Here is a 72089-nt window from a genome sequence, read left to right as displayed (position 1 = left end):
TTTTTATTTTATTTTTTTTATAACTGGCTAAAGTAGTTCCAGGCTCCAGCCAAGTCTTGAACATTACAGTTCCACATCAGTTCGCCAAATGATTTAGGTTATTCACAAGAGCTTTGCAGCCTAAAAAAAGAATCAAAAAAGGCACTGATCAAGCAAATAAACATGACAAACAGGATAAAAATCACTATTAACATTTTTAAATGAAGTTATCTATAAACAGCCCAATCTATCTAGTTGTCCTGCTCGCTCTCCAACCCACATGCACAAATACAGTATAAAGACTCATGCACAGAAAAGTATAAGTGCTGCCCATGGTATTTTATCGATTAAATTGAGGTAATAACATCGCTGTTAGGATGCTTCTGCTGAACTTGCCTCAAAAATTCAGGCAATTTACACAAGCTAATCTCTCTCTCTCTCATAACTGCATGTCAATGGCTTTAGCCATTTCCATTGCTAGTAATGGTGATGATGTTTTGAAATTAGCAATGGAAGATTGGGACAGAATGTGTCAGAAAGTTCTACTCGAGTTCCACACAAGAGCATTTTAAGGACAAAAACATGAACATGCCTTAGAATAAAACACTGAAATGTCTTGAAGTGCAGTAAATGTGGTAGGGCCTGTAAGCAGAATAACTGACTGGAATTATATATAAAAAATAAATTGCTTTGAGACCACATATGTATAATAAATATATATTTTTTGTATTTTAGCCTGACCATTCTGTTAAAAAAAAATTTTTAACTAAAGAACCTCACTTTACAAAGTTATTCCAGTTTTGGAGATTTCTGTCTTTGCCCAAACAATATGAGCCGTACTTGCAAATGTGAAGTGACTTTAGTGCCCACCATGTAATATTGTAATAATAATGTATATGTTTGTGAAAAATGAAGACACTTTGACTGATTGATGCTTGCCATGTGATACTTTTATTGGAAAAAAAAAAGTTTTTGGAAGAATTCAGGAAAAACTTTTCTTCCTTTTCCCCACCGTAACATTTCTCATTTTTTTATGGATCCATTTAATATATTTTGAAATCTTAGTATACACATTAGGATACTTAGGTGAATTACACTGAAGAGGGTCACCAAAGGATGTGACACCAACAGCAGTGTTATTACAAACCAAAGGACCTCCTGAATCCTCCTGTTAAGAAACACAGATCAACATGTCACTAAAATGCCATATCACAATTAAAACTCAGTTCATAAAATGATTACATACTTTGCAAGATCCACCGTGGCCATGTGCACACATCATCTGTGAGACTGAGTAGCTTTTTCCCCATTTTTTTTTACATGTTGCATTATCCATTATCTTCACATTGGCCTCCATAAGACAATCACTCTTTGGACCAGTAATGTACAGACATCCCCAGCCTGCAACACTACAATCAGAGTCTGTTTTTTTGATGGATTCTTTCTTTGGTAATGATATCCAATTTACATGTTTGCTTGGTTTGACTTTTTTCTCTAGCTGTAATTCAAAAGTATTCAATAATTAACAAACATATTTAATCATCTTCCATAAGATTAAATGTATTGGGTTACGCATGTAACCATGGTTCTCTGAGAATAGGGAACAAGATGCTGCGACCCCTAGAGGGCGCTATATGGGGGAATGATTCTGGCATGACTGGTGTCTGAACAATGAGTCTAAAAACGACAATGAACTTGACATGGCAAAGGGATGCAGAGTCTCGTTCCCTATTCTCAGGGAACCATGGTTACATGGTTATCCTGAGACAGAACACACGATGCATCCTTTAGAGGGCGCTATGGAAAACAAACTACTTACGCCGCCATGCTGAAGGGGTGAGTGTCCTATTGGCTGAGCTAAGTCAAAGGCTCAAAGGAATCCTCATCCCTAAGTTGCACACCAGTAACGCGATCATAGACCAGAGCTTCTCAGGAACGGAGGCCTCAACAGGATGACTCCTGCGGGATGATGCCTACTACGTTCACATCCAAGCCAGCTCCCAAGGTGGCTCACAGAGCCTATCACACAGAACTTTTTTAGAGAGAAAAGAGCTATAACTCAAACTGACTGGCCCACGAAGCTCCGCAGAGTGGAGGCCTCAAAAACAACAACTCTCATAATGAGAGGAGGCCTAATAACACTCCACACTAAGGTCAGCAGCCATGGAGGCTCCCAGAGAGCTTAACAACCTAGCTCACCTACCACCTAGCCAAGCTCTTAGAGCGGAGAGGAGACCTAACTATGCCCCATGCTCAGGATATCTTGCAAAGAGGCTCACAGAAAGCCTACAACTTGGAAATGCTGCCCTAGTGGAGATCAAGGGAGCAGGCCTATAGCTGAGCTCACAGGTTGAAAACACCACATCCTATGCCTGTTAAAGTAGCTATATAACAGGGCTAGCAGCCTTACACAATAAGAGGCGGAGCTCTGAGGAATGGAGGCCTCTAACAGATCAACTCTCTATGCGAGAGGAGGATTAACAACACTCCAGTTCCATAGCAGTGACCAAGGAGACTAAAGAGAGCCTGACAATTTAACCCTAGGCTTAGCTCGGAAGATGGAGGCCTCATAATAACGACTCTCTGGAGAGAGGAAGCCTAGCTATATCCATGTTAGAACAACTGGAGAAAATGGTTTAATTTAGTATTGTAGTATTCAAGACCGGTATTGGCCTTGAGACCGGTCTTAAAGGGTTAGTTCACCCAAAAATGAAATTTCTGTCATTGATTATTCACCCTCATGTCATTCCACAACTGTAAGACCTTTGTTCATCTTCAGAACACACATTAAGATATTTTTTGATGAAATCTGAGAGGAAAATGACTAGTTCATAGACAGCAATATAATCACTTTCAAGGTTCAGAAAGGTACTTAAGGGTGTTTTCACACCTATGGATCGCTTGTTTTGTTCCGAAACAGGGACTAAATTTGTTACAATGTTGCTTTTTTTTCTTGGTTCGGTTCGCTTTCACATAGCAACATTTCAAAGCGTACCAAAATGCGTTAGGCAAGTCACATGCGAGTAAAACTGTCCTCTTATTGGTCAGAATTTTCTCTGCGTCATCCATCAAAATAATGATTGACAAGTTCGCTCCATGAGTTTATTGTGGCTTTATTTGTAACTGTCGAGACACACGCAAACACTTTATAAATGTAGCCGTCTTTCCCGCTTTTAAATTATACTACATATATTAATGCTGCGGCAAATTCAAACGCGCTCTCTCTCTTTCTCTTCTCTGGTTTCCCAGCGCTGTCTAGTAGTAGGCGAACTGTTGTCAGTGTGTCGAGATAGAGACCATATACATTTTATAATGAAGCAGAGCGGGGAAAGGCTTTGTCGGGACAGCATTCTCGCACGGAGAAGTGCAAATACACAACAGAGGCGCTCATTGGTTTTCAGCTATGGTAAATAATGTGCTCACTCACAGAATCAGACACTACCGCTTTTTATATCAAATTTCCCGTTATGAATTATGACATCATTTGGTTCTGGGTCGGATTGCTTTCACATCTCAAGCGAACCGCTCCAGAGTTTGTTTGAAAGCGTACCGAGATCACCTTTTCAAGCAGGTCTCGGTACGCTTGTTTGGTCCGCTTTTGGTGCGCACCCGAGTGCGATTGCTGCTTTCACACCTGCCCAAACGAACCGCACCAAAGGGGGAAACGAACTCTGGTACGATTCAACCGAACTAAATGAGGCAGGTGTGAAAGCACCCTAAGACATCGTTAAAACAGTTGATGTGACTGCAGTGGTTCAACCTTAATTTTATGAAGCGCCAAAAATATTTTTGTGTGCAAAAACAAAACAAATAAAGACTTTATTCAACTTTATTCTCTTCTTGAGATGGGGGGCTCAGTGCGATTACTCTGGATCTCCCTAAGATCTTTTCTTTTCCCTCTGTTTTCATGCCTCCTCCATTCATCGAGGCATCTACAAGGGATCTCGCACTTCTTACGCTTCCATGGCAGATCTAAGCTTTTCGCACCAATGATGACATCATAGTCTGCCACATGCCAGTGTCAAGTTCACTGTCATGTTTAGACTCATTCTTCAGATACACGGTAATGGCAGAGGCATTCCCCCATAGCGCCCTCTAGGAGACGCAGTGTGAGTTCCTTTTCGAAAGGGAACCACTTACATCATTTTCTCAGTTTACTATGAAGTTAGTACAGAAGCCCTGAAGGTGCATTTTTTATTTTTTATTTATTTTATTGTTTTGATTATGTTTTTTTTTTTCTGCACTTTCCGGAACAAGTGTAGATATTTACCTTCAAAAGCATAATGTCATTCCGTTTCAAAAGAAGGGAAAAGTCTGGATGTTTGAAGTAAGACTTGACTCCAATGCGGACTGAACCTTCATTCTCATTTTTTAGGTCATGTGCACCAACCACAGCTGTTATTATTTCATTTCTTTTGAAAGAAAGTAGTATTATTTCTCACAGTTTATGCATTCTTTTTTAAAGCATATTGAACATACTGATTTGATAACAAAAGTCTGTAAACTATATACTACTGTGATTTAATCTAAAAAACATAATAATCATTCATTATTTCAGTTTAGAATAAACAAAATTCTTCTTTTTGACAATGTGCAGCAGTCAAGACAAACTGATCAGAAATGAGGAATCCACCGCAGGTATGATTCTTTTCTTTCTGAAGAGAAACCATGTAAGGTCTGGAGTGAGGTTTGGCTTCCTTGCCATTCACTATACCCACATTCACATGATCTGAGAGAGAGAGAGAGAGTGCTGTCAGTCAACTTATTCAGCCCACAAGAAACATCTTTATGAGGCATCAGCAAAGATGCTGAGAACATACTGATATCTTTTAATGATGAATCAACATGCAGTTCGGTCAATCAATCTCACCAGTTAAGGTCAGGTGTGGCAGCAGAGAGACCAGCAGGAGCAGAGAGATGATGATGGTCATGATGAAGACGATCATTGAGCTCTCACTGGTTAAACACGGTATAAATATAAGGGTGGGTGGAGACTTTGAGCTAGTCGCGAGTCTTCTTTTTACTTTTTCTTTTTTTTTTTTCAGTTTGTGGATGAATAAATATTGTACTTGTTAATCCTTGTGGTCTCATTTTCAGACCAAAGATCTAGAAGTTTTAAGCAGGTTATCAACATCGTGAATCTAGTAAAGTTTTTCATCTTTTCATTAAAAAAAAACTGAATATACATTTATAATGCTTTGTTATGTTTCCTTGCCAGTGAATTACAAAAAAAAAAAAGAAGAAGAAGAAGAAGAAAGAACACTGCTGTGAGTGTGTTTTTACCTTAATAGATAATTAAATCATTCAATTCAATTATAATTAAACTATTTATCTTACACTTCAGGGGCCTCATTTATAAAGCTTGCATACGCTTAAATCCACGGCAAACGCTCATATTTATAAAAACGGTCTTTGACGTGGAAAAGTTATTACCGCCACATCAGGGTCTGAGCAGACGTAAAAACTTTTCCTTGTTAGATTACTGCAGGTTTTTGGAAATCTACGCTATTCTTGCAGCTCACCATACTAAATTAAAGAATATGGACAATGACTAGTGATCTTTTATATGTAAATGACATTAATTAGGTGTCGTTTACAACGCGGAGAACTAAAACCATTCAACTGCGCGCAAGGTCAAGATTATTTGCGATTTATAGATTTCACATCTGAAAGAGAGGCGTACGCTTGATTTCTGTGTGTACGTTCATTCTCTGAATCGCACGTACACACATCTGAGAAATGATGGTAAGATCACATTTAAGATGGTTTCTGCGCAACATTTTATAAATGTAAAATGTAAGATCTAACACTTTGTAAACAGAACAAAATTCCTTAGAGGTGAGAAAGACAAAATCCGTTCCTCAATCCACTTGAACGTAATGTCTGAATTGTTTTTAATTGTTGTCACAAGAATTGTGTTTCTTGTGTCTGAAAGTGACTTCTGTGTGAGCTGTGCTTCATACATTGCTACACTATACAACTACTGTAACTGATGTGACCTTTGTCATAAACTGTACATATTTTCACTTACAATGTCCCCAAAACACTTTTATAGCCTACACTTAAAAATGCATGGATGCCTTTGCATTATATTACAAAATATCAAACCCAGTGGCATTTATTTAAAATAAGTAGATAGACCACACAGGTTTGTCAGACAAAATAATCAAAGAACGTTTTCAATGATAATAGCCTCCTATGTATGTGTTTGGACACTTTCTCGTTGTGAAATAGAAAAGTGATGTTAGTTTCGTTACTTGGTGTGATACATTACATTTAATGCAATGAAAATCATACATTTAAAGGTGCCCTAGATTGTTTTTTTACAAGATGTAATATAAGTCCTAGGTGTCCCCTGAATGTGTCTGTGAAGTTTCAGCTCAAAATACCCCATAGATTTTTTTTAATTAATTTTTTTAGCTGCCTATTTTGGGGCATCATTAACTATGCACTGATTTTTTCAGCACGGCCCCTTTAAGAGATGCGTTCCCTCTGCCCCACGAGCTCTCCACTATATATTGCATAAACAAAGTTCACACAGCTAATATAACCCTCAAATGGATCTTTACAAGATGTTCGTCATGCATGCTGTATGCATGCTTCGAATTATGTGAGTAAAGTATTTATTTAGATGGTTACGTTTGATTCTGTGTGAGTTTGAGGCTATATGCTCTGTGGCTAACGGGCTAATGCTACACTGTTGGAGAGATTTACAAAGAATGAAGTTGTGTTTATGCATTATACAGACTGCAAGTGTTTAAAAATGAAAACGACTCTCGTCTCCGTGAATACAGTAATAAACGATGGTAACTTTAACCACATTTAACAGTATATTAGCAACATGCTAATGAAACATTTAGAAAGACAATTTACAAATATCACTAAAAATATCATGATATCATGGATCATGTCAGTTATTATTGCTCCATCTGCCATTTTTCGCTGTTGTTCTTGCTTGCTTACCTTGTCTGTGCACAGATCCAGCCGTTAATACTGCCTTTCCTTGTCTAATGCATCGAATGGGCTGGCATTATGCAAATATTGGGGTCATACATATTAATGATCCCGACTGTTACGTAACAGTCGGTGTTATGTTGAGATCCGAGTGTTTTCCGGAAGTCTTTTAAACAAATGAGATTTACATAAGAAGGAGGAAACAATGGGGTTTGAAACTCAATGTATGTCTTTTCCATGTACTGAACTCTTGTTATTCAACTATGCCGAGGTAAATTCAAATTCTGAATCTAGGGCACCTTTAAATAAAAAACCTACTTTATTTATTTTTTTAAGTGTTCAAATACTTTTGAACCACTGTAGAAAGACATTACATCGATGTCACAGACGTATTGGGATCCATGTCACCGATGTGACTGACTGAAAGGGAAAGAACATTTTTAGTAGACATTTTTGTAGACATTTCATTTTAGTTTCCATGCTAATGATCATGATTGTCATTATCAGTAATTTGGCTTTTGTATTAATGTAACAAAGTCGTTTTGGCTACTTGAATCTTTTTCACTATTTTTAGGGGCTGCAATAATGAGGACAACTTGACATTTCAGAGTTCAAAAGAAATCAAACAAATACTTCATCCTTTGCATTGCAAAAATCACTTCACATTTGAAATTATGGAGCAGATAGAGTAAAAGAGTATGCTTATTTGGCATGCTGTCAAGGGGAGGGCTCCAAGCTCGGAATGTGACCCGGACCCAGAGTAATAGTATAGTAGTAACTAGCCAAGAGTGAGGAGTCGGGGTGGCAGAGGGATGCAGAAAAGACTGTGAATAAACAAAGGTGAGTCGTATATCATATATCATTCGAAATCATAATTTCAAAGTAATCAGTATTATTCATTATACTAATAAGACTTTCTTTTACAGAAATGGGAAACTAATAGCTGTGCTTTGTGCACACAACCTAAAAAATAAGCATGAAAAGTCTTGTCAGTTTCAGAGTTTGTCCATATCACAGTGTCCGTATCCTACCACAAGCATCCTGGACTTTACAATTCACCTTTTGAGTAATGACATTATGCTACTATGGGTAAAAGATGTTCTGAAATATCATTTTTTGAGATTTAAAATAATTTAATCTGTCTTTTATTGATTACTGTGTTAATGTATCACAGCTAGTCCAACAAAACAACAATGTCAGGAGAATTTACATATACAAACACAAGAGGGAGACATCAAACCAGATTCTGTTTGCAGTGACACAGGCTGGAGGAGACTGAGCTTTGAAAGGTAACAGAGCACGTCTCATGGAAGCAGAAGTGAAGATCATATCACATCACAGAACACGAAAATAAATGGAAAGACAACTACTTAGCCTCCTCACAGTTGATCTGTGTCTATGGCCATAGTGTAAGCTGTAGTGTATGTAAAAACAAATGATGTTTTATTAACAAAGTTCGGGAGGAGCATGTTCAAATGATCTACCTAATCAGTACATTTGAAGGCCAATAGCCGACCCAATTGTTTATAGACAGTCTTTTCTGCATCCCTCCGCCCACCCTGACTCCTCACTCTCGGCTAGTTACTATCCCAGCCAGGGATATGGGGGAGTACTCCCTGGCTGGGATAGTATAATCATACTGTTTTACTCTATCTAATTACTATCTAATTATCTAATTATTTCTATCTATTACTTATTATTTTTCTACACTTTTAAAAAATGCATCTTGCTTTAGTAATGTTTAATTCCTAGAAGCACTCCACCAAAGGGGAGTATACAGTGGGTACGGAAAGTATTCAGACCCCCTTAAATTTTTCACTCTTTGTTATATTGCAGCCATTTGCTAAAATCATTTAAGTTCATTTTTTTTCCTCATTAATGTACACAAAGCACCCCATATTGACAGAAAAACACAGAATTGTTGACATTTTTGCCAATTTATTAAAAAAGAAAAAATTAAATATCACATGGTCCTAAGTATTCAGACCCTTTGCTGTGACACTCATATATTTAACTCAGGTGCTGTCCATTTCTTCTGATCATCCTTGAGATGGTTCTACACCTTCATTTGAGTCCAGCTGTGTTTGATTATACTGATTGGACTTGATTAGGAAAGCCACACACCTGTCTATATAAGACCTTACAGCTCACAGTGCATGTCAGAGCAAATGAGAATCATGAGGTCAAAGGAACTGCCTGAAGAGCTCAGAGACAGAATTGTGGCAAGGCACAGATCTGGCCAAGGTTACAAAAAAATTTCTGCTGCACTTAAGGTTCCTAAGAGCACAGTGGCCTCCATAATCCTTAAATGGAAGACATTTGGGACAACCAGAACCCTTCCTAGAGCTGGCCGTCCGGCCAAACTGAGCTATCGGGGAAGAAGAGCCTTGGTGAGAGAGGTAAAGAAGAACCCAAAGATCACTGTGGCTGAGCTCCAGAGATGCAGTCAGGAGATGGGAGAAAGTTGTAGAAAGTCAACCATCACTGCAGCCCTCCACCAGTTGGGGCTTTATGGCAGAGTGGCCCGACAGAAGCCTCTCCTCAGTGCAAGACACATGAAAGCCCGCATGGAGTTTGCCAAGATGGTGAGAAATAAGATTCTCTGGTCTGATGAGACCAATATAGAACTTTTTGGCCTTAATTCTAAGCGGTATGTGTGGAGAAAACCAGTCACTGCTCATCACCTGTCCAATACAGTCGCAACAGTGAAGCATGGTGGTGGCAGCATCATGCTGTGGGGGTGTTTTTCAGCTGCAGGGACAGGACAACTGGTTGCAATCGAGGGAAAGATGAATGCGGCCAAGTACAGGGATATCCTGGACGAAAACCTTCTCCAGAGTGCTCAGGACCTCAGACTGGGTCGAAGGTTTACCTTCCAACAAGACAATGACCCTAAGCACACAGCTAAAATAACAAAGGAGTGGCTTCACAACAACTCAGTGACTGTTCTTGAATGGCCCAGCCAGAGCCCTGACTTAAACCCAATTGAGCATCTCTGGAGAGACCTAAAAATGGCTGTCCACCAACGTTTACCATCCAACCTGACAGAACTGGAGAGGATCTGCAAGGAGGAATGGCAGAGGATCCCCAAATCCAGGTGTGAAAAACGTGTTGCATCTTTCCCAAAAAGACTCATGGCTGTATTAGATCAAAAGGGTGCTTCTACTAAATACTGAGCAAAGGGTCTGAATACTTAGGACCATGTGATATTTCAGTCTTTCTTTTTTAATAAATCTGCAAAAATGTCAACAATTCTGTGTTTTTCTGTCAATATGGGGTGCTGTGTGTACATTAATGAGGGAAAAAAATGAACTTAAATGATTTTAGCAAATGGCTGCAATATAACAAAGAGTGAAAAATTTAAGGGGGTCTGAATACTTTCCGTACCCACTGTATATCCCTTCTTCAAGACACAACAACATTTGTGGAGGGAGGTAAACGAAACAATGGACTGTTGTGAATTGTCCATCATAGTTTCATTCATCATGCTCTACTCAAAGTGTTCTTGAACAGGAAACATGCAAAGTGCTAAAAACCGTCTCAGGTTACAGATGTAACCCTGGTTCCCTGAGTAGGGAACGAGACGCTGTGTGGTAACGCATTGGGAACCTTCTGCGTGATGTCGTCACTGAAGCACTCATGTATCTAGCCAATCGCGTAGCGAGACGTCAGAGACGGGTGACGTCACGGAACAGGAACTATAAAGCACACTCGGATGCAGAGCACGCCAGCTTCTAAGTAAGTCTGAAGCAAGCACTCGCAAGTGTGCAGGGGTACGGCAAGAGACGCAGCGTCTCGTTCCCTACTCAGGGAACCAGGGTTACATCTGTAACCTGAGACGTTCCCTTTCGTGGGAACTATCGACGCTGCGTGGTAACACATTGGGAACGCAATCCCAACTGAGCCGTAGCTCAAACACTTGTCAAAGTTATCTTGACAGGACAGAGGACCCCGGAGTGGAGCCGATATCAAGGTTATAATATTTAATAAATGTGTGCTGGCATGACCATCCAGCTGCATCACATATATCACTCATGGAGACACCTGACCACAAATCTTTTGATGCCGCCATACCCCTAGTCGAATGGGCGCGAACATTCAAAGGAGAGGGCTGTCCGGCCGCTTCATATGCAAGTGAGATGGCCTCGACCACCCACTTGCTCATTCTTTGTTTTGATGCTGGGCCCCCTTTTTTAGGGGACCCATAACAGACAAACAATTGATCTGACTTACGCCACAGGGCAGCTCTGTGGACATAAGCATCCAAAGCCCTTACTGGGCACAACAGATTCAATTTTTCCTGATCCGCAGATTCAAATGGAGGAGGATAGAAGGACTGAAGCACAATGGGGCCTGGGACATTGGTAGGGACCTTTGGGACATAACCCGGTCTAGGATACAGGAATGCTTTCACCATTCCTGGAGCAAATTCAAGAAAAGAAGGAGCAACAGAGAGTGCTTGTAAGTCTCCTATCCGCTTCAGAGAAGTGATAGCCAATAAAATAATCGTTTTAAGAGTGAGGAACCTCTCAGGAACCTCCTCTAGTGGTTCAAAGGGAGCCTCAGCTAACCCCTGTAAGACCACAGCCAAGTCCCAGGTCGGAAGCCTTGTGCGCACTGGAGGCCTCAACCTCAGTGTGCCATGGAGGAAGCGTGTGACGAGGGGGTCTCGACCTACCGAGATATTCCCCTCAAGAGGAGCATGATATGCTGAGATTGCTGCAACATAAACCTTTAAGGTTGAGTGAGATAGACCCTCCGAGAATTTTAGCACACAGCTAATGGAAGAAAGGACAGGGTCCGTATTATTGTGTCTACACCAGGTAGAAAACAAATTCCATTTGTAAGCATACAACTTCCTCGTGGCGGGAGCTCCGGAATTAAGAATGGTCTCCACAACCTCGGTTGGGAGACCAGCATCTATGAGTCTGGCCCCCTCAGAGGCCAAGCCCATAGTTTCAGTCGTTCTGGGCGGGGATGTATAATCATGCTGCCCGCTTGAGACAGGAGGTCCTGTCTGAGAGGAAGCTCCATGGGGGAGCCGTTGAGTAATGACACTAGGTCTGAGAACCATATCCTGGTTGGCCAGAATGGAGCTACCAGTATTACACTGGCCCCTTCTCGGCGTACTTTTTCCAGAACTCCCGGGAGCAGGGCAATCGGGGGAAATGCGTATAGGCGCCGCCTCGGCCACGTCTGTACCATAGCATCCAGACCCAGAGGTGCTGGATGTGTTAGGGAGTACCAGAGCGGACACTGGGTTGACTCTCCCGAAGAAAACAGGTCGACTTCCGCTCGACCGAAATTCTTCCATAGGAGATCCACCACTTCTGGGTGGAGTCTCCACTCCCCGGGCCTTGGCCCCTGCCTCGACAGGGCATCTTCTCCCATATTTTGATGTCCCGGGATGTAAGCTGCCCTCAGGGAGAGCAGCTTCCCTTGAGACCACAGGAGGATCTGGCGGGCCAAGTAATATAGTCTGCGAGACCGCAGACCCCCCTGATGATTTATATATGCAACCACTGCAGTGTTGTCCGTACGAACCAACACATGGTAACCTCTCAGGTCTGGGAGAAAGTGTTTTAGAGCCAGGAACACTGTCATCATCTCTAGCCGATTTATGTGCCAAGAGAGCTGATGGTCTTCCCAAAGACCCTGAGTTGAGTGACCACTCATGATCGCTCCCCAGCCCGTGAGAGAGGGATCTGTCGTAAGCATTACGCGACGGACAGTGGCCCCCAGCACGGGTCCCTGGGACAGGAACCGGGGGTCTTTCCACATGGTCAGGGAACGAAGGCAACGTTTTGAGACTCTGATCATGCGGAAGGGATTTCCCCTCGGGGAGAACCCCCTGGTCCTGAGCCACCACTGTAGGGGTCTCATGTGCAGAAGGCAAAAAGGTATTACGTTGGACGCAGCTGCCATCAGACCCAGCAGTTTCTGGAACTGTTTTACAGTGAGTGACTGGCCTAACTTCACCCCTTTCATAGCCATAAGAATGGCACTCACCCGAGCGGGAGACAAATGTGCCCGCATCGTGGTGGAGTCCCACACTACACCCAGATAGTTGGTGGATTGAGCTGGAACTAGCACACTCTTTTTGGCATTGAGCCTCAGCCCAAGCCTCTTCATATGGGACAGAACAGCATCTCGATGCTGAACTGCTAATTGCTCTGACTGAGCTAGAATCAACCAATTGTCGATATAATTCAGTATGCGAATGCCCTGGATCCTCAACGGAGCCAGAGCTGTGTCCACGCATTTCGTGAATGTGCGGGGTGATAATGATAGGCCAAACGGAAGAACCCTGAACTGGTAAGCTTCGCCCCCGAAAGCAAACCTGAGGAACTTCCTGTGAGAAGGATGGATAGACACATGAAAGTACGCATCTTTCAGGTCTATTGCCACAAACCAGTCCTCGGACCTGATCTGTGGTATGATCTGTTTGAGTGTCAGCATCTTGAACTTGAGCTTTTGTATTGAGCGATTTAGCACACGTAAATCTATGATAGGTCGTAGACCTCCATCCTTCTTTGGAACAATGAAGTAGCGGCTGTAGAAGCCTGACAGCTTGCTGGGAGGAGGAACCCTTTCTATAGCTCCTTTTCGCAAAAGTGTCATAACCTCTTGTTCCATAACCAGAGACTGCTCGGGGGTTACCACTGTGGGAAGAACCCCGTTGAATCTGGGCGGGCGAGACCCGAACTGAATCTTGTAACCCTCTTTTATAGTGAGCAGCACCCATTTTGATATATTCGGGAGAAGTTTCCATTCTACCAGAAAATCTACTAAGGGAACCAGTCTCTCGAGACTGGCCTCTGGTGTTTTTTGAGCACCTGATTCGACGCTCTGAAGCGGCGCACTGGCAGAGAACAATCGAATCAAGTGGCCGGCCCTCCTCGGAGGGTCGGTGCAGACTGCTGCGCCCTGACGCACACTGGGTGGCAGGGTTGGCATAATGATCCCCTGAGGGCGCCGAAGGGGAGCGGCTGTTAGATGTATTTTTCGCTGGCTCCCTTCGGTTCATCAGTTCCTGACCCACAGACATCAGGACTGCTTCGAAGCCTTCCGGGCCAGGATAACGGCGCGCAGGTCCGTTCTGCCTCCAGAAGGCTTCGGCTGAGCGGGCCGACCCGATCCCCAAGCTCTCTGCGGGGGAGCACGGGCGGCCACGCTGATCTTTTGTTGTGCTCTGTGGTGCGCTGAGATGCTTGTCGACGGCCGAGGCTGCTCCTGTTCATCAGCCTTGGGGGGAGGGATTCTCAGTTTGCGGGGGATGAACCTCTGGAACGCCGCAGACTGTTTCTTAGCCTCCTGGAACCTCTCGACGACTGTTGTAACAGCGTCGCCGAAGAGGCCCGCAGGAGACAGCGGCGCGTCCATAAGGGAGGCTTTGTCACGCTCCCTTATGTCCGAGAGGTTCAGCCACAAGTGCTTCTCCGTAGCCACCAATGCTGCCATAGAGCGGCCGATTTCTTTTGCCGTCTCTTTGGTGGCACGGAGAGCCAGGTCAGTTGCCATCCTGATTTCCTGGATGCACTCATATGTGGCCTCCCCGCTATTCTCCACTTCCCCCAGCAGGTCAGCTTGATATGCTGGTAGGAGCGACATGGTGTGTAAGCATGCCGCCGCCTGAACTGCTGCCGCGTAAGCCAACATCGGGGTTTTCAGCGACGATGCAGACTCAGGGGAGAGATAGCCCGCAAGCGTCTCTTCCACCCGAGGCATCGCCGCATAGCCTTGCTGTTTCAGCCCCACAATGTTACTGTACATTGAGGTCTGGGGGCTGAACACGCAATATGATGCCAGCTTTTTCCATGACCTCGAGACCTCGGTGTGGAGGTCAGGAAAGAAAGGCAAACCCCGACGCTGGGGTAGTGACCGAGCGGGCAGAAAGCGCTCTGTCGGCCAGTCGATTTTTAGTTTGGCCCTGGTCACTACCTCCAGGAGCTCCTCATGTGCTGGGGAAGAGCTCTCATCAACCTCCTCAGAGGAAGAGAGATGAAGCGCGGGTGCCTCTCTCTGGGGGGAAGAAACCGCTGCGCGTGCTTCCGCCACCTGAGAAGAGGCACTGGGGCTGGCAGGTAAAGGGCGAGATAAGGCTGAGCCCGTCTCAACCCCCTCTGCCAGCTCCATTTGCGAACCCCACGAATGAAGCCGCCGCTGCGCCTCGGCAACATCGGGACCCGATCCGCGGGGAACGCCAATCGGAGCACCCTCTTTATTGTTAAAGAGTGCACGGCGTGATCTTAAAACTCTGAGGGTGAGCTTCTAGCAATGAACACAGACAGCCCCCTCGAGAGCTGCCTGTGCATGCTCAACCCCCAGGCAGACAACACACATTTCATGGGTGTCCCCATCCGGAATGTAACGTGTACATGGGTGAACACACTTCTTAAATTGTCTGCCTTCCGCCATTTTAACTCGTGTCTTTTTTCACAATATATATATATATATATATGTGTGTGGTGTACTGCAGAGCTCTTGTCCTCAGAAGAAGAGATAACGTTTTGTGCAATAGAGCGGGACAAACAACACCAAATAAGACACACAAGATAACATAGAGCGCTTGCTGAAGACACAGAAGCTGGCGTGCTCTGCATCCGAGTGTGCATTATAGTTCCTGGTCCGTGACGTCACCCGTCTCTGATGTCTCGCTACGCGATTGGCTAGATACATGAGTGCTTCAGTGATGACATCACGCAGAAGGTTCCCAATGCGTTACCACGCAGTGCCGATAGTTCCCACGAAAGGGAACTCAGTAATTAGTCCCTCCCTTTGGCATTGTTACCCATCCAAGGGAAAGCATACATCCTTGCCCTTTATTCAGGAAAGGAAAGCAAATGAGAGCAGGACTCGTGCACACGATTTACATTTTTCCTGCGGGGCTCTGCAGATTTTAACTCTGGTTGGGTTGAAACGCGAAGCAGCTTTTGTAGTGACGCTCTGAGATGATATTTCAGTATGGCCGCGTCAAATCTCTCACTTGGTCTGCAATGCAAGCGAACATAGCAGATGTCAAATAATGTTAGTGGAGCAAACAACACTCAAAAAAATGATTCTAGCTGCTTGTTCAGTTTATTTAAATAAAATAAGCTGAACCAACACAAATCTTTAGTTTTTTACTTAATTGGCATTTGCACTCAATTGTATTATGTTAAATGAAATTAAATTTGCAAAATGTTAGGTTAACCTAAACTATTTGTGTTGGGATGACATGAATCATTTATGTTGCATTGATTGAAACTGGGCAGTGGATTTCTAGTTCCCAGCATGCTTTGCGTAGGGAAAGATCAGGACAGTAAATGTTGAACTTAAGTGCTGTTTAATGTGTTTTTAGTAAAGGGAAATACCTTTTAAAGTTTGATGTTCAGTTATATTTGACATTTAAAAGAGTTTGTTATGTCGATTTTTTTGAGGTTACCATTATGCTGAAGTGTAGACCTTGTGGTTAGGCTATGGGTGGCTGCATGAAATAAATCTATGTTGTTCTCAACAAGCTTTAACTGTGCTAAAGCCAGTGATGAGAAGTTCTTTACCTGATCATTACTTGCATGCTATAAATGTTACTTAGCATATGAAAAAGTAATATTTTAGTTTAGTTTTTATAGAAATATAAATAAATTAGTTTGAGGGCCAGCACATAATTTACACAGTCTACATATGGTCATTAGCTTTATCCCTCTCAATGGTCATGAAACATGTATGTCTGTGTACAACAGCTATTCACAACCTAACCACAAGCGCACATCTTCACCATGATGGTAACAAAATTTTTTTATATATATATACGCTACAAACTCTTTTAAATGTTCAAAATAACTAAACATTAAACACTTAAACACTAACAGGTCTTTCCATTTCCTTAAAAGTGCAGAAAACTTGAGCAACACTGCACAAGGGCACCAGTCTGAATTGCAATAGCACTGGTTGGATCAACAAGAATGAATTATGTTCAGGAAACATTCACAGAATATGTCAAATGAAACTGGTGTGATCTCATTCAATTACCATGAATTTTACTCATCAGTACAATTAACCTATCTTAAGTTCAAATAAATCAGTTCAACTGTGTGGAAACAGGTGTCATAATTGAATTAAGTTAGACCAACAAGTTATTTTTTTGAGTGAATGGTAGCTAAATGTAAATGAAACCACAGATGAACTACAGATTTTTTTTTTTTTTGGTCTATACAGTAATTGTTTGATATACAAGTGAAAACCATGAAGTTTAGGAAGATCACCTCAGGAAGTTTTCTCTCAGGACAGGAGTCAAAATGACCATTGATAAACCGATCCGGTTTAATCCAGTTTGGCAAACCAGCAGTGGGTTACTATAACCCAGCAAATTTTAGTGTATAAATAACATGTTTTTAGGTTGATTTAGGTTTTTTTTTTTTTTTTTTTTACTGTTTAAGTGTCATGATAGGTGTGTGAGCTTCCAGTAAGAATAGACCTTTTCAAATCTATGGTGAGTCTCGTGTCCTTGCACAGTCATTAGATTTTCTATTTAAGATGTTTTTGTAAACTAAAGTGTTTCTCAAAGATTGTCTGACCACATGTGATGAGATCGCCCCCCACAGGAAACCAAGCTTCTGAGAAGGGTCGAAACCATCTTTCCACTGAAAAAAGTGTTTGATGTTTGTCACATCTAAAAAATCGATCACAATGTCAGATTAAAATTATCTCTAAAAATCCACACATACATTCAAAAGAGTGTTTTAGGAAATAAAATGTTTATTAATCAAGCTCTTGCTTCACACCTCCAAAACTACTTTTTATCCAAGGCAGAAATGTGGAAATCCTGGTGTAGACATTGGGTAGTGTAGGGGAGTCACAGTTGTTTGGCTGATTGAATGAAATGATACCAACGGCAACTTTGTTGCACACCAAAGGTCCTCCAGAATCACCCTGAGAAGTGGAAAAAGTTACAGGCTGTGAATAAAATCGAACAGCTATACTATTTTTGATTTGTCTAGAATATACTTTGTACCTGACAGAATCCTCCACGACCACCTGCACACACCATCCTTGAGGTGGAGTATGTTTTCCCCCAGTACTTCTGACATGCTTTTTTATCAATGATTGTGACATCCACCTCCATAAGTTTAGCACTCGCTGTACCATTGGTGGTTTTTCTTCCCCATCCTGCAACACTGCATTTGGCATTGGCCTTGATGTCCTTATCTTTCTTTGGTATGGAGATTCAGTTGACTTTGTTACTCGTTTTGACCTTTACATTTAGCTACAGCACATAATTCAATCATTAATGCTGAGAAAATTTTTAATGAAAACTGGATGACAAAATTCATTGTACTGACAAATTATTTTCCTTTTCAGGATAATGGGACTACTAGGTATGCTAGCATTATATAATTTAAGTATTATTATTCAAATGATTGCTTGAGACTGCAGTTTTTACTCCAGTTCTACGATCAGATAAGGCTTTGTTCAGACAAAAATATTTTTTCGGCATATCTTCAATAATTTTTTTAATAATTTTTTTTTTTTATAATTTGAACCAAAACAAACAAACAAACAAAAATACTAAATCAATGATGTTTACAATCCCAATTCAAACCACATCTATATGTTGTTTTCTGATCTAAATCCAGAATACATCTCAGTCTCTTAGACTCTAAACGGTCAGATCAGGTTTCAAGTTGTATATTGCTTGCATCATTAGTATGGCCAACAATGTAGATACACCAGATATTGACATCACTGAATTAACTTCATCACATGTAAAATGAACTGTCAGTCCTATAAATCAGATCTGAAACCAAATTGGATTTGTGAACAATGTGAACATTCAGGATACTTTTCTCTTCCTCACATGGTTAACAATTGTTTTCTTGCATTTTGCCATGCAAAACCTAGCTGAGTCATTTACCTGAAGTAGCATGATGTCATTTAGCAGACTTTCAGACTCATACCCAGGGTGGATGTGGTAGAACTTGACATCCATGCAGCTAGAACCATGTGATCATGAGCACCAACCACAACTGTCAGCTTCTCTCCTCTGTCAAGTTGAGTAAGGAAACATGTAATTTATTGGTATAAGGTCTGATCAAAACTGAGTTTTGCATTTTAGGCATGATCTATAACAAAATGCATTTACAACCATTTACAATATGCATTAACAAACTTTGTTACGATGCTTCCATTGTAAAGTTACAAACAAATAGCTCAACTTTAGCTTTAGTATAAGTAAAAATACATTTTGGGTTCAAACAATAATTGGCGGACTGCCTAGTAGTCATGTACCCACTAGGTTGGGTACTATCATAGTATGTGTCATTTTGAAAGTAGTCACACCAAGTGTAGACACTTTTGCAGTAGTTTGGGAATTTTACTGAACTGAACAAAAAAAACTTATGTTGTAAAGCAGTGTGCAGCCGTCATGACAAACTGTTCAGACACAAGGAAGCCAACGCATATGTATTAATTATTTCTTTGTATAAAAACCATGTAGGGTCTTGAATGAGGCCTGGCTTCTGCGCCGTTCACTATACCCACATTCACAGATGCTGAAAGAGAAACTAACGTATGTTGGTTAAATGAGAAATAGACTTGACTAAATGGACTTTCAGATGAAGTCATTGAGCGTAGTGAGAGCACTGCTAACGATCATGATGCTGTTCTGAGAGGGTTTCTCTATAGTGCTGAAGTTCTCCTCAGTGTTAATGATGGTATTTAACATAAAGTGGTCTGGTTTAGCCCCTTAGTGCTCATACTTCCTCTTTCACAGCTTCTTGTGGGTCTCACTTTGCTCTGAAGTGGAAAATATAGGTGTTATATTTGCGTTCTTGATGGTAGTAGACTAATCTGTCTCATGTGTGATGTAATCCATGTCTAATATTTATTGTAAATTCTGAGAGGTGAGAAATCAGTTGAGAGCTTAGTAAAACTGATACACTATCTGTGGTTAGATCTCTAAGACTTGCCAGTTTTACTTTTGTTGGAAGATTTTACAAAGCTCTTTATTTTACAACTCAAATCATGGCGGCTTTTCCAGGACTGTTTTTATATTATTATTATTGTTATTACATTTATTTTGACCTGATTTTGAAAATTCATGATATTATTCCTGTTTTTACGTTTTTTTTTTGTTTGTTTGTTTTTAATTACTGTAATTTTTTGCAACAGTTTCAGACTTTCTCCATGCAAGCATGACTGGAAAGTGAGGGTGTTGCCTAAATTATATATGGTGACAATGCCCAATAAACAAAGTTATGTCCGGAAGACGTCTTTTCAGCATCTTTGTCACAAAAGTCGTATATTGAAAAGACGTCCACTGATGAGTCAGAATGAAAGTTTTTATGCCGTCTTGTTTTGACGTCTTCTGCACATCCGATATAGACGTTCATGGAACCTCTGTACAAGGTAAAAAAAAAAACAAAAAAAAAACTCAGCCACGGATCCATCCATAGGTAGTAAAACACATGTTCACACCTTTAGATAACTTAGCATCTGTAATTCACACATCTTTGAATTGTGAGGTAAACCAGATCTGAAGGAAAGACTTTCTGGCTCAGCTGAGGCTCGAACCAGGAACTTTCTTGTTGTGATGAGACAGTGCTTCCCACTGAGCCACTATTATTTTATTTTTAAAAACTATTTCAGACTTTTTTCATGTTTGTATGTAAAATAAAATAAAACATTTACAGGTACAAAACTGTTTGAATAGATGCTGAAATGTACAACTTACCCAGCAAAATCCTCAGTGAACACTGCTCAGTGTTTATATGAGTCCAGTCAATGTTAAAAGAAACACTGAAATGTGATCAAATAACTGATGATTGAGTATTTGGTAAAATCAACTGCAAATAAAAGACATTAAATCTCTCAAGATTTCAGCAGAGGAGGATTAAACAACTCCACAAACAGCATTACCAGCTTCACTTATTACAAACCAGACCGACTTTATTTCTGTCAGACGTCTACAGAAGATCTTATTGAGAATTAACAGAGGTTTAGATGTTGATGTTTGTTTCATTTGAAGTCACCATTGTGGTGGTCAGTGTTTGCTTTAGTTGGGATCTTGGTCTTCGTACTTCTTGTGTTAGCTTTTCTTTGGCTGCCGTAACTGTGTGTTTGTAGATAACAAAATCATCACAAAATGAGCGTTTAATGTTCGTCTTTTAGTTTTGTTTTTATATTTGGCGTTTACAGCCACCGGTCTTATGCAGTATTGGCACCAATAGCATTAAAATTATCTCTTATTCTGAATATGGATACGAAGCACGAGATGTTTGAGCAAGTGTTTCATGTAGTCACACACAGACATCAAGATTGTAGATATGAATCAAAACAACGCCCCCTAATGGTGTGGAAAAAACAACCTTTAAAAGTAACAGTGTTAGAGTCATTACATAGTCATGTGCAACTGATCTGATATGAGATGCATTATGTGAATGCTTGCGTCTTAATCTATATTTAAACTGGGTGAGCGAGTCTGATCCCCGAACATTATCAGGAAGGCTATTCCAGAGTTTCGGAGCCAAATGTGAAAACGTTCTCCCTCCTTTAGTGGACTTAGATATCCTAGATACAACCAGAAGTCCAGAGTTTTGTGATCTTAAAGAGCGTGAAGGATTGTAGGGCAATAGAAGATCAGTTAAGTACACAGGAGCTAAACCATTATAGGTCATTAGCAATACTTTATAATCGTTACGGAACTTCATAGGTAACCAGTGTAGAGATGATAAAATTGTTGTTATATGATCATATTTTCTTGACCTGGTAAGAACTCTAGCAGCTACATTTTGTACTAATTGTAGCTTGTTTATTGAGGAAGCAGGACAACCAGCTAATAATGCATTACAGTAATCCTGTCTAGACGTCATGAATGCATGAACTAACTTTTCTGCATCAGAAATAGATAACATATTCTGTAGCTTAGCAATGTTTCTGAGGTGGAAGAAGTTTGTTTTTGTAACATATGAAATATGATTTTCAAAGGATAAGTTGCTGTCTAATATAACACCCAGGTCTTTAACTGTCGAGGATGGAGTAACAGTACATCCTTCTAAATGCAGATTGTAGTCTGAGAGATTATGTGTACAGGTTTTTGGCCCAATAAGTAATACTAAAGTCTTATCAGAATTTAATAGAAGAAAATTACTAGTCATCCAATGTTTTGCTTCTTTAATGCACTCTGTCAGACTGGATAATTTAGAAATTTCATCTGGTTGTGTTGAAATATATAATTGAGTATCATCAGCATATCAGTGGAAACTAATTCCATATTTTCTTATAATATTGCCGAGTGGCAGCATGTATATTGAAAATAGCAGAGGGCCTAACACTGATCCTTGCAGCACTCCATAATTTACTATCTTTATCTTATATTTTTCCCCGTTTAAATAGACAAAATTGTGACAGTCTGATAGGTACGACCTAAACCACCGTAATGCCTGTCCCTGAATACCAGTGTAATTTTGTAGTCGGTCTAGGAGTATTTTATGATCTATAGTGTCGAACGCAGCACTGAGATCAAGTAACACTAGTATTGAGATACAGCCTTGGTCAGAAGCTAGAAGTAAGTCATTTGTAGTTTTAACAAGCGCAGTTTCTGTGCTATGATGAGGCCTGAATCCTGACTGAAATTTCTCATAGATAGAGTTTTTTTGCAAGAAGGAGCACAATTGGACCGACACCACTTTTTCTAGTATTTTAGACATAAATGGAAGGTATGAAATGGGTCTGTAATTTGTCAATACATTCAAACATCAACATCTAAACCTCTGTTAATTCTTAATAAGAACTTATGTAGACGTCTGACATAAATAAAGTCAGTCTGGTTAGTAATAAGTGAAGCTGGTAATACTGTTTGTGGAGTTGTTTAATCCTCTGCTGAAATCTTGAGAGATATAAACATGAAAAAATTCTATGTATGTATTGTTTTTTTTTTTTACCTTGTAAGGAGGTTTCATGAACATCTATATCAGACGTGCAGATGTCAAAAAAAGATATCATAAAAACTTTAATTCTGGCTCCTCAGTGGATGTCTTTTCAACGTACAACTTTTGTGACAAAGCCGTTGAAAAGACGTCTTCTTTAACTTTGTTTAGTGGGTGAGAACACTTTGACTATAATTGATACTTGCCATGTGTTTCTTCCTTTTTTATAATTCCATGTAGACACTTCACGTTTCAAATTTGTTCATGGATCCATTGAAGATATGCTGAAATCTTAGTATACACATTAGGACGCTCAGGTGAATTAAGCCCTGGATATAGTTTGTTTTTTTACGCGTATAGCACAGTCAAACACACAGCCTTGCAAAGTATACTTCATTTCACTTGTACGTACATACAGGTGTTCGAAGCATGTGCAGTTTTGAGCAATCTCTGAAGCGATGCATTTGTGTAAGAAAAATATTCATATTTAACATGTTATAACGTAATATAACTTGTTTAAGCTATTTATTTTATTGGTTTCCGTGCACTGCCTTAATAAAACATTTTGAAGCGTCAGGGTGATTATTCATATAACTCTGATTGTATTTGTCTGAAAGAAGAAAGTCATATACTCCTAGGATGGCTTGAGGGTGAGTAAATCATGGGGTAATTTTCATTTTAAAGTGAACTAATCCTTTAAGATCTCTTCACTTGCCCAGTTTCCCAACTCATGAATTTCAAGAACTGACTGTTCAGTTTCTGCCTGATATATTGCAGTCCTTGACCGGTGCCATATTCACTTCACCTCTCAGTTGTTTTAATGTGTATATATTGTGTCACATTGTTTCATACTTTTAGTGGAAGAATCGTGTTGTACAAATGCTGACTGAGATATCTTACAATAGTTCCTCTTCATATTCTCAGAAGAGTTTGACTCTAAAGGATTTGCAGCTCTCAAAAAGACATTCTAAGGGTGCATAAAATGGGCCACTCCTTTATTTTATTTTGACTACATTATCTTCTTCTTATTATTATTCTTTTGTAGTCTTTGAGCTAAAGAAACTGAATTTATTATACCATAATTTTATCCCTAATATTGACCAACAGTTTTGCAGTGTTTAATCTTTCCTCATTTAAACAGATATGAGCCATACTTGAATGAATGAAAATTGAAGGTGTAACCAAGATGGCCACCAGGTGAACTAATGTAAAATGACTTTTGTGCCTCCCATGTAATATTGTAATTATATATGATTGTGACAATGAGGACTCTTTGAATAAATGATGCTTGCCATGTGATACTTTATTGAAAGTTACATATGTAAGAATTTAAGAACTTAACTCACTTCACATTAATTATGTTGTCGATCCATTCAAGATATGGTGAAATCTTAGTATACACATTAGGATAGTCAGGTGAATTGCAGAGCTTTTCATATGCAAATGATGTGACACCAACTGCAGTGTTTCCACAAACCAAAGGACCTCCTGAATCATACTGTGAAGAAACAGAGATCAACACATCACAAAAGTGCATACTGTATCAGTTTAAACTTAAGTTCAGAAATGAACTATTAAAGTGTGTGAATCATCTTTGTACATACACGGCAGGATCCACCAGGGCCATATGTGCACATCATCTGTGATTCTTTGTAGTAGTACTTTCCCCATTTATTGCTACATTTTGTGTTGTTCATTATAGACACATTTGCCTCCATTAGACGATTAGTCGGTAGGCTATTAATCATCTCTCCTCCCCAGCCGGCAACACTACAGACAGTATCTGTTCCCACGTCTTCTCCTTTCTTTGGTAATGATATCGATTTAACATTGTTCTTTTGTTCGACTTTTTCCTGTAACTGTAATTCAAAAACACAACCATTAATAATATAAGATTTAATCATCAAGACTGAACTTCAGTTGATTATACTGTTTGTGAGGTTAAAGCACTGAAGGCCGAGGTGAATTTTTATATATGTCATATTTTATGCATATTTTATTTTAAGTGCCTCTTAAAGTGGCCCAGTTATGCTATACTGCTTGTATCACAGTATATAAGTGCTGAGGAAGCCCCCAGAGTTGAAATTCAGGCATTTCATTTTTAACTATAGACCAATCACAGCAGACTGGGCCATCTGACCAATCAGAGCAGAGTAGGTTTGCAGAAAGGAGGAGTTTAGAGAGACTAAATCTTCGAACGAACCGTCTTTAGACTGCAATGTATATTATGAGAAAATGAATGTGTTTTTGATATATGTAAATCTGTTGTTGGAGACTTCCAAAACAAAATTAGCAACCTTAAAAATAGCACTTTAAAAAAGCCTGTTTCTTACAATATTATTTTTTTCGCTGTGTATAGCAATGACAATGACAGTAAATTTACCAATGATTTTTCAAATTTTCTGCATTGTTCCCTTTTTTTCTGCTACACATTCCATTATTCCTTACAGCAAGAAATTGCAATAGAAATTCAAACATCACCTTTTGCCACTGTATCCTGATCAGAAACTATTGGAACAACTAAAAACTAAAAATATTACAGGTTGTCACCTTCAAAAGCATGATGTCATTCCGATAAGGACTGAATATATAGTCTGGATGCGGTTCGTAGGACAGCACATCGATACGATCTGAACTCTTGCTTAAGTCATGAGCACCAACCACAACCGTCAGAACCTCTTTTCTGTTAAAAGAGAAAGTCATGATGGTCATTTATGTCATATGATACACTGTGTGGTTGCACTGCAGTCGTTGTGTTAGTCAAAAGTGATTTCTAAACAAGCTCTTACCCGTTCCTGCAATGTGCGGCAGTCAAGACAAACTGATCAGAAATGAGGAATCCACCGCAGATATGTTCCCTGTTCTTCTGAAGAGAAACCATGTAAGGTCTGGAGTGCGGTATGGCTTCTGTGCCGTTCACTATACCCACATTCACATGAGCTGAGAGAGAGATAGTGCTGTCAGTCAACTTATTCAGCACATAAAATTAAACATCATCTTAAAAATCATCATAATATACTGTTATATAATCACCAGTGAAGGTCAGGTGTGGCAGCAGAGAGGCCAGCAGGAGCAGAGAGATGATGATGGTCATGATGAAGATGACATTGATTTCTCATGGCAAAACACTGTATAAATATACTGTAAATGGGGGTGGAGTCACTAGTGTCTTTTTTCTTCTTGCAGTATGAGTAACAGAGTGATGAAAAGATAATGTTCCTGTTAATCTTTCCAGTCTTGCATTCAGACTAATGATAGACAATAAGAATTAGGCATGTATGCATGCATTTTGGTACTGGAATATTTTACAGCTCAGAATGTAGCTGGTACGTAGTTTGTTACCCTTAAAAGCACAAAATCGTACCAAATCATTTTTATCCAGGATATACAAGGACTATCCTTACAATTATGTCATTATGGCTGAAAGACATTCTATGTCAACCAAATCAGCACATACCAATAAAACCCAGCTTATACTACAGCTCTCTAAAATTCTTGATTCTGATTGGTCGACACATTGTAAAAAACATTTTCTATACTTTAGCAATGTAATAAAAAATTGCTGTAAAAAACGGACAAATTTCAACAGTAACATGCTTTTCCCTTTCGAAAGTGTTTGAACGCATATGGGGAACTCCTCCTCGTGAACTGGTGTCTGAAAACATATTTATATGTTATCAAAAAATATATTATCAAATCACGACAATCCTATTGGTCGGCGACAGCCTATGATGTCATCATTGCGGAAGTATATAAGGAGCGCCTAGAGAAGCAGTCAGTATCTTTTTTGTATCTGTTTTGTTTGAAAGCAAGCGTTAACAAACCAGTATTAAAGGGTTACTTCAGGATTTAGCAATAAGCTTTGTATTAGTAGAATACCACTAGTATTTTCGAATTAGCGTGCTTTCCCCCTTCATATCAGCCCGAGATGAGAGATTTATGCATTTTTATTCTGTAAAAAAGCCTCAGATGACGCAAAAATCGTCATTTTGCGTCATCGGAGGCTTTTTTGGCCAGAGGCTTAAAACTACAGCCAGTAATAGCAGGTAGTTCCGCATTTTTTCACCACGCCCATACATATGCGCTTTTGAGGTTACTCATGGACATAGATCAAAGATTTTATCAAAAGTGGGTGTCAATATATTTTTAAGCTTACAGTAGGCTAATTAACTTTATTTTGTCTGCAGTGGTCAGTGGTTCATCTCGCAAATTTATCGGTCTCTGCAGTCATCTCAACCAATACAGCAACAGGCTTTTGTGGTAACGTTAGCATAAATAGATAAATAAACTCAGTTTTACAGAACAGAGGCTTTACTTTGATAACAGTCAACTTATATGCAACTTATATGTAATTGTCTATCTAACGTTACTTTGCTAAGTTTGCAGTTTTACTGCTACCTACAACACTACATATAGGCTACTGTGTTATCAGTCTAGTATCAGCGAGTCTTACCTCTGGGCGAATACGCTTAGTACCAGATGCCCAGGCTGTTCGTCCTCTGGGAAAGTGAATATAGATGGTATTGCGGTGTCCTTCAGAATGGTTCTCTTCATTGCAAAGATATTTGGTTCGTAGTCCTCGTGCTTGAAATGGAGACTACATATTCTGCGTTTTTTTAGGTTTTCTATAACGGTGTCATCTCCAAACTTCGGGTGTTTGATGGCCCGCAGCCACTGTTTGCATCGCTCCAAATCTTTAACTTAATCGGAAAATGATGGAAACTTACTTGTCCTTTCCTGGTTTTGGGTGTACATCCAGGTACAAAGCAATTTAGCACCATTTCGCTGTAAATGTATGAACTAACTCACGATTTATTTGTTTGAATTTTCCTGAATGCCGCCTGTAACCGATAGGCGTGGTTTGGGCGTGGCCTCGCAAGGGTAGCAAAACAAGTGCATTCTGGGAGTTGTTGTCTTTCATCCACATTAGTCAAAAATACATTTTCTGCCTTTTCTCAGTCTAGAAAGCTCCAAATTCAAAAATAATTTCACATTTCTACTACATAAATGACCAATTTTAAATACACATTCATCTTTCCAGGGGTGAAGTACCCCTTTAAGGTAAGCTTTCTCGAGAGGAGGAGGACCGGCAGCTGCACCTAATGGTTCAGGTCTTACTCTTGCAGAGGCAGAGTAGAGACTAGGGCTGTTTCTCAATTCCAAGAATGCAGAGAACAGACTTGCGTTCTCGTGGAGTCCGGTCTTGCCAGACGACCTTGAAAGAACGAACTCGGAAGGACGCGAGGACACAGAACGCATCATTTGAGAATTGAGATGTGCTGCGATCTTGTTGCTCAACTGACTGTCCCAGCATATTATAAGAGGCTCATGCACAATAAATACAACATAACATCACAAACAAATGTCATAACCTATTAAAAACAAATAGTTTACTTTCACGAGCCATCACGTATTTGCGAGCTTGTAGCAGGAATCTCATAAGTGAGAACGAGAACTTTAAAGCTTGCAGGCTTCCGTATGTCGACCGCCCACAGCGTCTTCTGGGATTTTTAACTGTTCGATTCTCTCAAGTTTGCATTCGATGCATCCTCGATATCAAGAACACATCCGGGTACTTTCATGTGTTCTCTGTTCTTGCGTTCTTGAGAATTGGAATGAACCGCGACGGTTGATGATGATGTAGAGCAAGAACACAAGGACGCAAGATTGCTGAAGAATGCATATTGAGAAACAGCCTAGCTCATGGGGTTAGATTCAGCAGCAATTGCTTTTCTTGTTCTAAGCCAAACAAGAGAGCAGGAGATGGCTAATGAGGATGAAGATGGTGAGCTTTCTGAATCCTCAAAGCCACCCTGCCCCCGTGTATATACAGCTGTGTGGGATAATGGAACGCAACTCTGGCAGACTGCAGCTGCCATTGGAGCAGGTTAAGAAAGAAACCGTTTGTGGATTGTTCATCGAAAGTTTCCTTTTTTGCCATAATCCTCCAGCCAACTTAAGCTTTCCATTCCTTCTTGATCTTCATACTGAGATCGAGAAGGCATGGAAGAACCTGTATTCAGCTCGTATTCATCAACATCAGCAGGTTAATTCGCTGGTGTTGATGGAGTGAGTATGGGTACATGTCGATGCCTCCTACTGATGAGATGGGTGCAATTATCTCGTGATATAGGCAGGCTCCAGTGTTGCTTTACAGTCAATGTCTGTTTGTAAGCATATCATTTGGACCTGCTGGAATTGGCTTGGTCTCTTTATACTTATAAACCTTGGTTTCCTGTATAGGATGCGGTTTAAGGGCCCTGAAGTTCCATTAGGTTGGCTGAAATGATATATATTATTGAGGGTAGTACTTTGTTTGTCCTCTTTTTTGGATGTATTGGCTTCATTCTTTGCAGAATTCACTGAAGACAACGAAGCTACCATTCATATGTATTCAGATGTGGGCTTTAACTAAGCCGCACTGTTAGCCACCTTATGGTAAATTAGCTTTCGCCTCTGATAAATGCTACAGTTTTGAGATTAGCTTTCATTAACTTCAGATCAATCAGTTTCAAAAATAAACACAAAACCTGTCCTAATTTAAAGCAAACAAGTTGACAAAAAGATTGAACACAATATTTGGTAATAAAATAGCATAACAAGTGATTAAAGCTATTTTAGCTTAAGTTTGGTAGAATGTTAATAATATAATGGCATGCAAGTAAAGCCACAATATCAACTCTGACAACACTGTTTAATTATTTAAATATGTCACAATATGAGGTAATATACAGCCCTGACTGCACTGATCAAGCAAATAAACATGACAAACAACAGGATAAAAATGTCAAACTATTAAACGTTTAAAACTAAATGTCATTTTATTATCACTCTTTCTCCTGCTCTCTCTAACCCACATGCACACATGTACAGACTCATGCATGGAAACTTGTTATCAGTGCTGTCTGCGGTATTTATTGATAAAATAAGTTTCGCTGCTGAAAAATACATGCCATTTCTCAGTAGCAAGGCGATAACGTCGCTGTCAGAGACTGCCAAACGTGCCACACAAATTCAGGAAATTCACACACGTGCTCTCTCTGTCTATGTCTCTCTCTCTGTTGAAATAAAACACTATCTTGAGGTGTGGTTATTTTAGTTGGACCAGTCTAGGAAAAAAAACTCCTTGAGCTAAATAATCTCACTTTATTATATCATAGTTATTGCAGTTTTCAAAATTTTGTCTTTATGAATATAAGCCATAACTGCTAACGTTAAATGACTTTATTGCCCACCATGTAATATTTTAATTAGGCCTATATGGTTGTGTCAATGAAGACACTTTGACTGATTGATGCATGTTATACTTTAATAAAAATAAAAAAAAGGTTTTGCTTTTTTTGTTATCTATTAAGTCACTTAAAGGTGCCCTAGAACCCTTTTTCACAAGATGTAATATAAGTCTAAGGTGTCCCCTGAATGTGTCTGTGAGGTTTCAGCAGAAAATACCCCATAGATTTTTTATTATTAAATTTTTTAGCTGCCTGTTTTGGGGCATAATTAAAAATGTGCCGATTCTGTGCATGTCCCCTTTAAATGCTCGCACTCCCCGCCCCCAAGGTCACAACTCTATAATACATTACATAAACAAAGTTCACACAGCTAATGTAACCCTCAAAATGGATCTTTACAAAGTGTTCGTCATGCAGCATATCAGATCATGTAAGTATGGTATTTATTTTGCGGATGTTTACATTTGATTCTGAATGAGTTTGATAGAATGCTGTGGCTAACAGGGCTAAAGCTAACATTACACACTGTTGGAGAGATTTATAAAGAATGAAGTTTCGTTTATGAATTATACAGACTGCAAGCGTTTAATAATGAAAATACAGTAAGAAACGATGGTAACTTTAACCACATTGAACAGTACATTAGCAACATGCTAACAAAACATTTAGAAAGACAATTTACAAATATCACTAAAAATATCATGATATCATGCATCATGTCAGTTATTATTGCTCCATCTGCCATTTTTCGCTATTGTCATTGCTTGCTTACCTGCATAAAGTCTGTTGATTTGGCTGTTCTGCTCCAGACATTAATACTGGCTTGTCTAATGCCTTGAACATGGGATGGCATATGCAAAAATTGGGGGCGTACATATTAATGATCCTGACTGTTACGTAACAGTCAGTGTTATGTTGAGAATCTCCTGTTCTTCAGAGGTCTTTTGCAAAAATCAAATTTACATAAGAAGGAGGAAATAATGGTGTTTGAGACTCACTGTATGTCATTTCCATGTACAGAACTCTAATTATTTAATGCTGAGGTAAATTCAATTTTCAATTCTAGGGCACCTTTAATATTTCTAATTTTTCATTATATTTCCATGGAAATATGGTGAAATCTTAGTATACACATTAGGATACTTAGGAGAATTGCAGTGGACAGGGTCCCTGAAGGATGTGACACCAACTGCAGTGTTTCCACAAACCAAAGGACCTCCTGAATCCCCCTGTTAAGAAACACAGATCAACACGTCACTAAAATGCCATATCACAATTACAACTCAGTTCATGAAATGATTACATACCTTGCAGGTTCTTGCATCCACCACAGCCATATCCACACATCTTCTGTAAGACTTAAAAGCTGAAGTTTTTTTTTTTTTTTTTTTTTTTTGCATTTTCCATTATCTTCACATTGGCCTCCGTAAGACAATCACTCTTTGGACCAGTAATGTACAGACGTCCCCAGCCTGCAACACTACAATCAGGGTCTGTTTTTTTGATGGATTCATTCTTTGGTAATGATATCCAATTAACATTTTTGGTTGGTTCGACTTTTTTCTCTAGTTGTAAAAGCATTTATTATTAACAAATAGATTTATCTTCCATACGATTAAACCACAGTTTATAATATCATTTTCTCACTTAAAGTTATGGAAAGGTCAATGTCATTTTTTAGGTCATATGCACCAACCATGACTGTCAGTATTTTATTTCTGTTGAAAGAAAATCGTATTATAATGAACGTTTCTCAAACTTTAATGCAATTCTTTTATAAAAGCATACTGAGCTTTTGATGAAAAAACTCTGTAAGCCACATATTACTGCCATTTCATCAGATCCGGCCCACATCTGGCATATGTGGCATGATGATCTGGCCCACATGCTGCACTAAATTACGGCCGTAGTGTGGGCTGCTTCTGGGCTACAAGCAGGCCTCAACAATGCCACATGTCAGCCAAGAGCCGTTAAAGTCGTCATGAAATCAAAATTGACCCTATTTACTTTGTTTGTGCATATTACTAGTCTTGTGGTGAACAATTAATCCGTGTAAGTTAATACACAGAAAAAAAAAGTTTGTCGTGGTAATCTTTAATCAAAATCTGAAAAGTTACTTCCGGTCTGGAATGGCGTTCCTTCTCAGATAACGTCAGTTTGACGGCTTGGGCTGAAAATGCTTAAACCACTCCTCTCCAACCGTTAGTCTGCTATGAGCGAGAGACGGAGAGGAGGAGTGCTGAAATAAAATCCTGCTCTCTATTCAATTTTACGTTTTACATGGAAAAACACTGGAGAAAAGTTGTTTGCAACTTCTGGTTCATGGGGACTTTAAGCACATTTGCAGTAGCAAAGAAAGCTAAAACAAAATGACATCAGGTGTTTATTGCTGATTGTTTTGTAGTCATCATGAAATAGCCTGATGTCATTTGAATCTAACAATTGTGTTGTGTAAGTGTGAACTTGTGAATATTCAGTTTGGTCAATCAGTCTCACCAGTGAACATCAGGTATGGCAGTAGAGATGCCAGCAGGAGCATAGAGATGATGATGGTCAAGATGAAGACGATCAGTGAGCTCTCATTGGCTAAACACGGTATAAATATTTATCAATATTTGGGCCTCATTTATCAATCTAATATAGAAACAAGTGCAAAAATCATCTTATGAGAGAGTTCACGTGTGATTTATTAAACATTCGTATGCTGGCAATCCTATCATACAAATGATCGTACGTTGATAAATGTGGCGGCTGAAAACAATCGTCATTTAAATATCACACACCTAAAAATTCATGGTTTGGAAGCCACGCCCCTAGAGTTTACAAGACGGAGAAATGTAACCCGGCCAAGAAGATGAAGTAATCTCATGAAAAGAGAAATTCATTTTACATAAAAAATACCCATTAACCTCATAATTACAAACAATTGCATTAATTTATATATTTAATACTGGTAAATAAAATGAAAAATTCATAGGCCTATTGTAGTTCCCTCCACAACAAATCATTTAAATTTAACAGTATTCAGAATAGAACAAGAATGAAAAAGAAGCTAAATATTAAACTATAAAATAAAACATAAATTAGATTCATTATAAACAACATAAGTCAAGCCAAAATGATTGTTTTAGGCTAAAGCGAAACTGATGGGCTCACTTCTCTCATTTGACAAGTATACAAATATGTTTCTACTGTACATCATTTAATAAATGAGGCCCTGAGTCTTTTCTTTTTTCAGTTTATAGATGAGTACATATTGTTCTTCTTAATCTTAATGGTCTTATTTTCAGGCCACAGATTGTTTGGTATACATACATTATGTTAACTCAATATTTTACAATTCATAACCTGTCGTGTCGCTGTCGTGACTGTAGAATATGAAAGCATATGAAAGAATATGTCATAATACAAATACATTTTTACATGTGTATTTTTGTGCATGTTCAGCTTGCATTTATTCCCAGTTCATACCAATAATGTATTTTGACAATCATTTATTTTGATTATTCCCCCCCCCAAAAAATTTATTCAAACTCATTTATTAAAATTGTGTAAGTAAAATGACACGTGAAAGACTTTATGTGTAATAATTACATTGTTTTATATGCTTTTCATAAACTGATCTACTACATGTAACAGTGCAAAAATAGCTGGGTCAGCTGGGTCAGCTGGGACGCAAAGGCATTTTTTTACCACCTTTTGACCACAAGATGTCATTAGTGTGCACCGTGTTGAAAATCTTTGAGTAATGAACCTGTTTACGAGGGGAAGCCTCGGTGCTTCACAAAGATTTCGCCCTCACTAGCTTCAGGACTCGCTCCGAGTCATCAGGTGAGTTCACTGTCCAGTTAAAGGGTTAGTTCCCCCCAAAATGAAAATAATGTCATTTATTACTCGCCCTCATGTCGTTCTCCACCCCTAAGACCTTTGTTCATCTTCGGAACACAAATTAAGATATTTTTGATTAAATCCGATGGCTCAGCGAGGCCTGCATAGACAGCAATGGTAGGCTACTTCCTCTCTCAAGATCCATAAAGGTAGGCTACTAAAAATATATTTAAATCAGTTAATGTGAGTACAGTGTTTATATCTTAATGTTATAATGTGACAATAATATTTTTTGTGCGCCAACCCCCCCCCCCCCCCCCCCAAAGATAAATTTAAAGTACATATATATTTAAGTACAGTCTGCTCATGTCTTTCTCTGTCCATCTAGATGCAGCTGTTGACATCAGTAATGACAGGTAAGTGATGCTGTTATGGATGTTTCCCTCAACGAAGAGAGCTTGATGATTTCTACACACACAGACATGTTTCCTCTTCTAAACTCTTTGAAAACCTGTTCATTGGACAGTGTGTTCATATAGATCACAACCCTGAAAATGGGCTGCAGGTCGATATCATGTCCAAAACTGACTGCTGAATCCATTTTGAGAGTCAAAAGCAGATCACGCTTTAAACCGCCTTCAGGAAATCAAGCTCACAGACATTTAAGTGACAGTTCAGTCAAAAATGCATATTCTGTCATCATTTACTCACCATCATGTCGTTCCAAACATGTAAGAAGATATTTTGAAGGATGTTTCAACTGTTTGTGTCCACACAATGAAAGTCAGTGGGGTCCAAAAAAAACATTAGACCACATAAAATGAACTTAAAATGAACAGAAAAAAAACCCACATTTTTCCAAAATATCTTCTTTTATGTTGAGTGAACAATCCCTTTAAAGGCAATCAGAATAATATATTGCCTTTTGTCGTGATGAATAAAAATATCTTAAAACATAATCAGACATTATAAATGAAACTCAGACAAATGAAAACTTGAATAAAATCTATATTTTTATTATTTTCAGACTTTTGCAGCCAAATAGCAACATTTTGAGAGATTTGAGATTCGATTGTAGTTTAAGCAGTATTTTAAGCAGTATTTGATAGTTTTAGTTTTTCAGTACATTTCGTTTTTATTTTAAAAGTTAATTTTAGTTAATTCACAGTTAATTTTAAGTCTTTTTTGGAAAAATACTAATAAAACATTTACATATTTTCGTTTCTTAAGAAGGAAATAAATGCATTTTAATAGGAACAGAAGTAAATATAGAGTCATTTCAGCACTTTTGACTCCATATATGTGCAATTTTGCATGATTAAAACTGTTTAATTATTTAATAATTTAATATTTTTAATTATTTTAAGTTTTTATGTTTAACATACAGATTTTGATTATTGACGCACAAATAAACGCATTACAGAGCTTCTATTTTATTAAGGCCTGATTTATGAAGTTCATATTAGTTTTTACCTGTTATAAATAGTAATTGTTGTATTTTAGTAAATTAATCATTTTCACTGCTCTAATCACCAGTATTTACATGATCATGTGCAAATCATTTCAGGTTTAGAAATTATTTCAGACATGTTTTGTTTTTTATGCATACTAGCATTTAAGTAATTTTTATTTTATTATTTTATTTTATTTTATTTTATTTTATTTTATTTTATTTTTTATGTTTATATTTTATTTTATTTTATTGTTTTATTTTATTTTATTTTATGCACAATGTACTTAAATTGGATTGGCTGATTTTTTATGCATACAAGCATTTAAGTAATTTTTATTTTATTATTTTATTTTTATATTTTATTTTATTATTTTATTTTATTTTACGCACAATATAATTATACTGGATTGGCTGAGCGCTGAAGAAAGAACGCAGACTTGTCGTACACCTTTACCAATATTAAAGCAGTTTGTTTCCTCGTTCTGTTCGAACAGTTGCTTCCATCGATCCATCTGTGACTTCCACATATATAATCAGAGTGAAGTTTCTTCCATTCCACGTTGTTGCTGTTGTCACAAGAGTCTGATCTTCTGCCAGGAACATCAGACCAATCTTCTGCTGTCCAGAATCAGGTGGTTTGTCTTCGTCTGGCATCTCAGCTGAGACCTGTCCACTATGGATCTCTGCCTATGGCGTAGCTCTCAGCATCACTGATGCACACAAGCCCTCACAGCACGTCAAGCTGCAAACCGTGTGAGGGACCCTAACCTACCCTAACTTAACTCTTTAAAAGCAACCGCATATCAACCAACCACACAAAACCTCCTAACAACCATGAAGCAATGCTTGAAAAACCTCACAGAAGAGTCCAGAAACCGCACAGCAACACAATAACAACCGCTCAAAAACCTTGGCAAACGCATGTCAACACCAGAGCCACCCGAAACATCCCGACAAGCACGTAGCAAAAGACTTTGAAGAACCGCATATCAGTGCATTGACAGTCACCAAAACATCCTTTCAACCACACAGCAATGTGCTAAAAATGTTCTTGACACAATAAAAAAAACTCACTCAAACTAAAGCTTAACTTTAAAAACTGAAACTTACTCATAAAACTATAAAGGTACTCTATAGCTATATACAGTATGTACATACGTAGCCCCGCTGTGATGACTCAGTGTCTGGGCTTCTTTCTTGGTGGTTCCTCTGGCAGCGGCTCTTCACTGATGTCCACATGGACACGAGGAGCGAAGCTTCTGCTGGATGTGGAGAAGCTCTCAGTGACGAGGACGCGTCCATCAGGCTGCTCTGTCTCCAGCAGTGAAGGGCGCTTGAGAGTCTCCCACAGGCGCTGCTTAATCTTCAGTCCCAGCTCAAGGCTGTAGGGACGGTGCCGACCAAAGCGTGTCTTGATCATGGGCTCTGCCACAGAGCGGTAAATGTCCTGGTACCCCTGCGTGCTGTAGCCGTGGATGGAGACAGACTCTTCCTGCTGACACAGAGGAGCTGGACACGCGTCCTCCGAAGACACTGACGCTGCTGGACGGACATCGGGAAGGACGGCTGCGTTCTTCAAGTAGCACTTGGGCACTTGCTCTTCCAATCCTTTGGATGTTTGAGCTTTGGCAGAGATGCAGCTGTAAGTGTGATCCAACCTGCTTACAGCTGCCAGCCATGTAAGCTCACAGCGCTCTTGAACAGAAGAGACCCAGAATCCTCTCAGGTGTGTGGGAAGAGTCCTGGTTCTTCTCGGGCGACGCTGCTCCATGCTGATGACTGAAGAAACACTTCCCAAACTGATGAAACTTATCAGATAGTAGAGTTGTGAAGAGTTTGTAGCGTGTGATCAGGCTTCAAGGCTTCAGGGACAGTTGTGATGATTTCAAATATAAACTCAAGCTGCTGGACTGACATAGAATGTTGAGGCTGATTTAAATGTAAACAACACTTGATATCAGCAGTAAGTCAATCAGAGCAGCCTGAGCTCTATGTTACATGTACTATATGCTTCTCCAGCACCATTATCATCTTCATTTACAGTTATATATACAGTATATTCCTCTTCTGTGTGTGTATGCAGTGGTGTCTGTTAAGGCCAGCATCACTATTAGGAACTGCTCCATGTTTGTGGTCAATCAGTCAATGTATGTGCTGAATGAATCTTTCTTACACTGACTCATATCTTTTTTCACTAAAGTCTCTTCCTTTTGAAGTGCACAACTTTTCCTGCCTCCACAGACTGACTATAGCACAAGCCGGTACCATTCCAGTGCGGCCTGTGAAAGAGCATTTCGTTGCTTGTGAATCTACTGAATGAATCTTTGCTGGTGTCTGAATGAATCTTGTTTGTGAATAAATATACAAATGCACATACATATTATTGTTGTCATTTTTATTACTTTATTACATTTTTCTAGATTTGTAAATGCCTAGTAACTGATCAGGGGTGAGTTTCCCGAAAGCATCGTTAGCCAACTATGGTCGTAAGTCCCATTGAACTCTATTGGTAACGACGGAACTTGCGACCATAGTTCGCTTTGGGAAACGCACCCCAGATCTGTTGTGTTTGCTCTATTCTGTTTTTAACTCTCGTCTTGATTTTATAATTGCAGACACCAGTGACCAAAAGAAACTTGAGCTTGTGAACAACTTGAAAGTTGTGGAAAAGAAACATGGAGAGGCTGAAAAGAAGAAAGCAAAGACATAAAATGTAGGTTCTGACAATATTTATATAGTGATTTGATGGAGCATTTGATGGAGACGGAGGTGAGAAGGATAGTGTCATAGAACATGATTGTAAAGGAAACAATGTCATTGTATTAATGCGGTTATTGATTTCTTTAAACTTTTGTAATGATCAGCTGTTATTGTTGTAGAAAGCGTCACTTGAATTACTCTGGAAACATTTTTGGCCTGGAAGAAAAGGAAAAAGCAAGAGAAACTGTCTACAGCAGAGCAGGACATGGAGAGAAAGAAAGCTGCAGTTTCTTGGGGTGAGTAAAAATCATGGCTTTGATATTCCTCCTCGATGTACCTGTAATGTATGTAATGTTTCCAAAAAAAAAACCCAATGATGTTATGGCAGACCCTTAAAGTCATCATCGGCGAAAATGAGAAGAAAAAGAATATCATTATTCAAATTTCCCTAAAGGGAAAATCTCAGATTCGGAAAAGATTGCAAGTGCTTTTAATGATTATTTTGTATCATCTGTTAAAGAATTGGCAACTAATTTTGCAGCTTCTTCCTTTCCACCTGTTTTTTCTTTAACACCTGATCAGTTTTCATTTCCTGAGATTTCACAGAACTAGGTAATAAGAAAATTGCGCTCATTAAAAAATTCTCATGCCTGTGATATTTATGGTTTAAATACTTTATTTTTGAAGACTCATGCTGATAGCCTTATACCTCTTTTTCAGCATTTAATTAATCTTTGTATCAGGCTTTCGATCTTTCCTACTGATTGGAAAAAGAGCACAAATTATTCCATTTTTTAAATCTGATGATCCCACTTTTGTCTCAAATTATAGACCTATAGCAATACTCCCAGCAATGTCGAAGTTACTTGAACAACCTTGCATAACCAGTTAATTTCTTATTTAGAAATTAATAACTTGCTCAGTGACTGTCAACACGGTTTCCGCGCTAAGCGATCTACCATGTCGGCATTACTACTCTTCACTGAACAAATACGTAACGCTCTTAACAAAGGTCACATCACTGGAGCTGTTTTTATTGACTTTCGTAAAGCCTTCGACACAGTGAACCATCAGATCTTGCTTAACTATATTCATTTAATTTGTCCTCATCTGTGATAGAAATACTTTATTCTTTTTTGACAAACAGGTCGCAAGCTGTTAAAATTAATCATGTAACATCTCAATCTTTAGTCTGTGAAATGGGTGTTCCTCAAGGCAGTATTCTTGGACCTTTACTTTTTCTTTTATACATTAATGATCTTCCTCAAGTGTGTAAATACTCAGAATGCTTACTGTATGCTGATGATGATACTGTGATTTTTTTTCTCTGACTCTAATCCTGATGTCATAAATTCTAAATTAACACTTGGGGCCCTATTTTAACGATCTAAACGCAAAGTGTAAAGCGCACGGCGCAGGTGCACTCAGGGCGTGTCCAAATCTACTTTTGCTATTTTAACGACGGAAAAACGGTCCGTGCGCATTTTTGAAATGGGTTGTCCCTATTCTCTTAATGAGTAATGGGCGTAACGTTCAATAAACCAATCAGAGTGTCATCTCCCATTCCCTTTAAGAGCGAGATGCGCTCGCGCCATGGCGGATTGCTATTTACATGGCGGAATTTGTTGGCAGAAAAGCTGAACGCTTTTATATTTATGTAGCCTACACAATAATATTCTTTTACACTGTAATCCTTTTGTTTTTAATATTTGGCATGTTTGTGTGATGCGCATCCCTGTGTGTAATAAGCAAAGTCAACGCGCACTGTGGACGCGCCCAGAGGCGCAGTTTCTACCAACGCGCTCTAACAAAAAAAAAATATTGCGCCATTGACTTTAGACTAGGATTGAGTTGGTCTATGGCGCAGTCTATTTTCAGCTCCTTAAAATAGCAATGCGCCGGCAATGCGCCTGAACACACCTCTTTTTTAGACCAGCACGCCCATGGGCGCACTAACTGGCGCAAATGTATTTACTAATTTAAGGACGTGGCGCTGAACTGGAAAACGCGAACGGCGCCGGACGCAAACTAGCAAACACACTTGCGGCGCATTGCGCCGGGTGTATTATAGGGCCCTAAGTGTTAACAAACACAATCACGCCTCTGATCATCGTCAGATCAAAAACGGTCAGATCAGGTTTCAAGTTGTTGTATATTGCTTGCATCATTAGTATGGCCAACAATGTAGATATACCAGATATTGACATCACTGAATTAACTTCATCACATGTAAAATGAACTGTCAGTCCTATAAATCAGATCTGAAATCAAATTGAATTTGTGAACAGTTTGAACAAAGCCTAGGGGATCAGGACATTCAGGATACTTTTCTCTTAATTCCTCACATGGTTAACAATTGTTTTCTTGCATTTTGCCATGCAAAACCTAGCTGAGTCATTTACCTGAAGTAGCATGATATCATTTAGCAGACATTTAGATTCAAACGCAGGGTGGATGTGGTAGAAATTGACAGGCACACGACAAGAACCATGATTGTGATCATGAGCTCCAACCACAACTGTCAGCTTCTCTCCTATGTCAAGATGAGAAAGAAAACATGTATTTTATTGGTATAAGGTCTGATCAAAACAGATGAAAGTTTTGCATTTCAGGCCTGATCTATAACAATATGCATTTACAACCATTTACAATATGCATTAACAAACTTTGTTTTTATGCTTCCATTGTAAAGTTACAAACAAATAGCTCAACTTTAGCTTTAGTTTAAGTAAAAATATATTTTGGGTTCAAACAATAATTGCCGGACTGCCTAGAAGTCGGGTATGCACTAGGTTGGGTACTATATGTGTCATTTCGAAAAAAGTAGTCACACCAAGTGTAGACCCTTTTGCAGCAGTCCGGGACTCTTTGACTCGCGATAAAATTTTACTGAACCGATCAAAAAACGCACTCTGTAAAGCAGTGTGCAGCCGTCATGACAAACTGTTCAGACACAAGGAAGCCACCGCATATGTGTTCATTACTTCTTTGTATAGAAACCATGTAGGGTCTTGAAGGAGGCCTGGCTTCTGCGCCGTTCACTATACCCACATTCACAGATGCTGAAAGAGAAACTAGCGCATGTTGGTTAAATGAGAAATAGACTTGACTAAATGGACTTTCAGATGAAGTGAGCGTAGTGAGAGCACTGCTAATAATTACATAACATTAAAAGTGCACATTTATAGTAAATGTAGAAGACGTAATGCAATAGAAGTTCATTATTTTCCATCAGACTTGATGGAAGGGTTAGATATGGTAGCAGTGTGACTAGCAAAAGCACAGAGACGATCATGATGCTGTTCTGAGAGGGTTTCTCTGGAGTGCTGAAGTTCTTCTCAGTGTTGATGATGGTATTTAACATAAAGTGGTCTGGTTTAGACCCTTAGTAGTGCTCATACTTCCTCTTTCACAGCTTCCTGTGGGTCTCACTTTGCACTAAAGTGGAAAATACAGGTGTTATATTTGCGTTCTTTATGGTAGTAGACTAATCTGTCTCGTGTGATGTAATCCATGTCTAATATTTATTGTAAATTCTGTTAGAGGTGAGAAATCAGTTGAGAGCTTAGTAAAACTGACACAATATCTGTGGTTAGATCTCTAAAGCCGGGCACACATTTAACGACTATCTAAAATATTCTAAGACTGAGCTCAACATACAGCGATTGTTTCCTGCGACTGAAGCAGATTTATATACTTATACATGGAACTTGAACACCGACTGTAATCGCAGACTGAACGCAACTGGCTCTGACTGGACGCGTTTGAGCGCGATCAGTCATAAGTATCAATTTACATTCATAATCGGCCTTACAATCGTTAAGTGTGTGCGCGGCTTAAGACTTGCCAGTTTTTTAAAAACTTTTGTTGGAAGATTTTACAAAGCTCTTTATTTTACAACTCAAATCATGGCGGCTTTTCCAGGAATGTTTTTATATTATTATTATTATTATTATTATTATTATTTATTTTGACCTGTCCGAAAAATGGTTTTATTTATAAAATAAAATATGAATACGTTTTTATGAAGCAGCACAATTTATGATATTATTCCTGTTTTAATGGTTTTTTTTTTTATTACTGTAATTTTTAGCTAGCGTTTTGGGGTATTTAAGTTTTTCTCCATGCAATGAGAGTCTGAATGCATGACTGGAAGGTGAGGATGTTGCCTAAATTATATATGGTGACAATGAAAACACCTTGACTATAACTGATGCTTACCATATGATATGTGTAGTGGCGGACCACTCTTAGCTGGGACGTATTGCTTAGCTTCTTTGACAAGCTATCCAACTCATAGAAACTTAAATTGTACCTTTTTTGAGGCGGATGAGACGGGTTCCAGCCGATGGATGAACAGGGCAGGTGAGCAGAGCAGGGCAGGTGAGCAGAGCAAGACAGGCAGCAGACAGGTAAGTAGGTTGGTAGTAGCAGACAAAGCATGGACTCCAGTAATCCAACAAATGATTGGTAAGTGGTTGAAAAGGGTGGTGGTTAAAGAAGAACTTAATATCAAAAATAATGTCCAAATAGTGTTCAACAGTGATTCAGTTAATTCAATATAGATTCTTTAGTGATTCAAATAGCGATGTAAAGAACTGTATGCTTAATACGTTCCAACAGCTTCCTATGTTCCTTTGTTTGAGAAAGGTGAGAGGCGGCCATCTTTATCTTCAAACGTTCTCACCGACTGTCAAAATAAAAGTTCCTACAAAATAAAGGACCCTAATCTAACAAAACGTACCCATGCTCCAATAGCAAAATAATTTAGATTTACCTAAACTCAAAAATGGCTCCTACATAGCCGGCCCCTTATAGCTATTGCAGGAAGCAAGCTATAACTAACTAAAAGTAATTTTCCAAGGAGCCATATATTATTCCCTTAAAGGTGATAAAGAGGATCTTTTCGTCAACTGAGAAACCAAAGACTTGTTACTGAGTTTTTGAAATGAGCGCATGCGTAAGAACAGCCCCCCTCTTTCACAGCTCATTTAGAGGGAACGCCTCCCAAAACTCGTGCACGAGTATTGGAACACGAGTGTTTACCACTGGCATTCGCTTAGTGGATTCATTTTGTCGGACTCACCGCAGGTAACTCATAATCTGCAGTTGTTACTCCCGTCTCCTGACAAAAACATTGCATGCGGCGCCTGTGGAGTGTGGAAAGTTACTGGAGCGCGCAGCCGCGCTCGTCTCTCACAAGGAACGTCATGGCAGTGATTGACAAGCCAGAGGGCCAATCCGCGCACGTCTCTCACAAGGAACGTCACGGCAGTGATCGACAAGCCGGAGAGCCAATCGTTTACTCGATGATCGCGTAAACGATTGGCTGATGTTTTTAAGGCCCTACCTCGTGTACAGATGATGTATATTAATATTATTCCTTTCAGTGCACCTAATAAATAGTCTTTTATCAGTTAGTAAAGACAGTTTCAAGTAATATTGCAAAAATGTATAAAACAAAACATCCTCTTTAGCACCTTTAAGCTCATTATGCATTATTCACAAGGATAAATGAGTGCAAAGATTCAGTGTATGCATCTGTATGACAATGTGTGCACGTGCGCAAGTTCATTCAGATTTCACTCAGCTTTAGATTGCTGGCCTTCTACTAGCAAGCAGATCTTACTGATAGGTCTTTCAAGCTGGCTTGTTTTGGTTTGAAGCCGTACACTGCGGACCAAGCCTTTGGAGTCAGGGAAGGTTTCAGTAACTCTAGCCAGCATCCATGATCCTCTTGGTGCCGTGCTGTCGGCTACTAGCACGATGTCTCCTGGACAGAAATTGCGTCTGGCACGAGACCATTTTTGCCATGTTTGCAGAAGAGGGAGATACTCTCGGACCCAGCGTTTCCAAAGTAAGTCGGCAATGTACTGGATCTGTCTCCAGTGATGTCTGGTGTAAAGATCCTCCTTAACGAACAAACCTGGAGGTAGAACAGGCTGCACCTTAAGCTGCAGTATATGGTTAGGCATTAACGGCTCCAAGTCATTTGAGTTATCAGAAACAGTTGTGAGTGGACGGCTATTGAGAATGGCCTCAACCTCACACATCACTGTCTGAAGGCCTTCATCATCCAGATACTGCTGGCAGGTGACTGACCGTAATGTCGTTTTGATCATGCGAATCAACCTCTCCCATATCCCTCCATAATGGGCACCATGGGGAGGGTTAAATGTCCATTTCACTCCCTTTTGGAGCAGGCTTTTTTCAATTTGTTGCATGTTCCAAGATTTCAAAGACACTTTTAGTTCTTTTTCAGTGGCAACAAAGTTTGTTCCATTGTCTGACCGCAACTCAGACACTGGACCTCTTCTGGCAATGAAACGTCTGAATGCATGAATGCAAGAGTCAGTATCAAGGGAATGTGCAACCTCCAAGTGTATTGCACGGCTGGCAAGACATGTGAAAATCACGCCATATCGTTTTACAATGCTGTGGCTTCGTTTTACCTCTAATGGCCCAAAATAATCAACTCCTACATGCGTGAAGGGCGGAAGGTCAGGGGTCAACCTGTCAACTGGCAAGTCTGCCATCTTTTGTTCACCTGTACTCAACTTGACTCTTCTGCATTTGGTGCATTCATAGACTATCTTTCTGGCCAGAGTGTTGGCGCAAGGAATCCAATATCTTTGTCTGAGTTTGGAGAGCATGAAATTTCTTCCACCGTGTCCAACTTCTTGATGGATGTGCTGAAGTAAGAGTTTGGAAACGTGATGGTCCTTAGGGAGAATAGCAGGGTGTTTCTGCTCAGTGGGCATTGACATTTTACTCAGACGCCCACCAACTCTTAAGATGCCATTGGACATCAGAGGATCTAACCTGTAGATGGAGCTGTTTCTGTTTACATTTTGCATGCCTTTCTGCAAACAGGCTATTTCTTGTGGGAATCCCTGCCTTTGGCAAAACTGTAAGATTGCGACCTCAGCATCCTCTAGATAACTGATTGATAGAACATGTGGACCTGTCTTTTCATGTTTTCCTTTTCTTGTGGTCATGATATGTCTGTTTAGATCTTTCTTGCCATTCTTAAGTAATTTCAACAGAACAGACTTGAACCTCAGGAACCATGCCACAGCTTTCTTGAGCCTCTTCCAAGTTGAGAAGTAATTCATGAGGTAAGTAGTGGCATCACAGTTTTCCTTCACAGCAGCATTGACAGTGACAACTCCTTTTCTTAATTCAGGGTCATCTTGAGAGAGAATGGGTTCAGATGGAAGCTCTGGCCAGCGATGAGATGGTTCCTTTAGAAAGTCTGGGCCACTGATCCATGTTGTTCTTTTCAGGAATGTGTTGACATGTAGTCCCCGAGAGGCGTAATCAGCGGGATTGAGTTTGGTGCCTATATACTTCCATTGGGAGACATGTGACGCACTTCTGATGACATTTACATGATTTGCCACAAAAGTTAGGAATCTTCTGCTTTCATTCCAGATGTACCTTAGAACAGTCATGCTATCTGTCCAAAACAGAGACCTTTCCAATTCCATATGCAACTCCTCAGATAGCATCTTGTCTATTCGTACGGCCAAAACTGCAGCAGTAATTCGTGGTGTGGTCATCAGTTTTAAGGGAGCAACTCAGGCCTTTCCCATTATAAAGGTGACGTGGACATTGGTGCTACTGGTCAACCTAAGATACGTAACTGTTCCATACCCAAGGTCACTCGCATCACAGAAGTGGTGCATCTGTGCTGTTTTGACATCTCCAAAATTGTTTGGTACAAGACATCGATTGACCTTGAACTCTCTCACTCTTGGAAGATCTTGCCACCATTGCTTCCAGGCTTGAGCATGAACCTCTGGCAATTCTTCATCCCATCCAATGTTCTGCTTGCATAACTCTTGCAAGATGTGTTTTGCCGGAAAGGTGAGAGGTGCAATGAATCCAAGTGGGTCATATATAGAACTGACCATGGACAGAATCCCACGTCTGGTGCATGGATGCTCCTTTATTGTCACCTGGAATGTGAAAGTGTCTTCCTTAACACACCACTGCACACCGAGAGCTCTTTCAACTGGCAAATCCTCTATGTCAAGATCAAGATTCTTTATGTCCTTGGCCCTTTCATGCTCTGGAATAGAGGCCAATACAGCTCTGTTGTTACTAATCCATTTGGTCAACTTAAAGCCTCCAGTTGCACAGAGTGATTTCAGCTCTATACAAAGTCTAATGGCATGGTCCTCTGTGTCCACTGCCTTTAACAAATCATCCACATAGAAGTTGTTCTTGACTGTGCTAGTTGCATCGGCTGAGAAGCACCCTTTGTTATCCTCAGCTGTCCTCTTTAAAGTATAATTTGCACAGCTAGCCGATGATGTTGCGCCAAAAAGATGTACGATCATCCTGTACTCTTTCAGTGGCTGACTAACGTCCCCATTTGGCCACCAAAGGAAGTGCAAGAAGTTCACATGATGAGATGGGACCTTTACTTGATAGTACATTTTCTCCACATCAGCCATGATAGCGATGTTGTCAAGACGGAAACGGACTAAGACCCCAATTAAGCTGTTTGTAAGACTGGGACCTTGAATGAGTTCGGTGTTCAGTGAGGCACCCTGATAAGCTGCAGAGCAATCAAATACCACACGCAAGCTCCCCTTCTTTGGGTGAAACACACCATGGTGTGGAATGTACCACACCTTCCCATTTTCCTGCATCAACTGGTCTTGGGGTACAGGTTCAGCACAGGGCTGGGCGATATATCGCATGCGATTCTCACGCGCATTTCGTCAGTAAAGCCGGTTCCCTGATTGCCGCTAAATCGCCATCACCTGCTTTCAAATGGAGCGCCATTTAATAGACAGAACCGTAGATCACTGAAAAGCCACGCAATATCACGTTCATTATGGCAGATGAATCGCCTTAGATAATGAACGCGATATTGCGTGGCTTTTCAGTGATCTACGGCTCTGTCTATTAAATGGCGCTCCATTTGAAAGCAGGTGATGGCGATTTAGCGGCAATCAGGGAACCGGCTTTACTGACGAAATGCGCGTGAGAATCGCATGCGATATATCGCCCAGCCCTAGTTCAGCATATCCGCATGATAGGACCATTTCCATGAATGCCCTATACTCATTATGAAAGTCACTACTCCTTTGGGAAGTAATGTCACTCCTTTGCAAGTGCACAGTGTTCATCATTACAATTAGGTGCTTCTGTTTTCAGTGAAACCAATCCACTGCTCACTGCCCTTTTGTCTGAAGGACCTGCATCACTCTGCTCTTTCGATACGTTTTGAGGTATATGCAAGATAGTGGGATGTAATTTTGAACAAACTGAAAAGTTTGTCTATTTTCGCAAGTCAAACTCATGTGTCCTTTAGCAAGACAACCAAAGCAGACACCTTTTAGTTTTTAGCAGCTCAACTTGTGCGTTGTGGGACTTCTTCATCAGCTCTTGACATAACACGATCTCATGCTCACCATTACAGACAGGACAGAGTTTTGATGAACTTGTGCTCTCTTTGTTGTTCTTTGGTGCAACTGATACTGTTGTGCTCTCTTTGTTGTTCTTTGGTGCAACTGATACTGTTGTGGCGAAACTGCTCCCTCTGCTCTTCTGCATGGAACTCATTGACTTGCTACTGTTAGCGGCTGCTTTTGGTGACCTTCTGTTTGAGGAGCCGTCTTGGAGGTTAAGAGCCTCAGGTTTAATGGAAGGTTCAGCTCGTCCATGTACCTTAAGGTACGCATTACATTGCAGCATCCACGGAGGAAAAGAGCATAACTGTACAGAGCTTCTCCATTGTCTGATGGGATGTTATTCCAATTTAAGGCTTTATCCATATAAGCATTAGTAATTTTAAATTCATCTCCAATATGAAGTTCCAATAGACGTTTTGCCTCTGCATATCCTCTATCTGTATCCATATGAAGGCAACTTCTGACCAGTTCCTTAGGTTGGCCAGAGGTGTATTGCTCAAGGTAATACAGTCTGTCTTGGCTATTGCTGGTGTTTGTCTCAATAGAGTGTTCAAATGCCTGCATAAATGGTCTGAAGTTCAGAGGTTCACCGTTAACATGGGTAGATGCCTAGTTGGAAGTAATGTCATTTTCTGTTGCTGTGCAATAAGATCAGCAACAGCACCAAGGTTACTGGTATCTGAGCTTAAAGATGTATGTGGAAAGGAAGTACCTGTAGCTGCTTGACTGGTCAGATTGGCTTGAAAGGTCTGAACAAGCCTTTGCTACCTCCACTGTCTTGTATCCGGTGTTAAAACCCTTTGCAATGGTGTTTTGGGAACAGTAGAAATTCTTGCGTACTCCACTGGTGAGAGTTCTGGATGAACATGTTCCTTGGTTCTTTCATAATTGCTCTCCAGATACGCATTCATGCCATTTCCTGGCAATTCTGAAACTTCTGTCGATATGATTTTAGAGTTCATAGATTCAGCATCAATGCTCTGTAACACTCGCACATTTGCATTAGCTGCAGCCAACTCTGTTTCAAGTTCAACTCTTTCCATTGCATTTTGCACTTTAATTTAATTTTTTCCATTTCCAAGGCGTGTTTTTTCTTCAGTACGTTGCAATAGAGCTGCCTTTTCAGCTTCAGCTTTTAAACGTGCGGCAGACACTGACGAAGATTTTGAGGCAACACTGGCACCAGAACGTGAAGGTTCTACTTTACTGGCACGTGCTGCCGCAATGGATATACTGTCAAAAGGAGACACCAAAGTTTGGGATTCATAGCTTTGAGCACTCTTCCTCATTTCTACCTCATTCAAAAATTTTTCAAAAGTTTGCATCTTTGGTTGATACCAATCATCATTGTCACTTTTCTTTTTCTCTTCCTTATACAACACTTGCACAGATTGATGCACATCTTTAAACTCGTCCAATGCCACATGGAGCTGTTCAATGCCTGTATCAACAGCTTCAATATCTCCACTTTTTAATAATTCCTTTAATTCATTCATTTTGCATGTACACATGCCAAGTTTTCCTCTGTGTGTTGCGCAAAGCTCTTTAAGTTTGTCATCAGCCATTTTTTGAGAACAACAACAAAAAACTTATTTTCCTTTTTCTTTTAAAAAAATTAAACACAGCACAGTTATCTTCAACTCAGTTGATTCTCATGGCTTCGTTTAAGCTGTATATGCATGAACAACAAAATCATGGTCCGCTCCAATAGCAAATCCAGTAACAAACGATAATGCACTCCAATAGTGAACTTGAAAAGGTAAATTGTCAAAAGATCCAAAACTTTGTCAACTCCAAAGTATCAAAAAAACCCCCACAAAAAAAACACCTTCATTAGAAGTTAAACAAATGCTTCCATGGGTTCCAAACAATTTGATTGTGAAGCAGTATAAAGTAATCCAACAAACGATTGGTAAGTGGTTGAAAAGGGTGGTGGTTAAAGAAGGCACAACTTAATATCAAAAATAATGTCCAAATAGTGTTCAACAGTGATTCAATTAATTCAATATAGATTCTTTAGCGATTCAAATAGCGATGTAAAGAACTGTATGCTTAATACGTTCCAACAGCTTCCTATGTTCCTTTGTTTGAGAAAGGTGAGAGGCGGCCATCTTTATCTTCAAACATTCTCACCGACTGTCAAAATAAAAGTTCCTACAAAATAAAGGACCCTAATCTAACAAAACGTACCCATGCTCCAATAGCAAAATAATTTAGATTTACCTAAACTCAAAAATGGCTCCTACAATATGTTTACTTAAAGAAGGTTTATGGAAGGTTTATTATCATTTCTTCCTTTTTTATAATTCCATGTAGACACAACGTTTCAAATTTGTTCATGGATCCATTGAAGATATGCTGAAATCTTAGTATACACATTAGGACGCTCAGGTGAATTAAGCCCTGGATATAATTTGTTTTTTTACATGTATAGCACACAAATGCACAGCCTTGCAAAGTATACTTCATTTCAATTGTACGTATATACAGGCGTTCGATTCATGTGCATTTTTGAGCAATCTTTCGCCTCGAGTTTTTGAGCGAAGCATTTGTGTAAGAAAAATATCCACATTTAACATGTTATAAAGTAAAATAACTATCTTCCGCCAGACCGCCTTCCGTGCACTGCCTTAATTAAGCTTTGGAGCATCAGGGTGATTATTTATATAACTCAATTTTATTTTAAATTTAATTTTCATTTTAAAGTGAACTAATCCTTTAAGATCTTTTCACTTGTCCATTTTTCCTGCTTCCAACTCATGAAATTTAAGAACTGACTTCAGTTTCTGCATGATATATCCCAGCCCTTGACCGGTGCCATTGTAATGATATAATCAATGTTATTCACTTCACCTCTCAGTTGTTTTAATGTGTATATTGTGTAACATTGTTTCATACTTTTAGTGGAAGAATTGTGTAGTACAAATGCTGACTGAGATATCTTACAATAGTTCCTCTCCATATTCTCAGAAGAGTTTGACTCTAAAAGATGTCAAAGGATTTGCAGCTCTCAAAAAGACATTCTAAGGGTGCATAAAATTGGCCACTCCTTTATTTTATTTTGACTACTTTGTCTTATTATTATTCTTTTGTAGGCTTTGTGTTACATGTACACCCTGTTTGGACCATTTCCCGCCACTAGTTTGTTACCTTAGTTACTGATCACCTTCATTATCACCACCAACTGTTCAATCACCCACCTTGTTTGTCTGTGTATTTAAGCCCTGTGTTTTCAGTTCAGTATTGTCTGGTATCATTTGTGCTATGTGTGGTTGTGTTTCCTGTTTACCAGTTTGTGGATTTCTTTGCCTGTGGATTTATTAAAAGACTGTTATTCTTGAATCTTCCTTGTCATGCGTTTGTATACAACCATAACTGTAATACTTTGAGCTGAAGAAACTGAATTTATTATACCATATTTGTCTGATTTTATTCCTAATATTGACCAATGGTTTTGCAGTGTTTAGTCTTTCCTCATTTAAATTGAAATGAGCCATACTTGAATGAATAAAAATTGAAGGCGTAACCAAGATGGCCACCAAGTGAACTAATGTAAAATGACTTTTGTGCCTCCCATGTAATATTGTAATTATATATGGTTGACAATGAGGACTTTTTGAATAAATGATGCTTGCCATGTGATACTTTATTGGAAGTTACAAGAATTTAAGAACTTAACTCAATTCACATTTCTAATTTTGTTTTCGATCCATTCAAGATATGGTGAAATCTTAGTATACACATTAGGATAGTCAGGTGAATTGCAGAGCCTTTCATATGCAAATGATGTGACACCAACTGCAGTGTTTCCACAAACCAAAGGACCTCCTCCATCATACTGTGAAGAAACAGAGATCAACACATCACTAAAGTGCATACTGTATCAGTTTAAACTTAAGTTCATAAATTAACTATTAAAGTATGTGAATCATCTTTGTACATACATGGCAGGATCTACCATGGCCATATGTGCACATCATCTGTGATTCTTTGTAGTAGTACCTTCCCCATTTATTGCTACATTCTCTGTTGTTCATTATACACACATTTGCATCCCTTAGACGATTAGTCGGTAGGCTATTAATCGTCTGTCCTCCCCAGCCGGCAACACTACAGACAGTATCTGTTCCCACGTCTTCTCCTTTCTTTGGTAATGATATCCATTTAACATTGTTGTTTAGTTTGACTTTTTCCTGTAGCTGTAATTCAAAAACACAACCGTTAATAATAAAAGATTTAATCATCAAGACTGAACTTCAGTTGATTATACTGCTGTTTGTGAGGTTACAGCGCTGAAGGCCGAGGTGAATTTTCTTGCATATTTTATGCATGTTTTACTTTAAGTGCCTCATAAAGTGGCCCAGTTTTGCTATACTGCTTGTATCATCGTTTGTAATTGCTGAGGAAGCCCCCAGAGTTGAAATTCAGATATGGTAATGGGCCTTTCATTTCTAACTATATAGACCAATCAGAGTAGAGAAGACTCACGGAAAGGAGTTTAAAGAGAGAAAATCTTTGAACGAAACATTTTCAGACTCTGAGAAATGTGATGTGCAATGTATATTATGAGAAAATTAAAGTGTTTTTGATATATGTAAAAGGAGACCTCCAAAACAAAATTAGCAACCTTAAAAACAGCATTACAGGGGCACTTTTAAAAAGTGCCTACACTATTACTAAATTTACTATTACACTACTTTACTAAATTCACTATTACACTACACTAAATTTCCTACACTATTTTTTTTTCTTTCTGCTGTGTATAGAAATGACAATGAATTTATCAATGATTTTTCAGATATTCTGCATTTTACCCTTTTTTCTTTCTTTTTTCCCCTACACATAGCAAAAACAAAGAAAAAAAAGTAGGACATAGACTCTTTTTTGGCATTTTCTGTACGTTAGAAAATAATTTAATCCTTTCCGTTATTTTTTACAGCAAGTAATTGCAATAGAAATTCAAATGTCACATTTTAGCTGCTGTTTCAGCTACCTGATCAGAAACTATTTGAACAACTAAAAACTAAAAATATTACAGGTTGTCACCTTCAAAAGCATGATGTCATTCCGATGAGGACGGAATATATAGTCTGGATGCGGTTTGTAGGACAGCACATCGATATGATCTGAACTCTTGCTTAAGTCATGAGCACCAACCACAACCGTCAGAACCTCTTTTCTGTTAAAAGAGAAAGTCATGATGGTCATTTATGTCATATGATACACTGTGTGGTTGCACTGCAGTCGTTGTGTCAGTCAAAAGTGATTTCTAAACAAGCTCTTACCCGTTCCAGCAATGTGCGGCAGTCAAGACAAACTGATCAGAAATGAGGAATCCACCACAGATATGATTCCTGTTCTTCTGAATAGAAACCATGTAAGGTCTGGAGTGGGGTATGGCTTCTGTGCCGTTCACTATAGAGAGAGATAGTGCTGTCAGTCAACTTATTCAGCACATAAAGTTAAACATCATCTTAAAAATCATCATAATATACTGTTATATAATCACCAGTGAAGGTCAGGTGTGTCAGCAGAGAGGCCAGCAGGAGCAGAGAGATGATGATGGTCATGATGAAGATGACACTGATTTCTCGTGGCAAAACACTGTATAAATATACTGTAAATGGGGGTGGAGTCACAAGAGTCTTTTTTCTTCTTGTGGTATGAGTAACAGAGTGATGAAAAGATAATGTTCCTGTTAATCTTTCCAGTCTTGCATTCAGTCTAATGATAGACGATAAGAATTAGGCATGTATGCATGCATTTTGGTACTGGAATATTTTACAGCTCAGAATGTAGCTGGTATGCAGTTTGTTACCCTTAAAAGCACAGTATCATTCCAAATATTGTACCAAATCATTTTGATCCAGGATATACAAGGACTATCCTTACAATTAGTTATGTCATTATGGCTGAAAGACATTCTATGTCAACCAAATCAGCACATACCAATAAAACCCAGCTTATACTACAGCTCTCTAAAATTCTTGATTCTGATTGGTCGACACATTGTAAAAAACATTTTCTATACTTTAGCAATGCACACTGTAAAAAATTGCTGTAAAAAATGGCCAAATTTCAACAGTAACATGCTTTTCCCTTTCGAAACTCTACACTGTGTTTGAACGCATATGGGGAACTCCTCCTTGTGAACCGGTGTCTGAAAACATATTTATATGTTATCAAAAAACATATTATCAAATAGGGCTGACCGATATATCGCATGCGATTGTCATGCGCATTTCGTCAGTAAAGCCGGTTCCCTGATTACCGCTAAATCGCCATCACCTGCTTTCAGAGAACAGACTTGCGTTCTCGTGGAGTCCGGTCTTGCCAGACGACCTTGAAAGAACGAACTCGGAAGGACGCGAGGACACAGAACGCATCATTTGAGAATTGAGATGTGCTGCGATCTTGTTGCTCAACTGACCGTCCCAGCATATTATAAGAGGCTAATGCACAATAAATACAACATAACATCACAAACAAATGTCATAACCTATTAAAAACTTTCTTTCATATTATTAAAGACATTGTTTTCATATAATTTTATATCTTTTTATTTCACCTCGTGTATTTATGAAAATGAGTAGCCTTTGTGTTACATGCTTTGTCAATCTTAAGATTATTTTTTATATTCCAATAAAAATACTGCAGGCTTTCTTCAGGTTATCACTTGATTAAAATTAATCAAAACAAACGGTTTACTTTCACGAGCCGTCACGTATTTGCGAGCTTGTAGCAGGAATCTCGTAAGTGAGAACGAGAACTTTAAAGCTTGCAGGCTTCCGTATGTCGACCGCCCGCAGCGTCTTCTGGGATTTTTAACTGTTCGATTCTCTCAAGTTTGCATTCGATGCATCCTCGATATCAAGAACACATCCGGGTACTTTCATGTGTTCTCTGTTCTTGCGTTCTTGAGAATTGGAACTGAACTTCGACGGTTGATGATGATGTAGAGCAAGAACACAAGGACGCAAGATCGCTGAAGAATGCATATTGAGAAACAGCCTAGATCATGGGGTTCTCAGCTGTAGCTTGTTGAAGAGTTGAGCTGCCAGCTGCCATTGGAGCAGGTTAAGAGAGAAACTGTTTGCGGATTGTTCGTCGAACGGTTCCTTTTTTGCCATAATCCTCCAACCACCGTAAGCTTTCCATTCCTTCTTGATCTTCATACTGAGCTCGAGAAGGCATGGAAGAACCTGTATTCAGCTCGTATTCATCAACATCAGCAGTTTTATTCGCTGGTGTTGATGGAGTGAGTATGGGTACGCGTCGATCCCTCCTACTGATGAGATGGGTGCAATTATCTCATGATATAGGCAGGCTCCAACGCACTATACGCGTTGCTTTACACTCAATGTCTGTTTGTAAGCATATCATTTGGACCTGCTGGAATTGGCTTGGTAGGTCTCTTTATACTTATAAACCTTGGTTTCCTGTACAGGATGCGGTTTAAGGGCCCTGAAGTTGGCTGAAATGATATATATTATTAAGGGTAGTACTTTGTTTGTCCTCTTTTTTGGATGTGTTGGCTTCATTCTTTGCAGAATTCACTGAAGACAATGAAGCTACCGTTCATATGTATTCAGATGTGGGCTTTAACTAAGCCGCACTGTTAGCCACCTTATGGTAAATTATCTTTCTTCTCTGATAAATGCTAGAGTTCTAAGATTAGCTTTCATTAACTTCAGATCAATCAGTTTCAAAAATGAATACAAAAAATGTCCTAATTTAAAGAAAACAAGTTGACAAAAAGATTGAACACAATATTTAGTAATAAAATAGCATAACAAGTGATTTAGTAATAAAATAGCATAATTTTAGCCTAATTTTGGTAGAATGTTAATAATATAATGGCATGCAAGTAAAGCCACAATATCAACTCTGACAACACTGTTTAATTATTTAAATATGTCACAATATGAGGTAATACCTACAGCCCTGACTGCACTGATCAAGCAAATAAACATGACAAACAACAGGATAAAAATGTCAAACTATTAAAAGTTTAAAACTAAATGTCATTTTATTATCACTACAGCATAATCTATCTCTGTCTCCTGCTCTCTCTAACCCACATGCACACATGTACAGACTCATGCATGGAAACTTGTTATCAGTGCTGTCTGCGGTATTTATTGATAAAATAAGTTTCGCTGCTGAAAAATACATGGCGTTTCTCAGTAGCAAGAATCTCACTTTATTATATCATAGTTATTGCAGTTTTCAAAATTTTGTCTTTATGAATATAAGCTATAACTGCTAATGTTAAATGACTTTATTGCCCACCATGTAATATTTTAATTAGGCCTATATGGTTGTGTCAATGAAGACACTTTGACTGATTGATGCATGTTATACTTTAATAAAAAAAAAAGGTTTTGTAAAAAAAGGTTTTGCTTTTTTTGTTATCTATGAAGTCACTTAAAGGTGCCCTAGAACCCTTTTTCACAAGATGTAATATAAGTCTAAGGTGTCCCCTGAATGTGTCTGTGAAGTTTCAGCAGTTTCAAATACCCCATAGATTTTTTTATTATTACATTTTGTATCTGCCTATTTTGGGGCATAATTAAAAATGTGCCGATTCTGTGCGTGTCCCCTTTAAATGCTCGCACTCCCCGCCCCAAGGTCACAACTCTATAATACATTACATAAACAAAGTTCACACAGCTAATATAACCCTCAAAATGGATCTTTACAAAGTGTTCGTCATGCAGCATATCAGATCATGTAAGTATGGTATTTATTTTGCGGATGTTTACATTTGATTCTGAATGAGTTTGATAGAATGCTGCGGCTAACAGGGCTAAAGCTAACATTACACACTGTTGGAGAGATTTATAAAGAATGAGGTTTCAGTTGTTTAAGAATTATACAGACTGCAAGCGTTTAATAATGAAAATAACTACATGGCTCTGATCTCTGTGAATACAGTAAGAAACAATGGTAACTTTAACCACATTTAACAGTACATTAGCAACATGCTAACGAAACATTTAGAAAGATAATTTACAAATATCACTAAAAATATCATATCATGGATCATGTCAGTTATTATTGCTCCATCTGCCATTTTTCGCTATTGTCCTTGCTTGCACTGCTCCAGACGTTAATACTGGCTTGTCTAATGCCTTGAACATGGGATGGCATATGCAAAAATTGGGGGCGTACATATTAATGATCCCGACTGTTACGTAACAGTCAGTGTTATGTTGAGAATCTCCTGTTCTTCAGAGGTCTTTTGCAAAAATCAAATTTACATAAGAAGGAGGAAATAATGGTGTTTGAGACTCACTGTATGTCATTTCCATGTACAGAACTCTAATTATTTAATGCCGAGGTAAATTCAATTTTCAATTCTAGGGCAGCTTTAATATTTCTAATTTTTCATTATATTTCCATGGAAATATGGTGAAATCTTAGTATACACATTAGGATACTTAGGAGAATTGCAGTGGACAGGGTCCCTGAAGGATGTGACACCAACTGCAGTGTTTCCACAAACCAAAGGACCTCCTGAATCCCCCTGTTAAGAAACACAGATCAACACGTCACTAAAATGCCATATCACAATTACAACTCAGTTCATGAAATGATTACATACCTTGCAGGATCCACCACGGTCATATGCACACATCCTCTGTGAGACTAAAAAAAAGCTGAAGTTTTTTTTTTTTTTTGCATTTTCCATTATCTTCACATTGGCCTCCGTAAGACAATCACTCTTTGGACCAGTAATGTACAGACGTCCCCAGCCTGCAACACTACAATCAGGGTCTGTTTTTTTGATGGATTCATTCTTTGGTAATGATATCCAATTAAAATTTTTGGTTGGTTCGACTTTTTTCTCGAGTTGTAATTTAAAAGCATTTATTATTAACAAATAGATTTATCTTCCATAAGATTAAACCACAGTTTATAATATCATTTTCTCACTTAAAGTTATGGAAAGGTCATTGTCATTTTTTAGGTCATATGCACCAACCATAACTGTCAGTATTTTATTTCTGTTGAAAGAAAGTCATATTATAATGAACGTTTCTCAAACTTTAATGCATTCTTTTATAAAAGCATACTGAGCTTTTGATGAAAAAACTCTGTAAGCCACATATTACTGCCATTTCATCAGATCCGGCCTACATCTGTCATATGTGGCATGATGATCTGGCCCACATGCTGCACTAAATTACGACCCTAGTGTGGGCTACAAGCAGGCCACAGCAATGCCGCATGTCAGCCAAGAGCTGTTAAAGTCGTCATGAAATCAAAATTGACCCTATTTACTTTGCTTGTGCATATTACTAGTCTTGTGGTGAACAATTAATCCGTGTAAGTTAATACACAGAAAAAAAATGTTTGTCGTGGTAATCTTTAATCAAAATCTGAAAAGTTACTTCCGGTCTGGAATGGCGTTCCTTCTCAGATGACGTCAGTTTGACGGCTTGGGCTGAAAATGCTTAAACCACTCCTCTCCAACTGAGATGAGCAGAGATGGAGAGGAGGAGTGCTAAAATAAAACCATGCCCTCTGTTCAATTTTACGTTTTACATGGAAATACGTCACAACACTGGAGAAAAGTTGTTTGCAACTTCTGGTTCATGGGGACTTTAAGCACATTTGCAGTAGCAAAGAAAGCTAAAACAAAATGACATCAGGTGTTTATTGCTGATTGTTTTGTAGTCATCATGAAATAGCCTGATGTCATTTGAATCTAACAATTGTGTTGTGTAAGTGTGAACTTGTGAATATTCAGTTTGGTCAATCAGTCTCACCAGTGAACATCAGGTATGGCAGTAGAGATGCCAGCAGGAGCATAGAGATGATGATGGTCAAGATGAAGACGATCAGTGAGCTCTCATTGGCTAAACACGGTATAAATATAAGAGTGGGTGGAGACACTGGGCCTCATTTATCAATCTAATATAGAAACAAGCGCAAAAATCATCTTATAAGAGTTCACGTGTGATTTATTAAACATTTGTATGCTGGCAATACATATCATACAATATTTTACAATTCATAACCTGTCGTGTCGCTGTCGTGACTGTAGAATATAAAAGCATATGAAAGAATATGTCATAATACGAATAAATATTTACATGTGTATTTTTGTGCATATTCAGCTTGCATTTATTCCCAATTCATACTTCATTCTATGACAATCATTTATTTTGACAATCATTTATTTTGATTATTCCCCCCAAAAATTTATTCAGACTCATTTATTAAAATCGTGTAAGTAAAATGACACGTGAAAGACTATGTGTAATATGTGTAATAATTACATTGTTTTATACGCTTTTCATAAACTGATTTATTACATGAAACAGTGCAAAAATAGCTGGGTCAGCTGGGACGCAAAGGCATTTTTTTTACCACCTTTTGACCACAAGATGTCATTAGTGTGCACCGTGTTGAAAATCTTTGAGTAATGAACCTGTTTACGAGGGGAAGCCTCGGTGCTTCACAAAGATTTCGCCCTCACTAGCTTCAGGACTCGCTCCGAGTCATCAGGTGAGTTCACTGTCCAGTTAAAGGGTTAGTTCCCCCCAAAATAAAAATAATGTAATTTATTACTCGCCCTCATTTCGTTCTCCACCCCTAAGACCTTTGTTCATCTTCGGAACACAAATTAAGATATTTTTGATTAAATCCGATTGCTCAGCGAGGCCTGCATAGACAGCAATGGTAGGCTACTTCCTCTCTCAAGATCCATAAAGGTAGGCTACTAAAAATATATTTAAATCAGTTAATGTGAGTACATTGTTTATATCTTAATGTTATTATGTCACAATAATAACCCCCGGTTCTTTTGAATCTTTTGAGTCGAATCAGTGATTCGGATTGCTTATCAAACTGCTGAAATCTCGTGACTTTGGCGCTCTGAACCACTGATTTGATTCGTAAAGCTCTAGAGCTTCATAAAGCAGTGTTTTGAAATCGGCCATCACTAGATATTGTTAAAAAGTCTTTATTTTGTTTTGTTTTCTCGTCGCTTTATTGAACCACTGTACTCACATGAATGATTTAAACATGTTTTTAGTACCTTTATGGATCTTGAGAGAGGAAGTAGCCTACCATTGCTGTCTATGCAGGCCTCGCTGAGCCATCGGATTTAATCAAAAATATCTTAATTTGTGTTCAGAAGATGAACTAATTAAGGTCTTAGGGGTGGAGAACGACATGAGGGTGAGTAATAATATTATTTTCATTTTTGGGTGAACTGACCCTTTAATTTCTCTCGTCATTGGCTGCTCGAGACTGACACCTACAGACTGTTTTAAACGTTGAATTATAATTATTAAAACCAAACATTTTAAAATAATATTTAGCAATTATTGTCATATTTTATATTACAATATTTTATATATTCTATTTTACACAAGCACAATGATATAACTATTACAATTATTTTGTGTAGTTTTTATATAGGATTCAAGTGCCGTTATTGTCATGGTAAATATATATATATATATATATATATATATTATATATATATATATATATATATATATATATATATATATATATATTTAAAGTACATATATATTTAAGTACAGTCTGCTCATGTCTTTCTCTGTCCATCTAGATGCAGCTGTTGACATCAGTAATGACAGGTAAGTGATGCTGTTATGGATGTTTCCCTCAACGAAGAGAGCTTGATGATTTCTACACACACAGACATGTTTCCTCTTCTAAACTCTTTGAAAACCTGTTCATTGGACAGTCTGTTCATATAGATCACAACCCTGAAAATGGGCTGCAGGTCGATATCATGTCCAAAACTGACTGCTGAATCCATTTTGAGAGTCAAAAGCAGATCACGCTTTAAACCGCTTTCAGGAAATCAAGCTCACAGACATTTAAGTGACAGTTCAGTCAAAAATGCATATTCTGTCATCATTTACTCACCATCATGTCGTTCCAAACATGTAAGAAGATATTTTGAAGGATGTTTCAACTGTTTGTGTCCACACAATGAAAGTCAGTGGGGTCCAAAAAAAACATTAGACCACATAAAATGAACTTAAAATGAACAGAAAAAAACCCCACATTTTTCCAAAATATCTTCTTTTATGTTGAGTGAACAATCCCTTTAAAGGCAATCAGAATAATATATTGCATTTTGTCGTGATGAATAAAAATATCTTAAAACATAATCAGACATTATAAATGAAACTCAGACAAATGAAAACTTGAATAAAATCTATATTTTTATTATTTTCAGACTTTTGCAGCCAAATAGCAACATTTTGAGAGATTTGAGATTCGATTGTAGTTTAAGCAGTATTTTAAGCAGTATTTGATAGTTTTAGTTTTTCAGTACATTTCGTTTTTATTTTAAAAGTTAATTTTAGTTAATTCACAGTTAATTTTAAGTCTTTTTTGGAAAAATGCTAATAAAACATTTACATATTTTTGTTTCTTAAGAAGGAAATAAATGCATTTTAATAGGAACAGAAGTAAATATAGAGTCATTTCAGCACTTTTGACTCCATATATGTGCAATTTTGCATGATTAAAACTGTTTAATTATTTAATAATTTAATATTTTTAATTATTTTAAGTTTTTATGTTTAACATACAGATTTTGATTATTGACGCACAAATAAACGCATTACAGAGCTTCTATTTTATTAAGGCCTGATTTATAAAGTTCATATTAGTTTTTACCTGTTATAAATAGTAATTGTTGTATTTTAGTAAATTAATCATTTTCACTGCTCTAATCACCAGTATTTACATGATCATGTGCAAATCATTTCAGGTTTAGAAATTATTTCAGACATGTTTTGTTTTTTATGCATACTAGCATTTAAGTAATTTTTATTTTATTATTTTATTTTATTTTATTTTATTTTATTTTATTTTATTTTTTATGTTTATATTTTATTTTATTTTATTGTTTTATTTTATTTTATTTTATGCACAATGTAATTAAATTGGATTGGCTGATTTTTTATGCATACAAACATTTAAGTAATTTTTATTTTATTATTTTATTTTTATATTTTATTTTATTATTTTATTTTATTTTACGCACAATATAATTATACTGGATTGGCTGAGCGCTGAAGAAAGAACTCAGACTTGTCGTACACCTTTACCAATATTAAAGCAGTTTGTTTCCTCGTTCTGTTCGAACAGTTGCTTCCATCGATCCATCTGTGACTTCCACATATATAATCAGAGTGAAGTTTCTTCCATTCCACGTTGTTGCTGTTGTCACAAGACTGTGATCTTCTGCCAGGAACATCAGACCAATCTTCTGCTGTCCAGAATCAGGTGGTTTGTCTTCGTCTGGCATCTCAGCTGAGACCTGTCCACTATGGATCTCTGCCTATGGCGTAGCTCTCAGCATCACTGATGCACACAAGCCCTCACAGCACGTCAAGCTGCAAACCGTGTGAGGGACCCTAACCTACCCTAACTTAACTCTTTAAAAGCAACCGCATATCAACCAACCACACAAAACCTCCTAACAACCATGAAGCAATGCTTGAAAAACCTCACAGAAGAGTCCAGAAACCGCACAGCAACACAATAACAACCGCTCAAAAACCTTGGCAAACGCATGTCAACACCAGAGCCACCCGAAACATCCCGACAAGCACGTAGCAAAAGACTTTGAAGAACCGCATATCAGTGCATTGACAGTCACCAAAACATCCTTTCAACCACACAGCAATGTGCTAAAAATGTTTTTGACACAATAAAAAAAACTCACTCAAACTAAAGCTTAACTTTAAAAACTGAAACTTACTCATAAAACTGTAAAGGTACTCTATAGCTATATACAGTATGTACATACGTAGCCCCGCTGTGATGACTCAGTGTCTGGGCTTCTTTCTTGGTGGTTCCTCTGGCAGCGGCTCTTCACTGATGTCCACATGGACACGAGGAGCGAAGCTTCTGCTGGATGTGGAGAAGCTCTCAGTGACGAGGACGCGTCCATCAGGCTGCTCTGTCTCCAGCAGTGAAGGGCGCTTGAGAGTCTCCCACAGGCGCTGCTTAATCTTCAGTCCCAGCTCAAGGCTGTAGGGACGATGCCGACCAAAGCGTGTCTTGATCATGGGCTCTGCCACAGAGCGGTAAATGTCCTGGTACCCCTGCGTGCTGTAGCCGTGGATGGAGACAGACTCTTCCTGCTGACACAGAGGAGCTGGACACACGTCCTCCGAAGACACTGACGCTGCTGGACGGACATCGGGAAGGACGGCTGCGTTCTTCAAGTAGCACTTGGGCACTTGCTCTTCCAATCCTTTGGATGTTTGAGCTTTGGCAGAGATGCAGCTGTAAGTGTGATCCAACCTGCTTACAGCTGCCAGCCATGTAAGCTCACAGCGCTCTTGAACAGAAGAGACCCAGAATCCTCTCAGGTGTGTGGGAAGAGTCCTGGTTCTTCTCGGGCGACGCTGCTCCATGCTGATGACTGAAGAAACACTTCCCAAACTGATGAAACTTATCAGATAGTAGAGTTGTGAAGAGTTTGTACCGTGTGATCAGGCTTCAAGGCTTCAGGGACAGTTGTGATGATTTCAAATATAAACTCAAGCTGCTGGACTGACATAGAATGTTGAGGCTGATTTAAATGTAAACAACACTTGATATCAGCAGTAAGTCAATCAGAGCAGCCTGAGCTCTATGTTACATGTACTATATGCTTCTCCAGCACCATTATCATCTTCATTTACAGTTATATATACAGTATATTCCTCTTCTGTGTGTGTATGCAGTGGTGTCTGTTAAGGCCAGCATCACTATTAGGAACTGCTCCATGTTTGTGGTCAATCAGTCAATGTATGTGCTGAATGAATCTTACTTATACTAACTCATATCTTTTTTCACTAAAGTCTCTTCCTTTTGAAGTGCACAACTTTTCCTGCCTCCACAGACTGACTATAGCACAAGCCGGTACCATTCCAGTGCGGCCTGTGAAAGAGCATTTCGTTGCTTGTGAATCTACTGAACGAATCTTTGCTGGTGTCTGAATGAATCTTGTTTGTGAATAAATATACAAATGCACATACATATTATTGTTGTCATTTTTATTACTTTATTACATTTTTCTAGATTTGTAAATGCCTAGTAACTGAGCAGATCTGTTGTGTTTGCTCTATTCTGTTTTTAACTCTCGTCTTGATTTTGTAATTGCAGACGCCAGTGACCAAAAGAAACTTGAGCTTGTGAACAACTTGAAAGTTGTGAAAAAGAAACATGGAGAGGCTGAAAAGAAGAAAGCAAAGACATAAAATGTAGGTTCTGACAATATTTATATAGTGATTTTCATCCTTTAATGCAATTTGACTGCTCACTTGATTATTTCACTCATTGATAAAATAATTTAATTAATTATCTTATTTATTTATTCATTTGAATGAGTGCAAGTATATATTCTTGACACTGAGTGTTGAAAACAGTAAAAATGGCTAGTTTGGGTTTGTGCTGACGGAGGTGACGACTGTTTTTACTGCCACACTCTTCATGTGAGTTTCTGAAGAAAGAAGAAAAGAATGAGGAGGAGGATTTGATGGAGACGGAGGTGAGAAGGACGAGAAAAGAGACCATTAATAGTGTCATAGAACATGATTGTAAAGGAAACAATGTCATTGTATTAATGCTGTTATTGATTTCTTTAAACTTTTGTAATGATCAGCTGTTACTGTTGTAGGAAGCGTCACTTGAATTACTCTGGAAACATTTTTGGCCTGGAAGAAAAGGAAAAAGCAAGAGAAACTGTCTACAGCAGAGCAGGACATGGAGAGAAAGAAAGCTGCAGGTGCTTGGGGTGAGTAAAAATCATGGCTTTGATATTCCTCCTCGATGTACCTGTAATGTATGTAATGTTTCCAAAAGCACATACTAAGTGTTAACAAACACAGTCACGCCTCTGATCATCGTAATAGATTACTGTCATTTTTTATTGTGTAAATGTGAGACAATTATTACATTATCGTCAAGGTTATACAATTAAAAAATACTACTGCTTGCTGGATTTTACCCAAGTTTAATGTCCAAAAACCAAATATTTTAACAATAACCTAAAAACATTTAAAGACAGACCTACTGTGAGCTATGAGGTTGTTAAATGGTTAGTTCACCCAAAAATGAAATGTCTGTCATTAATTACTCACCCTCATGTCATTCCAAACCTGTAAGACCTTCATTCATCTACAGAACACAGATTAAGATGTTTTTGATGAAATCCTAGTCTATTTTTTTTTATCTCCCATAGAAAGCAACGAAATTACCACATTCAAGGTTCAGAAAAGTAGTGAAGACACATAAAAATATCTTAAAACATAGTCAGACATTATAAATGAAACTCAGACAAATGACAACTTGAATAAAATGTATATTTTTATTATTTTCACACTTTTGCAGCCAAATAGCAACATTTTGAGAGATTTGAGATTCGATTGTAGTTTAGATTGAAAAATCTTAAACTAAAGAAGTATTTGATAGTTTTAGTTTTTCAGTACATTTCGTTTTTATTTTAAAAGTTAATTTTGATTATTGAAGCACAAATAAGCGCATTACAGAGCTTCCGTTTTATTAATTTCTGGTTTATAAGGTTAATATTACTGTGATACCTGTTATAAATATTAATTGTTGTATTTTAGTAAATTAATCATTTTCACTGTTCTAATCACCAGTATTTACATCATTTCAGGTTTAGAAGTGATTTCAGACATGTTTTGTTTTTTATGCATACAAGCATTTAAGTAATTTTTATTTTATTATTATTTTATTTTATTTCATTTTATTATTTTATTATTATTTTATTTTTATATTTTATTTTATTTTATTTTTATATTTTATTTTATTTAATTTTCTTTTTTTATGTTTATATTTTATTTGATTTTATTATTTTTATTTTATTTTATTGTATTTTATTTAATTTTATTTAATTTTATTATATTAATATTATTTTATTTTTATATTTTATTTTATTTTTATATTTAATTTAATTTAATTTAATTTTTTTATGTTTATATTTTATTTTATTTCATTTTATTATTTTTATTTTATTTTATTTTATTTTACGCACAATGTAATTAAATTGGATTGGCTGAGCGCTGAAGAAAGAACGCAGACTTGTCGTACACCTTTACCAATATTAAAGCAGTTTGTTTCCTCGTTCTGTTCGAACAGTTGCTTCCATCGATCCATCTGCGACTTCCACATTTATAATCAGGGTGAAGTTTCTTCCATTCCACGTTGTTGCTGTTGTCACAAGAGTCTGATCTTCTGCCAGGAACATCAGACCAATCTTCTGCTGTCCAGAATCAGGTGGTTTGTCTTCGTCTGGCATCTCAGCTGAGACCTGTCCACTATGGATCTCTGCCTATGGCGTAGCTCTCAGCATCACTGATGCACACAAGCCCTCACAGCACGTCAAGCTGCAAACCGTGTGAGGGACCCTAACCTACCCTAACTTAACTCTTTAAAAGCAACCGCATATCAACCAACCACACAAAACCTCCTAACAACCATGAAGCAATGCTTGAAAAACCTCACAGAAGAGTCCAGAAACCGCACAGCAACACAATAACAACCGCTCAAAAACCTTGGCAAACGCATGTCAACACCAGAGCCACCCGAAACATCCCGACAAGCACGTAGCAAAAGACTTTGAAGAACCGCATATCAGTGCATTGACAGTCACCAAAACATCCTTTCAACCACACAGCAATGTGCTAAAAATGTTCTTGACACAATAAAAAAAACTCACTCAAACTAAAGCTTAACTTTAAAAACTGAAACTTACTCATAAAACTATAAAGGTACTCTATAGCTATATACAGTATGTACATACGTAGCCCCGCTGTGATGACTCAGTGTCTGGGCTTCTTTCTTGGTGGTTCCTCTGGCAGCGGCTCTTCACTGATGTCCACATGGACACGAGGAGCGAAGCTTCTGCTGGATGTGGAGAAGCTCTCAGTGACGAGGACGCGTCCATCAGGCTGCTCTGTCTCCAGCAGTGAAGGGCGCTTGAGAGTCTCCCACAGGCGCTGCTTAATCTTCAGTCCCAGCTCAAGGCTGTAGGGACGGTGCCGACCAAAGCGTGTCTTGATCATGGGCTCTGCCACAGAGCGGTAAATGTCCTGGTACCCCTGCATGCTGTAGCCGTGGATGGAGACAGACTCTTCCTGCTGACACAGAGGAGCTGGACACACGTCCTCCGAAGACACTGACGCTGCTGGACGGACATCGGGAAGGACGGCTGCGTTCTTCAAGTAGCACTTGGGCACTTGCTCTTCCAGTCCTTTGGATGTTTGAGCTTTGGCAGAGATGCAGCTGTAAGTGTGATCCAACCTGCTTACAGCTGCCAGCCATGTAAGCTCACAGCGCTCTTGAACAGAAGAGACCCAGAATCCTCTCAGGTGTGTGGGAAGAGTCCTGGTTCTTCTCGGGCGACGCTGCTCCATGCTGATGACTGAAGAAACACTTCCCAAACTGATGAAACTTATCAGATAGTAGAGTTGTGAAGAGTTTGTAGCGTGTGATCAGGCTTCAAGGCTTCAGGGACAGTTGTGATGATTTCAAATATAAACTCAAGCTGCTGGACTGACATAGAATGTTGAGGCTGATTTAAATGTAAACAACACTTGATATCAGCAGTAAGTCAATCAGAGCAGCCTGAGCTCTATGTTACATGTACTATATGCTTCTCCAGCACCATTATCATCTTCATTTACAGTTATATATACAGTATATTCCTCTTCTGTGTGTGTATGCAGTGGTGTCTGTTAAGGCCAGCATCACTATTAGGAACTGCCCCATGTTTGTGGTCAATCAGTCAATGTATGTGCTGAATGAATCTTTCTTACACTGACTCATATCTTTTTTTCACTAAAGTCTCTTCCTTTTGAAGTGCACAACTTTTCCTGCCTCCACAGACTGACTATAGCACAAGCCGGTACCATTCCAGTGCGGCCTGTGAAAGAGCATTTCGTTGCTTGTGAATCTACTGAACAAATCTTTGCTGGTGTCTGAATGAATCTTGTTTGTGAATAAATATACAAATGCACATACATATTATTGTTGTCATTTTTATTATTTTATTACATTTTTCTAGCTTTGTAAATGCCTAGTAACTGAGCAGATCTGTTGTTTTGCTTATTCTGTTTTTAACTTCGTCGATTGTAATTGCAGACGCCAGTGATGAAACTTGAGCTTGTGAACAACTTGAAAGTTGTGAAAGAAACATGGAGAGGCTGAAAGAAGAAAGCAAAGACAAAAATGTAGGTTCTGACAATATTTATATAGTGATTTTCATCCTTTAATGCAATTTGACTGCTCACTTGATTATTCACTCATTGATAAAATAATTTAATTAATTATCTTATTTATTTATTCATTTGAATGAGTGCAAGTATATATTCTTGACACTGAGTGTTGAAAACAGTAAAAATGGCTAGTTTGGGTTTGTGCTGACGGAGGTGACGACTGTTTTTACTGCCACACTCTTCATGTGAGTTTCTGAAGAAAGATGAAAAGAATGAGGAGGAGGATTTGATGGAGACGGAGGTGAGAAGGACGAGAAAAGAGACCATTAATAGTGTCATAGAACATGATTGTAAAGGAAACAATGTCATTGTATTAATGCTGTTATTGATTTCTTTAAACTTTTGTAATGATCAGCTGTTACTGTTGTAGGAAGCGTCACTTGAATTACTCTGGAAACATTTTTGGCCTGGAAGAAAAGGAAAAAGCAAGAAAAACTGTCTACAGCAGAGCAGGACATGGAGAGAAAGAAAGCTGCAGGTGCTTGGGGTGAGTAAAAATCATGGCTTTGATATTCCTCCTCGATGTACCTGTAATGTATGTAATGTTTCCAAAAGCACATACTAAGTGTTAACAAACACAGTCACGCCTCTGATCATCGTAATAGATTACTGTCATTTTTTATTGTGTAAATGTGAGACAATTATTACATTATCGTCAACGTTATACAATTAAAAAATACTACTGCTTGCTGGATTTACCCAAGTTTAATGTCCAAAAACCCAATATTTTAACAATAACCTAAAAACATTTAAAGACAGACCTAATGTGAGCTATGAGGTTGTTAAACGGTTAGTTCACCCAAAATGAAATGTCTGTCATTAATTACTCACCCTCATGTCATTCCAAACCTGTAAGACCTTCATTCATCTACAGAACACAGATTAAGATGTTTTTGATGAAATCCTAGTCTATTTTTTTATCTCCCATAGACAGCAACGAAATTACCACATTCAAGGTTCAGAAAAGTAGTGAAGACACATAAAAATATCTTAAAACATAGTCAGACATTATAAATGAAACTCAGACAAATGACAACTTGAATAAATGTAATTTTTATTATTTTCAGACTTTTGCAGCCAAATAGCAACATTTTGAGAGATTTGAGATTCGATTGTAGTTTAGATTGAAAAATCTTAAACTAAAGCAGTATTTGATAGTTTTAGTTTTTCAGTACATTTCGTTTTCATTTCAGCACTTTTGACTCCATATATTTGCTATTTTGTGTAATTAAAAATGTTTAATTATTTAATAATTTAATATTTTTAATTTTTAATGAGTTATGTTTAACATGCAGATTTTGATTATTGAAGCACAAATAAGCGCATTACAGAGCTTCCGTTTTATTAATTCTGGTTTGAGGTTAATATTACTGCGATACTGTTATAAATATTAATTGTTGTATTTTAGTAAATTAATCATTTTCACTGTTCTAATCACCAGTATTTACATGATCATGTGCAAATCGTTTCAGGTTTAGAAGTGATTTCAGACATGTTTGTTTTTTATGCATACAAGCATTTAAGTAATTTTTATTTTATTATTATTTATTTTATTTTTTTTATTATTTTATTATTATTTTATTTTTATATTTTATTTTATTTTTATATTTTATTTATTTTATTTTATTTTTTTTATTTTATGTTTATATTTTATTTGATTTTATTATTTTTATTTTATTTTATTTATTTTATTTTATTATATTAATTATTTATTTTTATTTATTTTATTTTATTTTTTTATGTTTATTTTATTTATTTATTCATTTTATTATTTTTATTTTATTTATTTTATTTTATTTTATTTATTTTATTTTATTTTATTTTATTTTACGCACAATGTAATTATACTGGATTGGCTGAGCGCTGAAGAAGGAACACAGACTTGTCGTACACCTTTACCAATATTAAAGCAGTTTGTTTCCTCGTTCTGTTTGAACAGTTGCTTCCATCGATCCATCTGTGACTTCCACATATATAATCAGAGTGAAGTTTCTTCCATTCCACGTTGTTCCTGTTGTCACGAGACTCTGATCTTCTGCCAGGAACGTCAGGCCAATCTTCTGCTGTCCAGAATCAGGTGGTTTGTCTTCGTCTGGCATCTCAGCTGAGACCTGTCCACTATGGGTGACCCTAACAGTAGCTGTGCAGTAGCAGTGGCGTAGCTCTCAGCATCACTGATGCACACAAGCCCTCACAGCACGTCAAGCTGCAAACCGTGTGAGGGACCCTAACCTACCCTAACTTAACTCTTTAAAAGCAACCGCATATCAACCAACCACACAAAACCTCCTAACAACCATGAAGCAATGCTTGAAAAACCTCACAGAAGAGTCTAGAAACCGCACAGCAACACAATAACAACCGCTCAGAAAACCTTGGCAAACGCATGTCAACACCAGAGCCACCCGAAACATCCCGACAAGCACGTAGCAAAAGACTTCGAAGAACCGCATATCAGTGCATTGACAGTCACTAAAAATCCTTTCAACCACACAGCAATGTGCTAAAAATGTTCTTGACACAGTAAAAAAAAAAAAAAACTACTCAAACTAAAACTTAACTTTAAAAACTGAAACTTACTCATAAAACTATAAAGGTACTCTATAGCTATATACAGTATGTACATACGTAGCCCCGCTGTGATGACTCAGTGTCTGGGCTTCTTTCTTGGTGGTTCCTCTGGCAGCGGCTCTTCACTGATGTCCACATGGACACGAGGAGCGAAGCTTCTGCTGGATGTGGAGAAGCTCTCAGTGACGAGGACGCGTCCATCAGGCTGCTCTGTCTCCAGCAGTGAAGGGCGCTTGAGAGTCTCCCACAGGCGCTGCTTAATCTTCAGTCCCAGCTCAAGGCTGTAGGGACGGTGCCGACCAAAGCGTGTCTTGATCATGGGCTCTGCCACAGAGCGGTAAATGTCCTGGTACCCCTGCGTGCTGTAGCCGTGGATGGAGACAGACTCTTCCTGCTGACACAGAGGAGCTGGACACGCGTCCTCCGAAGACACTGACGCTGCTGGACGGACATCGGGAAGGACGGCTGCGTTCTTCAAGTAGCACTTGGGCACTTGCTCTTCCAATCCTTTGGATGTTTGAGCTTTGGCAGAGATGCAGCTGTAAGTGTGATCCAACCTGCTTACAGCTGCCAGCCATGTAAGCTCACAGCGCTCTTGAACAGAAGAGACCCAGAATCCTCTCAGGTGTGTGGGAAGTCCTGGTTCTTCTCGGGCGACGCTGCTCCATGCTGATGACTGAAGAAACACTTCCCAAACTGATGAAACTTATCAGATAGTAGAGTTGTGAAGAGTTTGTAGCGTGTGATCAGGCTTCAAGGCTTCAGGGACAGTTGTGATGATTTCAAATATAAACTCAAGCTGCTGGACTGACATAGAATGTTGAGGCTGATTTAAATGTAAACAACACTTGATATCAGCAGTAAGTCAATCAGAGCAGCCTGAGCTCTATGTTACATGTACTATATGCTTCTCCAGCACCATTATCATCTTCATTTACAGTTATATATACAGTATATTCCTCTTCTGTGTGTGTATGCAGTGGTGTCTGTTAAGGCCAGCATCACTATTAGGAACTGCCCCATGTTTGTGGTCAATCAGTCAATGTATGTGCTGAATGAATCTTTTAAGTGAATGAATCTTTCTTACACTGACTCGTATCTTTTTTCACTAAAGTCTCTTCCTTTTGAAGTGCACAACTTGTCCTGCCTCCACAGACTGACTATAGCACAAGCCGGTACCATTCCAGTGCGGCCTGTGAAAGAGCATTTCGTTGCTTGTGAATCTACTGAATGAATCTTTGCTGGTGTCTGAATGAATCTTGTTTGTGAATAAATATACAAATGCACATACATATTATTGTTGTCATTTTATTACTTTATTACATTTTTCTAGATTTGTAAATGCCTAGTAACTGATCAGGGGTGAGTTTCCCGAAAGCATCGTTAGCCAACTATGGTCGTAAGTCCCATTGAACTCTATTGGTAACGACGGAACTTGCGACCATAGTTCGCTTTGGGAAACGCACCCCAGATCTGTTGTGTTTGCTCTATTCTGTTTTTAACTCTCGTCTTGATTTTATAATTGCAGACACCAGTGACCAAAAGAAACTTGAGCTTGTGAACAACTTGAAAGTTGTGAAAAGAAACATGGAGAGGCTGAAAAGAAGAAAGCAAAGACATAAAATGTAGGTTCTGACAATATTTATATAGTGATTTGATGGAGCATTTGATGGAGACGGAGGTGAGAAGGATAGTGTCATAGAACATGATTGTAAAGGAAACAATGTCATTGTATTAATGCG

General features: G+C 38.6%; 3 protein-coding genes, 1 long non-coding RNA gene and 2 pseudogenes across 5 annotated transcripts; 1 reads left to right on the top strand and 5 right to left on the bottom strand.

The window, feature by feature from the left end:
* Nucleotides 1-760: 760 nt before the first annotated feature.
* LOC125263763 (mast cell protease 4-like) lies at nucleotides 761-4910 on the bottom strand. Its single transcript, XM_048182943.1, has 5 exons — nucleotides 4850-4910; nucleotides 4553-4708; nucleotides 4250-4380; nucleotides 1226-1477; nucleotides 761-1147 (listed from the first exon to the last, which is right to left on the bottom strand). The coding sequence occupies exons 1-5, from the start codon at nucleotides 4908-4910 to the stop codon at nucleotides 962-964; spliced, it is 786 nt and encodes a 261-aa protein (XP_048038900.1). The 3' UTR covers nucleotides 761-961.
* A 12411-nt stretch (nucleotides 4911-17321) lies between these two features.
* On the bottom strand, nucleotides 17322-19071 carry LOC125263764 (annotated as a pseudogene).
* A 5056-nt stretch (nucleotides 19072-24127) lies between these two features.
* On the bottom strand, nucleotides 24128-26110 carry LOC125263761 (granzyme B(G,H)-like). Its single transcript, XM_048182940.1, has 5 exons — nucleotides 25872-26110; nucleotides 25628-25778; nucleotides 25389-25521; nucleotides 24443-24697; nucleotides 24128-24336 (listed from the first exon to the last, which is right to left on the bottom strand). Exons 1-5 carry the CDS (start codon nucleotides 25930-25932, stop codon nucleotides 24181-24183), a joined length of 756 nt encoding a protein of 251 aa, XP_048038897.1. The 5' UTR covers nucleotides 25933-26110; the 3' UTR covers nucleotides 24128-24180.
* A 4941-nt stretch (nucleotides 26111-31051) lies between these two features.
* Nucleotides 31052-42799, bottom strand: LOC125262648 (annotated as a pseudogene).
* Nucleotides 42800-50430: 7631 nt separating this feature from the next.
* Nucleotides 50431-53193, bottom strand: LOC125263762 (granzyme G-like). Of its 2 annotated transcripts, none has more exons than XM_048182942.1 (5): nucleotides 52989-53193; nucleotides 52765-52894; nucleotides 52526-52658; nucleotides 51526-51678; nucleotides 50431-51317 (listed from the first exon to the last, which is right to left on the bottom strand). In XM_048182942.1, the coding sequence occupies exons 1-5, from the start codon at nucleotides 53047-53049 to the stop codon at nucleotides 51159-51161; spliced, it is 636 nt and encodes a 211-aa protein (XP_048038899.1). In that variant the 5' UTR covers nucleotides 53050-53193; the 3' UTR covers nucleotides 50431-51158. The 2 variants fall into 2 exon arrangements, with proteins under 2 accessions (XP_048038899.1, XP_048038898.1); XM_048182941.1 differs by having other exon boundaries at nucleotides 50438-51317; nucleotides 51424-51678; nucleotides 52989-53189.
* A 14615-nt stretch (nucleotides 53194-67808) lies between these two features.
* On the top strand, nucleotides 67809-71966 carry LOC125263766. The gene is made up of 3 exons (XR_007183890.1): nucleotides 67809-68017; nucleotides 68147-68263; nucleotides 71876-71966. It is a non-coding gene; the product is annotated as an uncharacterized LOC125263766 (long non-coding RNA).
* Nucleotides 71967-72089: the final 123 nt, after the last annotated feature.

Source organism: Megalobrama amblycephala, linkage group LG2, assembly GCF_018812025.1.
Source record: "Megalobrama amblycephala isolate DHTTF-2021 linkage group LG2, ASM1881202v1, whole genome shotgun sequence".
Lineage (NCBI taxonomy): Eukaryota > Metazoa > Chordata > Actinopteri > Cypriniformes > Xenocyprididae > Megalobrama > Megalobrama amblycephala.
The sequence above is the reverse complement of the archived record's forward strand: the minus strand, read 5'-3'. Positions and strand labels throughout refer to the sequence as shown.

What these genes read in the sequence shown, in the direction of transcription:
- LOC125263762 (XM_048182941.1), bottom strand. Translation starts at nt 53,049, where the DNA reads ATGACCATCATCATCTCTCTGCTCCTGCTGGCCTCTCTGCTGACACAC. An exon ending in GCCGCACATTGCTGGAACGG is followed by an intron (nt 52,659 to 52,764) that starts GTAAGAGCTTGT and finishes CTCTTTTAACAG; the next exon opens with AAAAGAGGTTCTGACGGTTG. An exon ending in GCCATGGTAGATCCTGCCAT is followed by an intron (nt 51,318 to 51,423) that starts GTATGTACAAAG and finishes GTTTCTTCACAG; the next exon opens with TATGATGGAGGAGGTCCTTT.
- LOC125263761 (XM_048182940.1), bottom strand. Translation starts at nt 25,932, where the DNA reads ATGACCATCATCATCTCTCTGCTCCTGCTGGCCTCTCTGCTGCCACAC. An exon ending in ATGACATCATGCTTTTGAAG is followed by an intron (nt 24,698 to 25,388) that starts GTGACAACCTGT and finishes TTTGAATTACAG; the next exon opens with TTACAGGAAAAAGTCGAACA. An exon ending in GCCCTGGTGGATCCTGCCGT is followed by an intron (nt 24,337 to 24,442) that starts GTATGTACAAAG and finishes GTTTCTTCACAG; the next exon opens with TATGATTCAGGAGGTCCTTT.
- LOC125263763 (XM_048182943.1), bottom strand. Translation starts at nt 4,910, where the DNA reads ATGACCATCATCATCTCTCTGCTCCTGCTGGTCTCTCTGCTGCCACAC. An exon ending in ACATTGTCAAAAAGAAGAAT is followed by an intron (nt 4,381 to 4,552) that starts TTTGTTTATTCT and finishes GAAATGAAATAA; the next exon opens with TAACAGCTGTGGTTGGTGCA. An exon ending in ATGACATTATGCTTTTGAAG is followed by an intron (nt 1,478 to 4,249) that starts GTAAATATCTAC and finishes TTTGAATTACAG; the next exon opens with CTAGAGAAAAAAGTCAAACC.